Source organism: Copadichromis virginalis, linkage group LG20 (assembly GCF_057382275.1).
Source record: "Copadichromis virginalis isolate Kocher_CV1m ecotype Utaka linkage group LG20, C_Virginalis_male_GT1.1, whole genome shotgun sequence".
NCBI classification, from domain to species: Eukaryota; Metazoa; Chordata; class Actinopteri; order Cichliformes; family Cichlidae; genus Copadichromis; species Copadichromis virginalis.
In genome coordinates this window covers 10,234,990-10,307,078 of record NC_140637.1, presented here as the reverse complement: position 1 = coordinate 10,307,078, position 72,089 = coordinate 10,234,990, and the positions used below count along the sequence as shown (strand labels likewise).

The 72,089-nt window shown below is 40.6% G+C and overlaps 1 protein-coding gene across 2 annotated transcripts; it reads left to right on the top strand.

The window, feature by feature from the left end:
• Positions 1–16,862: 16,862 nt before the first annotated feature.
• On the top strand, positions 16,863–70,190 carry ajap1 (adherens junctions associated protein 1). Of its 2 annotated transcripts, XM_085443828.1 has the most exons (7): positions 16,863–17,495; positions 17,679–17,800; positions 46,911–47,650; positions 60,738–60,825; positions 60,966–61,208; positions 62,541–62,673; positions 63,591–70,190. In XM_085443828.1, the coding sequence occupies exons 2-6, from the start codon at positions 17,772–17,774 to the stop codon at positions 62,611–62,613; spliced, it is 1,173 nt and encodes a 390-aa protein (XP_085299954.1). In that variant the 5' UTR covers positions 16,863–17,495; positions 17,679–17,771; the 3' UTR covers positions 62,614–62,673; positions 63,591–70,190. The 2 variants fall into 2 exon arrangements, with proteins under 2 accessions (XP_085299954.1, XP_085299953.1); XM_085443827.1 differs by having other exon boundaries at positions 16,863–17,800.
• The last annotated feature ends 1,899 nt before the right edge of the window (positions 70,191–72,089 follow it).

The window sequence follows — 72,089 nt, the reverse complement described above, 5'->3', positions numbered from 1 at the left end:
CAACCCCTGCTTTCAATTGAAATATTCTAATTAAAGTATTGCATGTTTTATGTCTCAGACTGAATACTAAAAAAAAGTGGAATGGACAGTTTCCACCAATCCAATCATAGCAGAGTGCCAAATCGGATTCCTTGGCCACTCCGCATGTGGCTCAGAGTTAATGCCTAAGAGCTGAGGAGAAGCAGGACTATATTGCTGCCCTTTAACAACCGGTCTATTTATAGATTTACAGACTAATGTTAAAGAATAACAAGCAGCATTTAAAAAATGTTCTTTTTATTTGGCATTGTTTCTTATTTGTCAGCACAAAAATATGATCTCTGGTAAGTTAGACTGTTAATCCCAGCTGCCACTAAAATGTTCATCCAAATGATGTTGCCATAGTAACATCAGCTTTAGTCTCAGTCGAGCCTGCACATATTTGACCCACGAGATGCTGTGATTGTTAGATGTATGGTTGACATGCTAAAGAGTAGCTTGTGGATGTGTGTACAGCTTATCAGAGTAAGGAGACAACACATTAATGTGGGTTCAGCTCTGCATGTCCTCCATCCCTGAGAACTGAAGGTGGGCAACTCAGCCACTCAGTGTACTGCCATCTACAAAATAATAATAATAATGATAATAAAATAAAACATTAAATGTAAACCTTCAAAGGTCATCTCTTTGTCTTGATGTATTTTGGCAACATTTAAAGAACAATTTTCACTCCCGAGTGCACCTTTTATTCAGAACACTGGACATAATTAAAGTTGTAACATAGGAAAAGTATATCTACACCAATATCATAGCTTACACAGCATTTTGCGATTAAAAGAAGCCAGTACAACCTTTGTGATGTAAAAAGTTGCTTGAAGAAATCCAGAGACTCCCCTGATAGTAACTCTTTTCCTCACAGTCTTTTGGGCTATTCTGGGAGACGTCTGCCGGCTGATTCTGATTGGCACTACTTTGCCTACTAGTAGCATGAAGAGGAAAGTAAAAAGTGCCTATGTTGCAGCACTTGCAATATATTTTATCTGTGCTTGTGATTTCAGTTTGAAATTCCCACTAGCAAAGACGTTGACAGGAGAACCTGAGATGAAATTTTTTTCACTCTTTAATTCATAACTTTCTGTCATACAATGGAAGAATAATTTAGAGTGTTGTGCCAGGATTTGTGGGGTATTATACATTTATAGTTGTTTCATACAGATGTTTTTAACTTGATTTTCTTTCTTGAATAATTTTCAGCTGCAACAAAAAGGTGAAAACTTGATTTATATATCAAACTGTTAGATTATTAGATCACATTTTTAAAAGGAGTTACATATAATATGAACATTTCAAATGTAAATGATTAGAAATGTAATTGGATCTGTCTGTGATTCCCTATTTAAAACATGAGCACTTTGATATTGATGAAAGGGATTGATGCTTAGTTAAATGTGGCTTTGAAGATGCAATGAATAAAGAAATACATAAATGAAAAGTTGGTGACTAGTCTCTTCTTTTAACATTAGGAATGTTGGGACAGATACCTTATAATTTTGCTTGATAAAAATGTGTTATCTTCTCAGTCTTCTGTGTAACTCAGTGATATAACCTCTGTCCACGAACATAGTCCCACGTGAAATGTGAAAAGGTTTTATTCTTGATTTAAAAAAAACCCCAAACCTCTGTATTATACAGCTATACAGCCACACTAACATTAGCATGGTGGTTCAGTTGCTAGCACTGTTGCCTCACACCCAAGAGGTCTGGGGCCTTTCTGTGTGGCGTTTGCATGTTTTCCCCATTCTTGGGTTCCCTCCAAGTACTCTGGCTTCCTTCCAGAGTCCCACATGAATGGGTTAGGTTCACTGATTATTCTAAATTGGTTGTAGGCATGAATGCGATAGTGAGTAGTTGGTTTACGGGCGCTCTGTTTAAGCCCTGTGACTGACCGGATGTCCAGGATGTAACCCACTTCTCACCCTATGGCAGCTGGAATGGGCTCTAGCCCCCTTGCAACCTTGAGCCTGATAAGTGGAAGAAAATGGACAGATGGACAGGTTGCTTGGTGCTTGGCCTCAGCGTTAGAGCACCACTGAAGACTCATATTCCCAATCAAAATCGCAATCATCAACTTGTGCCTGGATCTGATCCTTTGGCCCAAGGCAGCATGTCCTCACTGTTGAGCCGACAGCCCCATGGGAGGAGGTCCTCCATGAGGAATATCAAGGGAACTATTATATGCACACTTGGCAGCTGTGGCGAAGGTGTGGGGCTGGAAGGTGAAGGTGTGGCCAGTGGACGTTAGCTGGAGAGGCTAACTAGAAGACTGCTGAAGGAAGTCCACATCAGAGGACAGACCCATCAGAAGGCAATTAAGGAACTTGACACTGTCACCGACATAAGCACGTGGCGGACCTGCCTTGCCCGAGGATGTCATGTAATCAAAGGCTCGAACACCCAGTGTGGCTGGTGTATGCAACTGAAGATGTATTGCAGTGGTAACTACATGAAAGGGTCAGGAGGATCTTTCCAGCATCACTCAGAGCAAGTGCTGTGATGAATTTTCAGGGACTGTGACACCAGGTCAGATCAAGCAAAGTTATATAAAAACAGGACCAAAAATCTCTATATGTTTACACTGAAATAACATAATGCAGTAATGTTAAAGCAACTTGGAAACTCTTTCTTTTTTCCTTAGTGCTTCCAACAATAACTCTAATAAATGCAAACATTGAAGAGCAGCTAATTAAATAAAAAAATGTCTTGTCTACCTTTCCCATCTGTAGCTCAAAAAAGAGAACGGAAACAAAAAAGTCAAGACGGTAAGCAACAAAAACTAGTAAAGTTTACTGGCTGACAGTCACTCACAATAACTCATGCTGATGAGAGGGGATTTGCTCCATGTGGTCAAGCTCTGAAACAGATTACTCAGCAGGTTTTGGGACTCTGGATAGGGGTTTCGATTTGTGAGGGAGAGTTAAAGTTATTTGACTTCCTGATTTAAGGGGCAGTGGTGGAGCATCAGAGATACGAGCTGTAATTAACATATCGCTGAAATGTTTGCTTTGTACTGATAATCAAACCAAAATGACTAATGATGACTGAATGATGAATATTTCCCTGTTTAAGGAAGGAAGAAAAGTGTGCACACTTACAATATAGTTAAGCTTTTAATTTGACTAACTTGTGGAACAGAGTCTTTTAGCCAGAGCCGAATAGCATTTTACTCACTATTTCATGTTTCCTCATAGCAGAAGGAGTTTCATCACATTTCCCTGCATGTGCATCCTTTAATAGTATATTTAAATCCTGTATACAGACACAGTTTCATACAACTCATTTTTGAAAAGCTCATTGTGAGAAATAAGTGAAATAAGTGAAATAAGTGTAACGTTTACCGAAGACGGTTGTCTTGCTTTAATCTTTGTAAACTGATGTTTGTGAGCTCTGCTTCATACTTGGATTTGTTTTTTTCTTTTAGTAAGTTTACAGTTTACAATCTGCAGCACCAGATTCAGTTTGTGAAAAAACAAGTGAGGGGCAACCAATCAGAAGAAAGCCTACAGAGACTGTAGCTTTAAATTGAGACACTTGTTTCAGACAGGGTATTAACTGAGCACCCGGCGTAAGATAAATGAGGATTAGTTTGAACTATGAGTCATGTAAAATTATTCCAGTGGAGTCCAAGAATAAAAATACGGAGACAGCACAATAGGTCTACTTCACTTTGTGAGCCTCTGTGCGCTTTCCGCTTCTGCTTCCAGTCACAGGAAACTTCTATTAAAGACAGAGCGAGTTAACTAATACATTATAAATAAACTGTACATAATTATTATCGTTCATTGGAAAACCAAATCCATCTGTGTGCTTACAAGCTCTTTTCGTATTCTCTTAAACATCTGTGCTTGTGGCCGTTTGTATAAACCTCTTAAGATTTCACTTTAGATTAAAGCCTTGGGCAGTTCAATTCAGTTTTATTTGTATAGCACCAAATCACAACAGATCTGGCTCAAGTCGTCTCAAGGCGCTTTGCACAGTAAGGACAAGCCTTCACAATATTATAGAGAGAAACCAAACAATTCCCTTTGAGCAAGGACTTGGCAGCAGTAGGGAGTAAAAAAAACAACAACTCCCTTTTAACAGGAAGAAACCTCAGGCAGAATCAGACTCGGGGAGGGCGGCCATCTGCCTCAACCGGTTGGGGTGAGGGAAGAGTGAAGAGCGCAAAGAAGAGCACTGAGAAGCAACAAACAACAAATACTCACCAGGTTGCTGAGGCCAGTAACAGATCAGAGACATGAGTCGGAAATACCCGCAGAAAGGTATGGGGGGGGGCACAGGAGAGAGAAGACACAAGAGACATAAATGGCCTCTTCCTCAGGGAGAGACTGTATGTTCTCTCCGTGTACCCCCAGCAACGTCAAAACAGCTTTAAACTTCTGCAGCATCAATTTCACCCTTGCACACTTAACTGTACCCACAACTGCTGTTCAGAGTGACTCAGTCCAGCTTAGCAGATACACAGCAATACCCAAATCCCTCTTCCTTTTAATTCGCACTCTCTTGGCGGGGTGTTAATGGCTTACACAACAGATGTTTAGTATGCTGCGTTTAGGTCCATGTGAGCCCAAGCCACCCGCAGCCTTATATATGACAACCTGTGACTCTTATCTCGGAGGCAAAATAAGCCCGTTAACACTTTACTGCACATATGCTGCTCGCATGAAGTAACAAAGGCAAAGGCACGTGCGAGTGCGCACACAAACGGGAAAGGGAGGAAGACGGCATGCAGAAACAGCGAGTGTGGGATATGGAGTGTGAATGAGAAGGGATGAGATGGAGGAAGTGACAGAGAGAAAAAGAGTGATGACAGCTTCCATCTGCTGCGGAGCCACGGACCGCTTCCTCAGACAGAGATACCCACTTGGATCAGTACATACGTATACACAGTAATGGAGTAATGAGGGTATTTGACAGAAGTGTGCTTTATAGCAACAATTAGTGGGGGAGGAAAGTCGCATCTTCGCGTATAGAGCAGTCACTGTTCTGAAACAGCTGCAGTTCTGATTGGGAGATGAGTGACTTTCTTCATGACTAGATGCTGATCAAGGCAACCCCAGACAGGCACGCCAGAGGCAAAGTCGGCCTCGGGTTTAGACACTGAGAATTGGAGTGAAAAGCAAATTTAAATTCAGTAAATACAATGGCTATACATGCTTTTTTCTTCTTTTCCAGGAAATTCTAGAGCGGCTGCAAAGGCTAAAAAACAGGTGTGATGCGTTCACCAGTTTGACACGTTGACCCCGAGGTGTACAAGAAAGGCCGGCACATCCCCTCTTTCTCTCACGCAAGAGCTGGTCTTGTCATGGGTAATATTTTCACCTATCTCGCTGTGCGGTCACATGAGCACAATGATTCTAATGAAATTGGATTTTGCCTACCGCTGATATCTTGTAGTACAGGTGTGCAAAAAGCCCCCAGGTTGACAGTTTAATGCTGCATTCGTGTCATATGGGAACGATGGTAGATATAAGCCCCTCACTAGAGAATACCTGTCGCTTTAGCTTCAGCACTCAGCTAGCAAATGTTACAAGGAAAGAACATTTAACCTCAGATTGTGGAGCTATTCCAAAGCTCAGGTGATGTGATTGATCCTGATGTTCAGAGCACTTCCTGATATCTGACATCTCATTGTAGCTATCTCTGTTTATACTGTGTATTGTACACTATGGACCTTTTTGACTTGTGGGGCAGGGAGTGTGAAAAGCACTGACAACATCAATCACAGGTGAAAAACACATGATAATCAATTTGATTACATTGAATGATGGATGAGATCCCACATTTCTAATGACAAACTGATCTAACAGAATACAGAAATGTGTCTTTTTTTCTGTCTCTTTTGAGCCTTTTAAAACAGTTAAAGTGTTACAGACTTAACTGTAACTCTACTCACGTGTTACAGAGTAGGGGACACTTAAAGTCTTACTTCTTTGGCATACAGTGAAATAATTCCTGCTCATTGCCTGCTGTTGCCATTGTTACACACCGGCCCGAAGCCGGGGTGCAACACAACAAAAAGATAAACCCGATACATAATAACGACAAAAAAAAAACACACCACGGCAGAATGACGAGAGTTGGTTAATTTATTCACTGAACAGGTAGCGAGCTTCAGGGTGGGCGATGCCAAAACAACAAACAAAACACACTAGAAAGAAAAACAGAGCTAACTTACCTCCCACGATTCCAAAACAAAATACAATTCTCTAACCTGTCTCCCTACCCGAAACAGGAGAAAAGAGGGGAATAAAAGAAAATGGCTTCCCACCCCTACAGCTACCAAGCCCAGGTACAACCCTTTTTCAACATTAATATTGCAGCCCCGTGCAGTCACACACCACGACGGTCCCCAGTCACACAGCTCACGGGGAACCAGGAAAAGTCTGCTCACTGGCCCAGTCCAACCCCTTTTGTAGCTGGCCTCTTTCCTTCCTCCACCAATGGGCGGCCTCCACCTGGAAACAAGCATCGCTGAATACAAATACAAACAATAACAACCCCGTACCACAAATAATGACCCTGGGTCATAACACCCCCCCACCTAAAATCAAGCATCTCATTAGAGAGATGCTAGACCTAGGTCTCCACCCGGGATAGGGCATCGGCCACAATATTATCAGCCCCTCTAAGATGATGGATGTCAATATTAAAGTCCTGCAGCAGCAAAGACCAACGCATGAGACGCTGATTGTTATTCCTCATGCGAGAGAGGAAAACCAAGGGGTTGTGGTCCGTATACACAGCGGTTGGAGCGGGGCTGGAACTGACATACACCTCAAAATGTTGGAGGGCTAAGAGTAACGCTAAAGTTTCCTTCTCGATGGTACTATAATTCACCTGATGTTTATTGAATTTTCTTGAGAAGTAACACACGGGGTGATCAATACCCTGGTCATCCTCCTGCAGGAGTACAGCACCCGCACCATGCGCACTGGCATCCACCTCTAACTTAAACACCCGAGTGAAGTCAGGGGCACCTAACACTGGGGCACTGCATAACAGGGCTTTGGCTGAGTCAAAGGCATCCTGACAATCAGAGTTCCACAAAAACAGGCACGACGGACTTGTCAGGGCCGTCAGAGGAATAACCACGGTGGCGAAATTTTTGCAGAACCCTCGATAGTAGCCACACATTCCCAAAAAACGGCGAAGCTGACGCCGCGTAGTTGGTACAGGGAAATCCAAGACGGCCTGGACTTTGGCCATGAGAGGGTGTACCTGCCCCTGTCCCACCTGCTTCCCTAGGTAGGTAACCACAGCTTTGCCAAACTCGCATTTGGCCAAATTGACTGTCAAACAGGCACCCTTCAATCGGACAAGAACCTCCCGTAGCGTCTCCATGTGCTCTAGCCAGGTCAGCGAGTAAACCACAATATCATCTAAGTAGACCTCGCATCCCTGAACACCCAGTAGCACCATGTTCATCAGCCTTTGAAACGTGGCGGGAGCATTTCTCAACCCAAACGGCATCACCGTGTATTGCAGGAAATGGTCTGGTGTCACGAAAGCTGAAATCTCCGCCGCCCGTTGCGACAGGGGCACCTGCCAATAACCTTTCAAAAGATCTAGCTTGGTGACAAATCTGGCTGAGCCCACCCTATCAACACAGTCATCCATACGGGGGAGTGGAAAGGAGTCTGGCTTGGTGATGGCATTTACTTTACGATAATCATTACAAAAACGTGGGGTTTGATCAGATTTAGGCACCAAGAGGGTAGGAGAGCTCCATGGACTGAAGCTGGGCACCGCAAAACCATTCTCCAACAGGTATTCCACCTCCTTTCTCATGATTGCCCGCTTTCCGGGATTGACCCGATAGGCATGCTGCTTAATGGGCCGGTGTTCGCCAACATCTATATCATGCTCAAGCATAGTGGTTTGAGTCGGCTTGTCACTAAAGAGCACAATATGACCACAGATCAGATTGTAAATATCCTGCCTGTGGGGCTCACCCAAATAAAGCAAATGAGCCTCAAGGTCCTCCAAGATCTTTGAATTCTCCAAGCGGGCCCCTGAGCTGGGTCCCTGGGGTTCACGCAACCCATCCACCTCCGGTTGGTAGGAGGGTGAACCCACCGTCACCACAGGGGAAACAGAGTTAGTCTGGCTCTGGTTCCGGTCCACATATTTCTTGAGCATATTAACATGACAAACCCGGGACTTCTTCCGCCTATCCGGGGTTTTAATCAGGTAATCTGTGTCACTAACTTGGCGCTCGATCTCATACGGACCACTAAAACGAGCTTGAAAACATGAACCCACAATGGGTAAGAGAACTAAAACACGCTCACCAGGCAAAAAGGTGCGCTTGAGGGTCTTCCTATCATACCTCTCTTTCATCTTCTCCTGAGCACCGGAAAGCGACCTGCGCGCCAACTCACATGCAGCGTGCAGCCTCTCCCTAAACGAACTTACATAATCAAGCACGTTGTGCACGGGCCGCGGCTGGTCGGGCTGCGCGAGCCACCCCTCCTGGAGCAGACGTAGGGGTCCACGCACCGTATGCCCAAAAACCAACGCCGCCGGGCTAAAACCCAGGGACTCTTGTGTGGTCTCTCGAATGGCAAATAGCAATAACGGCAGGCCCACATCCCATTCGGACTCAGTTTCAAAACAGTACTTCCGTAACATGGCCTTCAAGGTCTGATGGAATCGCTCCAAAGCCCCCTGCGTTTCTGGGTGATAAGCACTAGACACCCGGTGCTTAACCGACAACTCAGTCATCACCTGAGCAAAAACCCCCGACAGAAAATTAGAGCCCTGATCGGTCTGAATGTACTTCGGTAACCCAAATATAGAAAAGAACTGTACTAAGGCTTTCACCACGGCCTTAGCCCTAAGCGATCGCAGGGGGATAGCTTCTGGAAACCGTGTGGCCGCACACATTATGGTGAGTACGTACTGGTAACCCGCCTTAGTTTTCGGTAAAGGCCCTACACAGTCCACAATAACATGCTCGAAGGGCTCCCCTATTGCAGGAATTGGATGTAACGGGGCGGGTGGAATGACCTGATTGGGCTTACCCGACACCTGGCACACATGACAGGACCGACAATAGCACGCCACATCAGACTTAAGCCCTGGCCAAAAAAAGTAACGAAGCACTCGGTCATAAGTTTTTTTAATCCCCAAGTGGCCTGACAGATGATGCTCATGGGCCAGACTCAAAACCTGGGGTCGGTACTCCGTCGGCACCACCACCTGAGTGACCACCTCACCCCCCAACCCACCCACCGGAGCCCAATTGCGTAACAGAACCCCGCGATCAACTTCATAAGATGCAGAACCAGGCACCGCCCCTGGCTGCAAGGCAGCAGCTCGACAGGCAGACAACGTATCATCAGCCTGTTGGGCCGCAATGAGCTGCTCCCTGTTTACCGCCAGGCGCAAATCCTCCGACACCACACTAAAAACCTTCGCCGTCCCACCATCCACCCCCGGAACAGAACTATCATGCGGCTCAGAGCCGTCCGGAAACATTTCGGATATGTCCACCTCACCACCCAAGCGACGAGCTTGAGCACGAGTAACCACACATGCTGGAAACACCGTGGAGTCACCCAGCTCCGACGGGAATTGGCATAACCGATCCGAAGTAGGACACTCAATAACTTCCGGAGTAGCCGGAAACACCTTTCCCCCGGCCAAGTCATTTCCCAAAATAAGATCAATGCCTTCAATCGGCAGCTGATCTCGAACCCCCACCCGCACAGCGCCCGATACAAAAGACGAGGTCAAAGTAACCGTATGGAGAGGCATGCGTAGAATACTCATCTGTATACCCCACACCAGTAAGTCAGAACCACAGTACGACTGCTGAGAGAAAGGCACGACTCCACGCCGCGCCACCGAATGCTTCGCCCCTGTATCCCTCAAGATGGTGATCGGAACCCGGTCCCCCGCATCACCAGACAACGATAAAAACCCCGACGAAATAAACGGCCGAAACACCTCATCTATCCCCTGCGGAACGACGCCAATCGGCATTAAGCTAGGGCGGGTTACCGCGGAGCAACACTGCACGGCCCCCCCCGAAATGTTGGCCCGCGCCCCCTCCCTCGCCCTCAGCACGGGACAAGAAGCAACGAGATGACCGAGCTCATGACAAAAAAAACATCGGCGGTCCCCAGCGGCCACCGCAGGGCTATGCCGCGAGAGCGGGGGAGAACGCCCCCCCCCCACCTCCGGCAAAACCCTAGAACCCCGACGTAACGGAGGGGAAAAACCCCTCTTATGCGTCAAAGCAAACTCATCTGCCAGAACCGCCGCTTTCGCGAGGGAAACGACCTTCTGCTCGTTCAAATAAACAACCACCCGCTCTGGCAGACACCCTTTGAAATCCTCCAATAACACTAACTCCCTCAGCTGTGCAAACTCCTTAACCTCACTAGCCTGGCACCACCGATCAAAGAGCAAACCCTTCTCGCGCGCAAACTCCACATAAGTCTGATCCCCCCCCCTCACACACTGCCGAAACTTCTGACGGTACGCTTCAGGCACCAACTCAAAAGCACGCAATACAGCAGCCTTAACCACACCATAATCTAAGCTCTCAGATGCCGACAGGCTAGCCCACACCTCCTGAGCCCTACCCACCAGCCGACACTGCAACAGTAAAACCCAGACCTCCTCCGGCCACTGTAACGCGGCAGCCACACGCTCAAAAGCAGGAAAAAACGACTCCACCTCAGATTCACAAAAGGGCGGCACCAATTTAATGTGCCTCCCAATATCAAAATCCTGACGGAGAGCCGGGGCGGGACCAGGCGCCGGCGGCGCAGGGAGCACAGAGGGCGCAGGCGTGGGCGGCGTAGAGTCAGGGGCACGCGGCGTAGAGTCAGGGGCACGCGGCGGAGGTCCACGCTCCAACTCCAACGCCCTCACCCTCAGATGCATCGCTTCTACCTCCAACCGGTGACTACTCAACTCCACCTCCTTAATGCGGAGCAACAACTGGAGCTCCTCCGCCGACGACCCCACCACCGGAGCCAGAGGAGCCACAGAGGGGGTGGCCACAGGAGGAACAGACACCGGAGCCAACGGCTCCACAACCGCCCCGCCCGTCCCACCAACAAGCGGCACGCCCGACAGCAAACCCCGCTCGCTCAAAGCCACCGTGACAAGCTGCCGCAAATCTTCCTTCTTTACCCCCGCCGGTGCTCGCACATCAAAACGGCCCGCAATAAGCAACAAATCCTCCCTCCGACACCGACCCAACTGCTGCAAGGAAGGCGCCTCGGCAAACTTGTCCACATCGAACTCCATCCGCGGCCACCCACACCAACAACCCCCAAACACACAAAAAACAACCCCACACACCCACACGAGCCCCACGACACACAAACGAACCCGAAATCCCTCAAACGAACGAGCCCCCATTTATGTTACACACCGGCCCGAAGCCGGGGTGCAACACAACAAAAAGATAAACCCGATACATAATAACGACAAAAAAAAAACACACCACGGCAGAATGACGAGAGTTGGTTAATTTATTCACTGAACAGGTAGCGAGCTTCAGGGTGGGCGATGCCAAAACAACAAACAAAACACACTAGAAAGAAAAACAGAGCTAACTTACCTCCCACGATTCCAAAACAAAATACAATTCTCTAACCTGTCTCCCTACCCGAAACAGGAAAAAAGAGGGGAATAAAAGAAAACGGCTTCCCACCCCTACAGCTACCAAGCCCAGGTACAACCCTTTTTCAACATTAATATTGCAGCCCCGTGCAGTCACACACCACGACGGTCCCCAGTCACACAGCTCACGGGGAACCAGGAAAAGTCTGCTCACCGGCCCAGTCCAACCCCTTTTGTAGCTGGCCTCTTTCCTTCCTCCACCAATGGGCGGCCTCCACCTGGAAACAAGCATCGCTGAATACAAATACAAACAATAACAACCCCGTACCACAAATAATGACCCTGGGTCATAACACCATGCTTTCCATAAACAGAAACTGGTTCTCTGGTGAAGGACCATGTCCTAGTGGCATCAACAGGAACTACACATTCTGGATCATGACACCTGTACCAAGGAATATAGGAAGTATGAGCCAACACCAAACTGAAAAAGGATGGGAGGTGGAATACAAATTATGAATAATGGTATAAAAACGTATTTCAGTCAGGCAAGTTCTAGTTTGCTTAATACCACTTTCTTACAAAAGTAAGAAAGTGGTATCTTACAAAAGTAAGAAAGTGGTTCCATTATTCATTCATTCCATTATTTGTTCCATTATTCGTTCCAGTTCTTTGGTCAATTTACACCATCAAAATAAATCAAATGAAAAAGGTTTGAAACTTCAATTTTCCATTTTTTGATTACTTCACAAATGGGCTTGTCCGTGCCTCTGGTTAAAATGTTAATGTTTCATATTGGGCTGTTGCTTCAGAATTGGACTTTTGAACAAAAAAAGGGACTCTTTTTAATTTTCCGGGCACTCCTTTGTGGTTGGACTGGATCATTAGAGCATTCGCAGAGTCTAGAGCCAGTTCAGCAATAGACCCTGTAATACAATTGCAGTATGTATCATATAGGCCAATATTACCTTGGCTAATTTATTATCACACTGTGTTAGACATGCATAAAATGTCTTCAGCCACAGGTCAATGTATTGTTGTATTATACCTTACATGTGCTGTAGTAGACTGTGTCATTGATTGGCTACATATTTATTAATCATTTTTATTTATTTCCCAGAGATTTTTTAATCCAAAAATATTGCTTCAAAAATTTATAAAGCAAATAAGAAAAAAACAACTTCTTATCTAAACTGAACAACAAGTTTTGCGGCTTCAACGAAAGACTGTATATAAAAAATGTATCTAGTTACTGTGATGCCATCTATTTCAGCTTTTTGAAACCAGATGCTGAAGAGTATATGTGATTAAATCAGCAATCCCGCTCCATCACAATTCACAGGTTATTGCTATAAAAAAACAACAAATGCGACGTTGAACACGAACACAGTTGGGGTGAAGACCCATTAGGCAATCATCGTGTATAAGTTTCAATAAAATCTCTTTTCAGAGTAAAATCTATTCTGAAGGGAGTAGCAAGTCTTGTAAAATTGCCCATAAAACAATAAATATGATTTTGACCTTGACAATTCAGATGGCTACTCATTAGATAATCATTGTGTAAGTTTGATTAAATTCTGATCAGTAGTATAGGAGGAAGATTAGAGGAGAGAGGATGATTTTGACAACCTCCTTTTGCAGCCAGACGCATTTATGCTTATTGATGTCCTTGTTGTGTCCATCTTTTATATACAGTCTATGGCTTAAAAAAAGAAATAACAAGAATAACTAGAAAGTGCATTTTCTGAAGAAACTGCAGTGTGAATGCTTGAATCTGAAAGTATGCACTGAAATGAATTAATTACTGAATTTAAGTTAAAAATCTTGAATGAGATAAAAAAAAACCCGAATTTAACCTGAAAACAAAAGTGCTGAACTGCTAAAAGCTGAAGGTTACACAGAAGAAGAAGTTGGAAAAAAGCTGAAAATGTTTTAATTGTAAATTAGAAAAACCTAAGAAATGAGAAAAGAACATTTAGAGTCAGAAAACATCTGAAAGAATATTAAAAGGTCATATTCTTTGAATCACTGAATGACTAAAATGTGATCCCTCCACTTGGACCCACACAGTTTAAAAAGTTTACATCTCTGAGCTTTGAAAGACAAGATGTTGGAAAAAGAACAACGATGGCGACGTTTTGAGGGTAAAATGATGGCTGTAACACTCTGGACACAGCAGCAGTTGAAAGAGAAGTGTTTAATATGAATCTTGGCACAGTGGCAGGCAGAGCTCGTTAAGCAGGCAGGTGTGAGCCTGGTTGCTATAGTGACTGCACCCAATGGCTCCATACACACGTACACAGACATGCGCCTCACTTTTGCTGCTTAAAATGAACAGAAAAGTCAGGCCGAAACAAATCGCTCCCAAATGAAAAGTATAGGTCGTATTGACGAAATTCTTTCACCGTGAGCGGCAGCAATGTCCAGTCTACCTAATTCTCAGTTTTCATGCCTGTGGAGTTTATTATATGGACGTGGTGACAGTGTAAAGACACCATGCTCTTCTGATTTTCAAACCAACCTTCTGAGCCATTTTAACATTAGAGTCTATGGAAGAGTTGGAGGGAGGAGGCTGTGCATTGGTGACATTTATGAAAGAACCATAACACCTAGTACAATAGTAAACACATTGGATGAAAGAGGACAGCCATGGCTACGTTTTGAGGGTAAAATCATACCTGTAGAGCAAACGCTGCGGACACAGCAGCAGTTTTAAAAAAGATTTTAAGATTATTTTTTTTGCTCCTCTCACTCTAGCAGTTGAGCTGCCTCACTCTAGCCCCAACATTCCGTCCCATACACACCCATTATAAACTCTGAAACGGGTGAAAAAACATCATGAAACTTAAACTGGAACTGAAGAAAAAGTATAATAGATATTGAAAAGATAAATGCAAGTTGAATAGTTGAATGTCTTGTCTTCGTTTTAAAGTTTGAATGGTGGCTCTATGTCAATGTATGTGGAAGTAGTAAGAGTTTAAAAATGAGTAAGTTGAATGAGAATTTGAAGGGTCTCCCCATTGAAATACATTATAAATTTTTGTTGAATAAAGTTGAATAAAATTAAAAATATAAATGTTAAAAATATGAAAAATGGAAGCAGTGTTGTCCAAAAGAATAGGAATCTAACGGTGTTGGAATGGTTTTTCTAAGTTGAACGGTTTTGAAGGAGTAGGATTACAAAAAACGTACGGAATACAGAATAAAATATAATAACTAGAAAGTGCATTTTCTGAAGAAACTGCAGTGTGAATGCTTGAATCTGAATGTATGCACTGAAATGAATTAATTGCTGAATTTTGAGTTAAAACTTTTTTAATGAGATAAAAAAAAACCCAAATTTAACCTGAAAACAAAAGTGCTGAACTGCTAAAAGCTGAAGGTTACACAGAAGAAGAAGTTGGAAAAAAGCTGAAAATGTTTTAATTGTAAATTAGAAAAACCTAAGAAATGAGAAAAGAACATTTAGAGTCAGAAAACATCTGAAAGAATATTAAAAGGTCATATTCTTTGAATCACTGAATGACTCAAATGTGATCCCTCCACTTTGATCCACACAGTTTAAAAAGTTTAAATGCCTGAGCTTTGAAAGACACGGTGTTGGAAAGAGAACAATAATGGCGACAATTTGAGGGTAAAATGATGGCTGTAACACTGTGGACACAGCAGCAGTTGAAAGAGAAGTGCTTAAGATGAATCTTGGTACAGTGGCAGGCAGAGCTCGTTAAGCAGGCAGGTGTGAGCCTGGTTGCTATAGTGACCGCACCCAATGGCTCCATACACACGTACACAGACATGCGCCTCACTTTTGCTGCTTAAAATGAACAGAAAAGTCAGGCCGAAACAAATCGTTCCCAAATGAAAAGTAAAAGTCGTATTGACGAAATTCTTTCACCGTGAGCGACAGCAATGTCTAGTCTACCTAATTCTCAGTTTTCATGCCTGTGGAGCTTATTATATGGACGTGGTGACAGTGGAAAGACACCATGCTCTTCTGATTTTCAAACGAACCTTCTGAGCCATTTTAACATTAGAGTCTATGGAAGAGTTGGAGGGAGGAGGCTGTGCATTGGTGACATTTATGAAAGAACCATAACACCTAGGACAATAGTAAACACATTGGATGAAAGAGGACAGCGATGGCTACGTTTTGAGGGTAAAATCATACCTGTAGAGCAAACGCTGCGGACACAGCAGCAGTTTTAAAAAAGATTTTAAGATTAATTTTTTTGCTCCTCTCACTCTAGCAGTTGAGCTGCCTCACTCTAGCCCCAACATTCCGTCCCATACACACCCATTATAAACTCTGAAACGGGTGAAAAAACATCATGAAACTTAAACTGGAACTGAAGAAAAAGTATAATAGATATTGAAAAGATAAATACAAGTTGAATAGTTGAATGTCTTGTCTTCGTTTTAAAGTTTGAATGGTGGCTCTATGTCAATGTATGTGGAAGTAGTAAGAGTTTAAAAATGAGTAAGTTGAATGAGGATTTGAAGGGTCTCTCCATTGAAATACATTATAAATTTTTGTTAAATAAAGTTGAATAAAATTAAAAATATAAATGTTAAAAATGAGAAAAGTAGAAGCATTCATGTCCAAAAGAATAGGAATCTAACGGTGTTTGAATGGTTTTTCTAAGTTGAGCGGTTTTGAAGGAGTGAGATGCCAAAAAACGTACGGAATATATAATAATAATAATAATAATAATAATAAAGATTCGAATAACAATACTGTGAATGCTTTTCAAGCATTCACACTAATAATAATAATAATAAAGATTACAACAACAATACTGTGAATGCTTTTCAAGCATTCACACTAACAAGCAGTTTGTGAGCAAGCTGATATTGAGCAGTGTTGTCGATCTGCCTGGCAGAACATAGCAACACCCAGGCTAAATGAACTGGGTCGTTTCTATTTTATGTGTCTCATATCATATAAAATATAAATTATTTTATGATATGCTATCTTACAGGCTACAAGGTTATTTGGCAATTCCCTTAGCTGGCTACAAAAGTGCAGATACGTAATGGTCTCACTGTTATATGGTCTTCCAACCATAGTGTGCAGCTCTGCACACTTCTGTACTCTACTGGATTTGTCATACCCAGTCTTGCAGTCATGAATGTGCACCCATATGACGTGAGACACTCCAGCACATGACATATTTGGCTTTAAAGTGACGTCACGGCAGCGTGGGGCTCAGCAGGCAGATCGTTCGTCAGTCTGAGAGAAGAGGAGCAGCAGGAGGAGACGTGCCGGTCTCCTCTCCGCTGTAATGACAAGCCCTCACAGCCACTCTCTCCAACTCCTCTGAAACAACCCTCAGCCTCCAGGATTTTCCTCCGCCGCTTCCCCTCTTCCTTTTTCTTTTCAGTTGCACCTTATTTCATTTTACTTTCATTTATTTTACTTTATCTAACCTCTCAACCACCCCCCTCCACAGAGATGTCAACAGATAATGAAGATCCCCTGCCTCTGGTGACTTGAATCCTCCCTGCTTCAGAGAACTGAACATTCTCATTTTCCGCCCCCCATTTTTTTTTCCAATTTTCTTTTTTGGACGTTCATCTGCCGTTCAGCAATGTAGGAGAAGTGACGGCGTCATTTCAGCAATGAGGATGCCAACTGCATGCCCCGATTTCGGCTCTCGGCATCTTGCATCTTTGCCTTTTCTGCTGGGGCGACTGAAAAATGAACGATTTGCGTGAAGGCAAAGTTTGAGGGTACCTCTTTCGGTTTCCCGCTCACCTGTCCGCCTGCACGCGCCTACCCCCTCTCTCTCCTCTCGGCTGGTGAGCAGGGAGAGCAAATCATCGCCAACAGAAGAACTGACGGACAACTTCAAAGAGACCCGACAATTGTTCTGGTATTTTTAGTGGAATTTTTTTTGTTTGTTTTTTTCGGCAGTGTTTTTTTCCTCCTTCCCCCCCCCCCTGTCCTTTTTTTTGGGAGGAATTTGATGTGCGCAACGTAGAAGGATATGGCTTAAATGATGTTTGCGTTGACAGCTGGAGTAAGGTCCGTAACTTGAGTGCTTTCTTCTCATCAGCAATTGCCGACTTTGGTGGAAAAACCCATCCAAATGGGAGGATACCTGGAGGACTGAGTCGGTTTTCGACAGTCGAGAGAGAGAGAGAAAAAAATGTGGATAAAACGGAGTGTCGCGCGCAGGTAAGGCACAAATTATTTTGTTCAGTAATTACTTTGTACTTAAATTCTTGAATGATTAAGGGGGGAAATGTAGACTGTGATTGTGCATTGTAATTTCTCTTCAACAGCGTGAATCAATTTTTTCTTTTAAATCTACGCCACTGCAAGTTATTAGAGTCTGCTGGAATTGATGAACGAATAACATAGATCAATTGGACTGTGAAAAGCGCGAGGCTGTGGCTGCCGCTGTGTTAGAGTTATACACATATTAGCTGCTTTAGTGTTGGTAATAAAGAATATCCGGGTACAGGCTTTCTATAGATATGTTGTGTGATTTTTAAAAAAAATTTTAAGGAAGAAAATAATTGGAAAATTTCACATCCTGTACGCTGGGGGTCGCCAACAGTACGGCGCAAGCGACGCACATACATTCGCAGATAACAGACGCGTGCTCAAAGCGACACGTGTGTAGACACGCGCGCGCGTGCACAGTCTCAAGGTTAGGTCTGTCAATTCCTCCCCACTTGTGAGAATAAACGCGTCCAGGTGAGCTCCACGTACAATTCGTTGGCATAAAGTGAAGGTAAAATGATGAAATAAATAAAACTGAGAAGCTTTGCCCCCAAAATATTAAAGCACTTGGTGTTCTGATGAGTGCGTATCCAAGCACAAGGAGAGGATGGCATACAAAATATCTGTGCGCAGGGGTCAGCTTGATCACACTGAACAACACATCCCTTATCTTTTTAGGCTACATTAAAGTCTTTTTGCCTGAGAAATAGTTTTTTTTAAATGATAGATATGATAGAACTACATCCCTAAAGTGAAGATATAGAAAGTAGGCTTCAGACTTCAACTGATGAGTGAGGAAGTCCAAACAAAAGCCCTAAGTGAGATCATTCATTTGCCCCAAAGTGGGTTTATAGGTAATGACACACTGCAAAATGAGACCAAGTCTGTTTTCTTGCCACCTGCTGGATCCCATTCCCACCGGCAGCTCATATTCCTGCCCAGTTGCAGCCGTACATTTGTTATGCATGACACACGCTGTACATCTTTAGGGCTGACCTCGCAGGGTAATGGCAATGCACGTCTTAGACAGTGCAGTTGTGCGAGATGATGAAATGAAATGCCATGCCTTTAGATGGATCGGCAAGGGGCACAGAGAAACCAATTTCCATCATCGGGAATTTCCTTGTCACTTGCTCACACAAACTGGAATGTCCAAATGGGACATTGGACGATCTGCAGCCGCTGTTATGGACTGAAGTCGCTTGTTATTAGCAGTAATGTACCCTGTTTTGTAGTCAGGTATTTTTACTGGCTTGGGCCTTTTCAGGGCGCAGAAGTTATTGTGCACACAGGAATCTGTGCACATGCATTAAAGGCAATAAAGTTGTTTATGTGACAGAGATCTGTCCATTTTCCTTTAAGTTAAACCCCAATTATCAAAACTCGTTAAAGAATATTAAAATGCTCTCGGTAGTTCAGTAGCTGTAGCCGAAGCATCTTCATGAGGTGCCCACGGTTACTCTGTGCACGAGAAACCCCGCCACAGTCTAAAGTTTTGCAATGCTGTCGCTGATTATCAGACATTGATGGCAGCAGTTGGTGGCGGGGCTTTTACTGGAGTGATTTCCTTCCCTGCAGTATGGGTGGTGAAAATATTTACTTTCCATTGTATGAAAAAAAAAAAGGATGGATGAACTGAATGTGTACAGAGAAAGCCACTGTACCTGTTGGAAGAGACAAAGAACAAACCACCTACAGAAAGTAAATATGTGGGCGTAAATGCAACCGCACTGGCTTCAGTAGACCAGGAGAAAAAAAAGGGCTGATGGAGAGTTACAGATACAATTTTAAAAAAACAAGGCTTCTAGAGATGACTACAGTAGTTACTCATCGTTCTGGGCAAACCGTCTCATTAAGACAGCCTGTGGGCTAAGGCTGGGCTTTAGTGATTATCACTATTATTTATAGACTTACTAAAAAGACTGTAAAGATGTGATGATAACATGGGAACGAATTGTAATTGGGTTCTTATTAAAGTAGCCATCCCAAATTGTAAACCAGCTGTTTGTTGGTGTGCATTCAGTTTTTCTCGTAAATGGATAACAATGAACGCTCATGACCTGCGACATGCTTCACTGTCTGTGATGTGTGAAATCTTCCAGTCAAAGCTAAATGCTGGTAATTTGCAGCGTTATAACGAGCTTGAACCAGAGAGCATCTGACTCGAGGGTTAACCAGCGGGGATTCGGCTCTCACACACTCGGGATCTCTGGGCTGAGCCTTTCATGGATGTCACACAGTTTCAGGTCCCCCATGGCGAGCTCTTGTACAGCTGAGGCACCGGAGATGCTATCAAGCCTCGGCACACTGCGGCAGTAAAAAGCGTTGCTGACTGAGACACCAGTTGCCTTTTACGAAGGCTTTATTTGTCTTGTTTCACTTGCCTGGCAGAGGATTGTAAAGCATAGATGGCTGTGTCTTTGTATGTTTAGCCTTTTCTGCTCAATAGGGATACATTGAGTGATCAAGAGTGATACATCGAGTGAATTTGACAGTAGTGATTCAGATATGCACTAAAAAAGAAAAGAGAGTGGTTTTAATGAGCTGTGAGCTGCCTAATATTGCTACACCTGGTGATAATTTCTTTGGTATTTTGCGAGTTACTCCTGTGTGAAAAAGAAAACTGTTATAATAGTCTAATTCTGATTAATATCACTGGCTTAATGAGAAGGGTTCCTCATGTATTACAGTTTGCAGTGAGGTGTTTTTTTCTTCCCCAATGAGAAAAAGTTGCACAGCATCATCAGTCTGCAGCTGGTTATATGACAAGCCGTGGTTCTCTTAGCGAGCCCTACTAAGAACTCCAGGGCTAAACATGGCATTACTGTGTTAGGGGCCATCAGATATTCAGATATTCCTATGATTTAGGTGCCATCTTAATAGCCTCTATGAGGGTTATTAACTGGGCCTCTCTGGAGCGTGATTAACCTAATTTGCAGTGAAATAGGCTGTGTTGCTTCTTGGAGATCCTATCCTCTGGAGGCGTGTGTGTCTGTGTGTATGTGAGAGTGTGTCTGCATGTGTGTCATTAGCACCCTGTGCTCAGCAGGAATCTGTTAGATCCAGAAGGACCGGTACAGGTTGTCCCTTTCTAATGACATAAAAGACAAAAAAGGCATGGACGCTGTCCATCTAAACCTTCTGGAAATACCTCTGAGAAAGAAAGAGAACAAGAGAAAGGCTAGCTGTTGTTGAAGACGTGGGTGAAACATGAACGACCTGTCACTGACTGGCATAGCAATTAGCAGAGAGGAGTCAAAGGCAGAATGGGACCGTAACTGCTACTGTGCTTTAATTTCTTACTGCAACACATGAGTGCATATCGGAAGCTTGAAATGAGAAGCCTGGAGTTTAGCTCATTAAGTTTTTTCTTTCTTTTTTTTTTTGAAAACCGAACACTTAAAATACTTGAATTTATGCGCTGGTGATCAAAAAAAAAAAAAAAAATCAATAGCAATCAGAATAAGTGTTTTGCTTTGTGGAACCGGCTGTAGACCGCCAAATGACAGTAAACCTCAGAATAAAACCTCCATATTCAGATCTCATGAATTTATAGTCCGTGTTCTAACTTTATTGGCAGCAACCTTCAGCCTGATTGTGTTTAATCACCGGCTTGTCCGCTTTGTGCTACATGAAAAAAGTGTGCGTGTTTCTATCGCACTGGAGCACAACCATCCACAAAGTAAAGGAACTAACAGCACAGAACTCATACTTGATTCATGTAGTGAGCTTTTGCTGGATCAATACTGCCTCTACAAAGGATCAGACTTATCCGTCATGGCCCTTCCCACTAACTGGCCTTCTCCAGGCACTGGGGTGCCTCTCAGAGGGCCATTTTCTACTCCTCCTCCTCCACCAAAACCCCAAACTGCCACCTGCTTTATTTTGTGTTTAGCTACTTAGTGGTATTTGCTGTCAAGTTTGTCACAAGAGACAAACAAGACTTAAAGACAGTAAAGGGCTGATATGACCGAAGCATTGTCCTGTTATTTCCTTTTTCCACCATGTTTCTTTACAGCCCTGCTTATCTTTCTGAGCATGTGGGTCATGTACACTCTACTGCAGTGGGAGTAATTAATGGGATGATGCAACACTCTTGGCTGTTGCGCCTTAGACCCCCCATATACACACATATACACACTCTGCCCCACCCATTTTCTCTTTTGTTTGTTTTCCTCGATGAATTATGTTCTGACCTCAGCAATGCAGCAATGTTTCTTACACTACGGCCATAGTAGCAGCTGCTGCAGCTCAGCCTTTCAGGCATGGATGGAGTCTTATTTGTGTGCATATCTGTTTGTGTGTGTGTGTGTGTGTGCGTGTGTGTGTGCGCGTTGCACACTACCAAAACATTTGGAGGATTTCATACAATATTTGCCTCCCAGAGGCCTGCTGCACCGAGGCAATCCATAAATCTCTGGAACTCTTTGGAAAGCCAACTGTGGTATTTATCTCCCTAATACTGGATATCTACTGAGGACAGCTTAACTCCTACACCTTGGAGCCTGCATTTTTACGAGCAATGCAAGCACATGCCGCTGAGATCCCTAAAAATAAAATAGCTAAATAAATAAATATAAACACAGCAAGCATCTAGAGATAATCATAAACAGTACATTTTGATTTATGATGAGAAGAGCTAGGATTTATTTTAGAAGTAGAGTGGGGAAATAAGGGATGCACTGAGGCATTCGGGCATCATCCAAAGTAAAAGGTCATAAGAGAAGTTCATGTTTCTACACAGATGATCAGTATCTTCCTACCAGTGTTTCTGACCTTTCAATTTGATGTTCAAGATATTCTGGAACAAAGCTCTCATGTATTACAGATAACATGGAAAGGTACTGTATGTTCACTATCAGTAACTAAGGAGGGTCGCTCTGTATTTCTGGTAATTTGGAAAAAGGACAAAACATTTAGTTTCCTCAGAGTCAAGATGAAAGCCGGGCCACTGTGGAAGGGAAATTGTTTGTATAACCTGCATCAAAGCAGACAACTTGAGTGATATGCCTTTTTTCTTTTATTGCTGATCAGTGGGATATGTCAGCGGGGATTGTAAACATCTGGCAAGTCTCAAAGCTAATCACATTCATTTGATACTAGAGGCATGTTACTTGGTTAGAGTGGCATTGAGGAGGATTTAGCCACCACAGTCAACAAATTAGAAACACAACGTAGTGGGAATAAGCGATTTGGTTCCTGTGTATCTTGGCAATTGTGCTTGCCAATACAGAGCCATTTCCATGTAGGTATGTTAGTGTGTGTGAGTGCGAGTGTGTGTATACATGCTGGGTTATATTTGCCCCATCACTTAGTCTGAGAGCTGAGAGCTTGAGCACACAGCCCTTTTCACTTTCCAACAAAGGCGTGATTGCATATTCAACAGGCTGCAAATACAGACTCAGGGTATCACGGCTCTTCCTTTAAGTGGACAGAGGATGAACCCCCTCAGGTCTTCTGGATGAAATGCAAATGCTTCTGCAATTGAAATGCAAACAACGACCAACAACCATGGTCTGATTGTCAGTTTAAGTATGTGGTGTAAAGCTGAACGGGAGGGTTAGAAAAAGTGCAGTACATAAATACACAGGTCAACTAATTAAGGTAGGCTAAGCTATCATATGAATCCAACTGTAAATCAATTCTCCCCTTCTGTTATAGATACATTTTACTTCCATATTCCACTTCCCAGTGTCTCTCTGTCTCTGCCTTCTCTCCTCCTGTGTGCACATACGCAGTCTTGCTGTTCTGTCTGTTCCACCACACAATTAGTGATTAGCGCTACAGCAGGTAGCTAGTGCTGTAAAAATCAAGTGCAACATAAAATTGTACCCACCCTCTCCAGTCACATCTAATCACATTTATATGAAAAACGTGATGCTCTTCTTCCATGTTTCTGCACTTATGTCTTCAAAATAAATGACTAAATAATACAACTGTTATTGTGGGTGTTGATTTTTATTCCACATATTAATTTGTAACATTTATATGTGGAATATTTTAACTATAATACATTAGAAATACTAATTTTATACATTTAGAGCCATAATTTGTTTGTAAATTAGACCATTTCTGTAATTCTGTACCAAGGGATTTTCTATCAAACAATCAAGATGTGATTGAAGTTAAAAAGAGGCTATAAATTAATTGGAAAAACTAATCTGATTTTTACATATAACGACTGTATTTATTACTTGGATTCTTTGACTGACTTGGCCATTGAAGAGTCCTAATTTTCTTTATCTCGACAAACTTCATTTGCACTGTTATGTACCATCTAATCAATTTTGAAGCATTCGAAAATCTGAACAGAATATATACTTCACATTTCTTCCTGCTACTTCTGTCAACAGTCACATCATCAATAAACAGTGGCGCCCCGGTACCCCTGGCAGCCGTACAGCCACATCCTGTCACATTGCCTCCATCATGTTTCACAGATAACGTGGTATGTTTAGGATCATGAATTGTTTCTTTCCTTTTCCAAAGTTTTCTCTTCCCATCATTATGGCAAACAGTTTTCTTGGTTTCTTCCATTTTTCTTTGTTTTTAGAAGTTGCACAGGCTCTTGTTTTCTGACCTGGCCTTCCTGTTCTTGAGTGTAACCAGAGGTTTGCACCTTGTTGTAAATAAACACTGTAATATTTTACGAATGAATCAGACTGTTAATGTTGCCACTCCTAAAAGTTTTGCTGTCCCTGTGACAGGTGTGCTCTGTTTTTCAATGTCATGACGTCTTCTGTCCCTTGGACTAACATCTTGTGGAGCATATATTTAAAACGACAGCGAAAAGCTATAAAATACACATCCAACACTGTGAATCGACTTCACACATTCTGATTGTTTTGTCATGAAATAACAAGAGAACACAGGCTAGACCTGGCCATGAAACTTCCTGGCCAGTTAATGTTGAAGCTGTAAAACTTTCTGAAATAAAGCTGAAAGTATGAACTTCAATTATATTTGATTATTTGTGTGTGGTGTGGGGCGATAACTACAAAAACAGGTTTTGTTCAAAATTTATGACTCTTCCTGTAAATGCAAAAATCTAATAAAACAAACCTACCTAAATAAAGATACAATACAATACAATACAGGCATGAAACAAATAAGAATAAGAAAATCTCTGACAGCAAATAAACCACAGTTATTAAGAGTGAAATGGTACTTAAACATAAATACTGTTAAATGTGTGTAACATTGGGGGATGAAAAATAAAAACGGAAAACATGATGTTCATCATGAGGATCGCTTGTAGTTAAATGTATAAAGATGCAAAAACTCCCGTCCCACTAATATTCCCTCAGAAATAAAAAGGCCATTGGAGTCTTTTCCCTGAAAAGTTCTCTGCACATTGGGAGATAGTGGAGGGAAAAAAAGTGCCAAGCAAAGGGAAAAATGAAAAGTGAGCAGAAATGGATTAAAATAACAATAGAGCATTTTGCTAATAGTCCATTTTGAGCTGTTGCCACAATGTAATACTGTCTGTGAGAATTATGGTGGATAAGAAAGGTGCTGATGTCTCTAGAGACATACTAATGCTTTGCATGCCTTACTTTGTGAGAATGTTAGTGTTTGATAATGGATAATGCTGACTGTCATTCTTTCTCTAAGACACGTTGCCTATTAGCACATATTACATCCTGCAGACAGTTTTAGTAAATGAGGCTTTGCTTTCTATTAGAAAATAATTAACTTTTGTATTTGATAAAAATCTAAAGCACTATTTCAACAGTGTCTCAAAGTTCAGTGCCATAAAATGTTTCCATTGTGTCTGGGTCTGTGGGCCAGGTGCCAGTTAAAATGAGTTTTAAATGGAATAATGGAACGAACTGTGTAGCCTCATAATTCACAAATATCCTGTATGCAGCACCATTCATCAAAGCTGCAGAGAACTCCTTTCAGCATTTTGTATACCTTCTGACATTTTCAATTTGCATTATCATTAGCAGTCTATTGTGTTTATTGAACTGGAAAAGCAGGCCTGCCATATTTTTCACATGAATAACATTCATTTCTCTGAGAAGTTCAGCCTTTTAAATGGTCGTATATTTTCTTAAATGACAACTGGGTGTTTCTTTCAGGCTGTACGCATGATTACACACTGTTCTGCAGATTTTTGTTTCTTTTTCAAGAGATGATCCCAGTCAATTTAGGCATTATCTCCCTGGAGACACATTAGGCTCTTTCAGATATGCACTTCTTTGCAGCGATGACACTGCGCCTGAACTTGTCGACTTCATCCTTGCACTCTGGTCATGTGTCCATAAAAGCGGTGGTGGCAGTATTACTAAATTGGATTTAGTAACTATAAAGATGACACAGTATAGTATTGGCATATTTTTCAGTATTATACACTAAATATTAATATTTTCTTAAATAAATTAAAAATACTATGAACACAAGGTCTCATCTCTCTGATGCCAACATGTTGCCATCGGTCTGAATGAGTTTTTGTCAGGGAACACAACTCAAGGAAACTCGACTCAATTGGTTGTCAGTTGGTTGTTTACTGGTTATATTCATATAGAACAGGATAACCATCCTGTTCTGCTGAGCACAGGTGTACTAATTAAATGTGAATTTCTGTCTATAAAGAAAGATATGCAATTTTGATGATTTATTACAGTTAATTGCTGGATAATAAAAAATGGATTGAATGTAATTGCCAACCTTTAATTGGCATTCAGTTGCAGACTGATTGCAGTCTGACTCTGTCTTAGGGCAACATCTATGGCAGGTTTAAATGACAGTCTTGGTGTGCTTGACAGTAATTTTGCAACGAAAATGACATAACAAAAAATTCTGAAGGGATTTGATAACCTTTTCTTATTGGATAAAACAGACATTGATATGGTTTAATTTTAAGGACATAATTTGCAGTTAAAAACAAGGTCCCACCTCTTGTAGTAACTATACTGCATGCATTACTTTAAACACAATAAGTTTGAATACTTGCACTTGCACTAAAGAGCAGGCATGCACGGGGCATGTAACGTGTGCTGCATGTGCTCATAGTTTCTCAGTTTGATAAAGTTGTTTTGGAATAGCATTAAATACTATTAAGATTATAAACTATCTGTCTGGGAAACATATTCTTCTGCCATTTTTTTAGTAAGAAAAAAAAATCATTTAATGCAGCACACATGTACTGTAGCTCTCTCCATCTTATCTGTCATGAGCAACATTAACATAAAAGAAAGCCCACTTTCACAGACTTTCACAGACTGATGAAGCCTGCAATATTATAGTATCAGCTGTATTAAAGTAACCCCGACTCTAGCTCTGATCTGCCTGTCAGGTTTAAGTGATCAGTGTACTGAGGTGAGATCAGGGTAGGCTCATAGAATACTGTGGCTACGAGTAACCGCTAGTTGCAGTGATATGACATAAATATTTTAGCTGTTAATGGCTTCACATTTTTACTAATGATGCCCTCATAATAGTAGATTTCATGCAAACCAGTGTAGAAGAATATTACTGTTATTGGAACCTTTGCATTTGCTTTATGTTACAAAATTTCTGCTCAAATTTGCTGGCAGCTTTTGAATTGATAGAGACTGCTTATTTTGCTTATAGAATGTGGTAGATTTAACTGACAGATAAGCAAGCTACAATAATGGTTAAATGAGATGTAAGTCAAATTCATCCAAACCTTTATCTTAGTCCATCAAACAGTTATAAAGGAAACTGAGTCTGGACTAACATGGTGGGCTGAACAACACACCAGTATGTGCTTATTAAAATAACAGATGCAGATTTAAAAGCAGTGACCAGGCTTATTGCCAGAAAGCAGTCTTTGTGTGATCAGTAGCAAAAGCACATTAACTGAGTAGTCTGTACGATAGGTCAGCTCTTCATGTAAATGGATAGGAGGATGAAAGCAAATAGCTGGGGGGAACAAAGGTGGTGTTATTTCTACCATAAATAAAGAACAGCAGATTTCATTCTTTTGTTTTTTCTTTTTTTTAAAAGGCAGAGCTAGTTTGATTCCACCCAGAATCGTGTGTTTTCTCCATTGTGTGGAGAAAAAAAGTGTGAGAGGAAAAAGAAAGCCTGAGAGACAGGTGTATTAAGGGCAGCAGAGTGGTCAGAGTGTATTTGAGTAAGTGTGTTTCTGGACCTTGTTGCGGTGAAGCTCCCACATATTCCCTCAGTCCCCCTGAGAGTTGTGCACCGTGTGAGCACTGTGCAAAAAAACAGCCTCACTTTTGTTCTATAACCTAAATGTCCCAAAGGTCTGCAGCCCTATCATCTGCTTCCCACTCCACACGCACACAGATGATGAAGCAGCAGTTTGAAATTAAACCTGTCTGAATACATTTAGTCTGCATCAGATTTATTCATGCACATAAAACGTCTGCTTTTATATATTCTAGATCTTGAGTCTATTTGCTCACAGTACACAGTAGAGGTTGGGCAATATTTTCTCAAAATGATATTACAATATTTCAAGGAATTTTGTGATAACGATATTTATGATGATACAGAAAAAAAATACTGAAGTGTATTTTCCACCATTCTTTTCAAATGAGCTCGTTTATGACACACTAACTGATTCAAAGTGAGAATCTTGTGCCCTCAGTTGTCAGCAGGAGCAGATTTATATTGCATTACTAGTGACATAGGAGTATATATAGCAACACAGGAAAGCCACAAAAGTAGCCAAGGAAATGTTATGTAAAAGTAAAACATAACTGCTTATCACTTTAGTTTAACAATAGCTAAAGAAACTTTACCTTTTAACTCTTCGGGAGTCTGGGATGTTGAGCTTTTTAACCAGCTGCTTAAAGTCCTGTTTTACCACCATGTAACCGCATCAGTAATTTTCCTTTACCTTTCACACAACTGGCAGATGTTCCGGCGTCGTCCAATCGAGTCATTTGTTAAAGCTCGGGTCACACGTGTACTTGATGGTTTGTTTGTAATGGTGAGCCAAGTTTGTTTTTTCCACTTCGGTGTTCCTGCATTGTAGTGTCTCCACCTTACAATATAAAGTGTCTTAATTGACTGTTATTGTGATTTTGTATAAACAAAATTATATTGAACTGAATTGAATTGAATGTTTTGCAAAGTGCTGTGTTTGGTTGAAGTGACTTCTTTACTAAACATCAATGGAGGCTGACACATGGCCTTTGCTGTCAGACAAATTTGGCCTTGTTCTGTGTGCTAGGAAATATTATTGTATCATTGATAGCGTGATACCACTACAACACAGTTTATCACAGAAAGAGTTGCATACATACAGTAAAGTATGTAAAAAATAGAAGCAAGTTTTGAAAAATAGAAGTTTTCATGCATGAAATACATTTTTAATCTTTGTTTGCAGTTGATTTCTCTGTACATCATTTTAATCATAATTTTAAACCCAAACATATTCTGTGAGTAGTTTTGTCCATTGTAAAATTGTAGGGCTGCTTGATTATGGCAAAAATGATAATCACGATTATTTTCACTGAAATTGAGATCTCGATTATTTGACGATATTTATTTAACAATAACAATGTATTGAATAATGACTTTAAAGATTGTCAAAAAATAATATAAAATAGTGTGCAATACTGATAACAGTGCAAATGTTTGCAATATAAAAAATAAATGAAAAATGTAAACATCTATGTTTAGTGAACTTTGCAGTGTTGCTCTGTGGTGCAGCTACGACACTGTAGCAAAGTTTACACACTATGTCTACTTGATCCACGTCTGACTCCGCGAACCCATAATGTTTCCGCACCACTGAAGTTTTTTTTTACCTCTCTTTTCAACCAACGGCAGTCACTCTCCTCTCCAAATAACTTCTGCTTAGCTTTCCGAGCATCCCTCGGGTCCTCTTAATCAGCGGTCCCCAACCCCCGGGCCTCGGACCGGTACGTAAGTTGTTTGGTACCGGGCCGCGAGAGTTGAGGCTCAGGGGTGAAATGTATAGTTTTCAGGGTTTTTAAATCGGTTTTTAGTGTTATTTTGTTAGCGTTTTTATTGTTTACTCTGTTTTCCTGGGTCTTTTCACGTGTGCTATGAATAAATTTTCTTTTTTTCGGTACTGGTACTAGTTTTATTTTGTTGTATTTATCCGCGACACCTTAAAGGCCGGTCCATGAAAATATTGTCGGGCATAAACCGGTCCGTGGCGCAAAAAAGGTTGGGGACCGCTGCTCTTAATTGTTGTGACACGTGTTTGAAATGCAGAGAGGTGTGCTCGATTTGCCACACGGAGCAGCGCGAGAGTAAAGCACGAGGGAGGGGCTAATAATCGGCTCAGTCATTTTTAATGATCGTTGAAAGCCCAGATCGTAATTGTGATTAAAATTCGATTAATTGAGCAGCCCTATAAAATTGTTGATTTGTTTACCAAACACAGATGAACTCATTTCTACACCGCCACATTTTCTAACCAGCAGTCTCTGAATATAAACTAGTACTGATACTAATATATGCACAATATTATCATCATCAGTGCCGTCATACCATGACTGACTGAGATTGACCAAGGCTTGGCTATTGGCATGCCTCAAACTAGCTATAAAAGCACCATCTCTGATCTTACTGAACTTGGTGGAAATCTGACTGGACAGAGGTACTGAGATCAGGTGTTCTAACCTGAACTTGTGGCATTCTTGCAGCAGCAGTCCACCTTTCAGCTATTTCAACAGAAGACTGCTTGTTGCCACACTGCCAGAGTACACAGCAGGGCTTTCTGGATCCCAAACATATCTAGACACTTCCTTGGCCAGCTTTTATTTATGTCTGCTATTGAACATGCCTAGGACATGCTGGGTTGACATGTTCATCAGAAGTAGCTACAAACAATGACCACTACACAGCTGCAACGACAGACACTTCTGGGTGCCAACTTGCATAACGTCCAAGACCTCATATTAAACATCTTTTAGTCCAAGCTTTATCAAGCTAGTATCTATAATATCTATTTAAAATACAAATTTCTGTTTCTGTTTTTGACTTGCTTATACACATACATGGAAACAACTGTTTTTAATCATGATCTACTGTATTTGTAGTCACTTGTCAATAATCACTAGTTGACATGGTTATTTACCAAAAAATAGCCAAAACAGAACATTTGTTATTATTTATGATACCAGGTCTGTTAAGATATTTTACTTTAAAATCCAGGTATGGACAATCATGGTAGCACAAATATATTGTAAATGTGTGAAGAGTCAAGTTGGTAGCAACTAAAAGTGAGAATCACTTGACACCCCATGGTATAAAATTATCACAATACTTGGCAAGATACCACATTATAGCAATTTTAACATTTTCCAATATTCTATATATAGTATTGCAATAACATTCATTTTGATTTATTAGCTTTTCTAAACTGCACATTTTGTCCTCATAGTTAAACTTGGTCAGTGTCTGTTTTATCCACTAATAAACTGATGTTATTTCACTCCAGTTTGACAGGCTACTAACACTATCACTTAAACCTGTCAGAAATGTTGCCTTAAGTTGGAGTCAGTTTGCAACTGAATGGGGTATAATTGGAACTTACATGCAATCTTTTTCCAATAATACACCAGTTAACCGTGATAAACCATCAAAAGTCACATATCTGTTGCAATCTACAGAGATTCACATTTAACTACCACATTTGTGCTCAACAACCTTCCTGTTCTATAGGAATATAACCAGAATACAGCGATGTGACAGCCAGCTGAATTGATTCCTGTAAGTTTTGCTCATTGACAAAGACTCATTCATACTGATGTCCATGTGTTGCCAATCTGTGGATTTATAAATTAGACAACAATTATTTGTAAATTGTCAACAAGCTCTCTGAGGCTGATAGCAGTCGGTCCAACTTCATCAAGCTAAGCGTGTCCACTGTCGGATGGATTTTCCGTTGAGTTGACTTAATGCAAGTTTTCTCAGCGAACGTTATCTCAGGATCGTGATGCATGAGACGAGGCCTCTTGTTTGTTGTATTTTATTGCATTGAATAAAATATCGATATTTGGTGTCCTTATATCAATAAAATCTCACCACGCAAAATACGGCACTATTATGCCTTCATTTTTTACTCACGACTAGTAGTAAAAAAGTGCAGTTCCACCAATGATTCAAAAAAGCCTCAAACATTAGAAGCTTAATTTTATCAGTGGGGAATATGAAGGTTTGAGAGCCTCTTTATTACACACATGGATCAAAACAAAATTTAAAAAGGTTCATAATTTTACATGAAACTGGCTTTGTAATCATTCAACCTTTCCTTTTATCTTCCACCTGCTGCTGATGTGAGCCTGTCTGCTCTGCGTCTTCTGCTGGGGGAGAGCAGGATTTGATTCAAGTTCTACATAAAAAGCCAACTGTATGTCTGGTTATAAGTCAAAGCAACATGTTAAATCTTTCATGCACTTTTATTAATCTGTCTAAAATGAGCCAAAAAAAATTATCACAGGATGTGTTTTAACCCTGTCAAATTGTCTTTCTGGAGCATTTGGAATTTTCAGGAAACTTACAGCTAACAGGAAACATTTTATAAATTTGATTGTAGGGTTTAGAAAAAATAAAAGCTTAGCTGACTAAACTGTTTCCACTCCAAACTTCCTTTGCTTTCTTGAAGTGGGATTGTATAAGGTACTTATCCATAGTCAGAATATTACCTACTGTTGGCATGCCCTCAAACAGATATGGAGATAAAGCAAGGTATTGATGTAGGCGTGTATTTTAGCCACCCACTTACAGAAATCAATATTAGATTAGGCTTAGGCTATATTTAAAACAGGCTGTAAAACATTTTTCTGCCTTGCCGTCAGATGACCATTTCACAATCGGTGTAATCGCCTTCTAAAGTCACTGGACTTTGTCAACACAGTAATTTTACCTCGGAGAACGCTGCATTTGCAGGTCAACTGCTGCCTCAAGTGATTAGCTTATTTTTCTTATTTTCTGATCACACAGTGGTGGTCCAGCAATCCAGTGCTCTGCACGGTAAAATTGCAGTTTGTGTCAACGGAGCCTGTTGACTTTGAATCAGCAAACTTTGATTGTAAGATTAACTCTGTAAGCCTCCCAACTTTGAAATATTATTTATTCTTGGACGAGTGCCGTGAGAGCAGCCAGACATTCATGTTTCATACCCCAACGTCAGAATATGTCATTGTCAGCTGTAATTTCTTATCTTGTATCTCCCTTAAAAATCTCACCTTGACAGGGGAAGTGTATAACATTGATCATATTGATAAATATTAAAGTAAATACCCCAGAGTGCGATGCTGCCAAACCTTTGGTCCTGGCATTCATGTGGATAAAATTTCACAGTTTCAAGTTTAAAAAAACTTTGCTTGATTTTTTTTATCATCTTATCTTAGCAAGCTTTCCATGATGACTCCCCCCTCATTGTTGTCGGATTATCCTCCTAATGATTGGACTTTATGTTTGATTCTTCAGTAAAACTGTGAGAAATTCTGAAATACAACACTAAAAATATTTGTAAGTTTGTTTTGATCATGTGTGGTGTCTTCTCCAGTAGCGCCTTTGTTTTACAGAGAGAGCCAGTTGTTTTGAGCCTCCCAACTTGAGGCGGTTTCAGCTGCACAGGACATCTCTGCTGACCTCCTCTTGAACACAGTGATTATTCTGGGTCAGACTCTTTTAAAGCTACATGCTGGAATTAATGGAACTGGGAAGGGCAAATAGGGAATGTTATTGTGCCCTTGTTTCTCAGTGCGCTGCAGCTGAAAAAAAAGACATGTTTTACCTCGCTAATCCTAGAAGGGTCAGTCATTTCCATTCATTGTAAATTTGTGTTTTCTGTAGGAAAGCACGTCAATTCCCAGTGTGAGAGTGATGGAATTATTTAATGTGTGTCGGCATTGTTTTTCATGTTCTAGAGGTCAGAATTGAGTCTTTGGGGAGATTAAGCAGCACTTTAGCTCCCCAGGGCTTCATCCACTTGTGGTTTTTATTGTGAGGCTAAAATGACATTAATCCTCTTATTACTACTACTGAAACTGGAGGTCTGTTAGCATAATGTGACAGTGCATGATACATTTTATGTTATACATTTCTATCAGTCCTACCTGGCCAGTGATCTCTGTGGCAAAGGATTGTTTGATGTTTGGTGACTATAGACAAGTTAAGTTCACTACCAAGATAGTGATATTGTGTTGTGAGGTCAGCAGTGACCAAAACAATAATAACAACCAATTATAATTACCACATAAAGATTTTAGGTTAACTGAGCCACAATGCAATGCCAATATGCCAATAACATGTTCATGTAAATCTAGAATTTATCAATATTCAGTTTGCAAGTAAATAAGGCCCTGTTGTAATCTGATACAGCAGTCAAATGCAGCTAGCTTTGCCAGTGCATCCAGTCTGCAAACCTATGTGCATTGCCCTTAGAGTAAGTCGTCCTTGTTCTGTGGCCTGGATGTTATCAGAGAGTTTTTACCCCCAGAGGGGTAAGACTACCACACAGCTCCTTCCCTGTTCTCTCCTTTCTTTCTCCATCTCTGTCACTCTCTTAGGGTAATTCAAATGCATACTCCATATACTCCCATCTCTATTTTAAGAATCTTCTCTCTCGTGTGGACATGCTGTGCTTGGGGCTGGTCGAATTGGGGAAGGTTGAATGACTGGAAACAGACTGTATGAGCGCTCACAAGCATCCCACTGTCTTTGGTGTGTTCTCAATCCATAATCCTTTAAAGTTGTTCAATCTAGCAACATAGCCACTGGAGCGACTTAATAGTTGCCCCAAAGTGTATGACTTTTAAGGTATGAACCATCCACAAATCCCCTGCAGGCTTTTGCAAAAAGCCATGACCGTGTAATGTTTTTCAGACAACTTGGTTATAAATAATGTTAAAGGACTCAATACCAGAATTAATGCTTCTAAGGGAAAAAGTTAATTGCACAGACATAAGATATTAATTCACTGACTGATAATAACCTGGTGTTACTCTGCAAACATTACAGTAGCTATTATAACAGTGTTGGGAGAATGAGTATATGACCATGAATAATAAATGTGTCAACAAATACCTCCTTTTTGTTGATACATTTAATGTAAACAGGAAACCCCTAGGGACCTTCATCGAAACCCGAAAAAGCGATCAGTGTAAACACAGTCTACAAACTTGACATGCTGACTAATCTGCATTGTGCTGTTATGCTCAGTTCTATTGTTTGCTTTAGCCTAGAAGCTGAAGTATCTGAAAGTGGTTAGAATACAGCAGTTTAACACAAAGCATAAATCATGGATAAAGAGGTGCCTTTTTATGGAAATGTTTTAGTTAAAAAAAAAAAAAAAAACCTTTTCACCAAAGAAAATATTTAACAGTTGGAAATGGCCTATGACAGATGTCACCTACAATCCAGTTTTGAGATCCCTTTCCAGGGCCTTAACAACACCCACTCACATACGTCAGTTGAGCTCAGTAGGTCTCATGATATATTGAGGCAAGGTCTCATAATAGTTTCACCTGAAAACTCTGGTGATAATGACCCACACCCTTTTTCACACCTTGGCTCATGTGTTGAGGCACACGATCAATCGTTGGTCAATGACCCTCTTAATGGAAAGCTCTCAGTAGGACTGAAATACCTTTTCTTTACAAGCTCCTTAGTTAAACGAAGTTGTTATATTACTTTGCGTATTCCACAGATTCATTTGAGGTAATATTGAATTTTTTTTAAAATAAGGCTTAACAAGAAAACATTTATGGCAAAATGATGTCTTTACATAAGAGATATAAACTCCAACTGAGAAGCAAATGTTTGTGGATATCCATAACTGAATACAAATTGCGATCAAAAACTTGATTAAACGTTGCCAGTTTCCCCATGGTGCAGCATGTTGTTGTGGTGGGTAGCACCATCACCTCACAGCAGTCCTGGGTTCAAATTTGCTTGCCAGCTTGGGCCTTTCTGTGTGCAGTTTCCATGTTCTCTACTTGGCTTCACTCTAGGTACTCTGGCTTCCTCCCAAAACATGCATGTTACATTAATTGGTGATTCTTAGCTGGCATGATGTGAAGGTGTGTGATTGGCTTTATGATAGCGCTGCAGTAGATCGGTGACCTGTTCAGGATGTACCCTATGACAACTGGGATAGTCTCCAGCCACACCACTCAGGTTCATGGAAGAAAACGGATGGATATCATCTTGATAAATACTATCAAATACGAAATTCTGTTACAAATTGAAAACTTGAAGGTGTGGCGTATCCTATAGTTTGCTGTTTATGTACAGCTCAACTTCAGTATTCATCAGATACTTTACTATTATATATGTCCCCAAGGGTCAAACTGCCAGTGTGTAGTTCTTCTGTACCATGCTGAGGCATCTAAGGGACAATGTTCAAGAAGAGCACACAGATTGAGATTTAACTACCTGCAACTGTATCTACTTTCAGTTGTCTCGATAATGGCAGGTGGGAGTAATCAAAATGAGGCCCAGGAGACCAGAAAGCGCAATAAAAGTACAAAAATCAGTCTTTGACCAAGATACAGTGGTCGGGAAAGTCAGCAGAGGAGGCTGCTGACTTAACAAGATTCAAAATATATCTTATTGTATGTTATTACCAAATTTCTGTGCAGTGTTTACATGTTTCACTGTAGCTGTATGTAGGACTCTGCTAATTTGAGATTACTGAAGATGACCACAACCTTAAGTGCAATAAAATCTCCCTAAAATCCTTGAGCTGATGCTACTGAATACCTTATTCAGCGATATCAAATCAAATCAAATCAAATCACTTTTATTGTCACATCACATGTGCAGGTACATTGGTACAGCACATGTGAGTGAAATTCTTGTGTGCGAGCTTCACAAGCAACAGAGTTGTGCAAAATACAAGAATGGCTACATCTGAAACTAATAAATATATGCACAATATATAATAGTATATGCATTTCTGGATGTGTATACTAAATATTTTTCTACGTGTGTGTGTGTGTGTGTGTGTGTGTACACATATTTTACAAACAATAAATAAAATATATAAAAATATACAAAGTTGAGACATGTATTATTAGGATGTATGTATGTATGTATGTATGTATGTATGTATGTATGTATGTATGTACATGTATTATTATATTAGGAATACTTTATTGATTTTCTGTTACAGCTTCTGCTCTCTACAAACATTATTATTATGTTTTTTTAAAGAACCCAATAAAAAAAGGCACACACAACCTCCACCACTACCCCGACTCCCTCTGCCCAGCCAAAGGGTTCTGTCTCGGGGAACAATATGAAAAAAGAAAAGTCAAGTTAGTTAAAAACAAGTATGATGCTGAGATGTTGTCCTCCAGTTTATGCTCATAGTCTCATTTTAACCGCTTGCTGCGCCTGCTTGGTCCAACCAGGGAAAACCACCCACTGCATTGTGAAACTTTCTGAACTGTAGCTGGTGAACCCCCCCAGTGTATATATATATGTGTGTGTGTGTGTGTGTGTGTGTGTGTGTGTGTATTTACAGGTGCTGTTTTTAGAAGTGTGTGGGAGACACATGAATACCATAGTTCAACGTGTAAATACTCTATAAATTGCTTGTGCTACCCTGTATAACACCAGTTACTTTTTGTAGTCTTGAGATTGTTCACAAAAGGCTGAATTGGAGCACTTTTCCTGGGGCATGCAAAGCCCCACTGAGAGGTTATAAAAAAGGAAAGGAAACCACTGGTTCAGTCTAAATCTTGTCTGGCATATAGCGTCTGCCATTCCACCCAGATTTTCAGCAGAGGTGGAGTCACCTTCAATAAGGCACCTTTCAATGGCCAGCCAAGAAAATTAGGTGTACTCAGTGGCAGGGCTGTCAAGACCATGCTGATCAAATTTCTATGGATGGCAGCCTGGGGATCCAGGTTGAAGGGATTGAAGAAGGCATGCCTTTTTCACCTCCCTCAGGTGGGAAGCCCATCTGCTGAGGCCTCAGATCTGCAAACTCCCAACAAGTTCTAATTAAGACCTACTTCGCACAAGTGATCACAGTGTGATGATGAACCAAGAAATGGGCCAGAGATAGTGCGCAGAGACAATTAGGGGCAATATCTGATTAGCTTCAGAGATAATAGTTTTGTTTTACTGGGTCTAACAGGGTGAAAAGGATGAGTTCAAAGAGTCAGATAATCCTTTACTAGGTCCTTGTACTCTCATGACGATAATTTAAGTACACTATAAGGAAGAAATTTTCCTCTAAATTTAGACTTTTTAAAATAGTCTGTGTGTAGTATCACTTTAATGTATTCTTAACTGTTTTATCACTCTCTGTTAAGCTTGACTTCTTCTGATTACTAAAACATCGAGGCTCTGTGAAGCATTATAAAAAGGCTTCAGAAGAGCCTTTAAAGTTGGCCTCATTCACAGATGCTGTTTCCTGCCCTTTGTTTCTTTGCTTATCCGTGTCCCACTGGCAAATGGTTTGCAGAATTGCTGCGCATAATAGCCTACACAGCACTCAACTACTTTGATCTTTTCTAGGGAAAGAGCGGAATCATCAGGCACCGGGCACTGCTCTCCTTTTTCAAGATGCTTGACATGTTGCAAGCCGTAAGGATGTGATGAGTTTCCTCTTCACTCGGATAAAATGGTGGTTGTAACCGGCCCAAAAACCGTCACGATGCTGACTGTCATTAGATTATTTATTTAGATTGTGGTCGTTTGACATATTTAATACAGCAAATCTGGCATTGCATTGAAATCCTTAAAAGAATTTGACAAAATAATACTGCAAATATGAAGAAGATAATGATGATGCACAGACTGACTTACAGTTTAATGTTATTAAAAAACCTCTAAAAATGCAAGCTCCTCCCATCATTTATGTATTTATTGACCTCATTATGTGCACACGTCTATTAAAATTTTAATAATGTACCAGTTCAATTATTAAGCTTTCAGATTTGCTTTCCACCCAGTTTATACTGTTTTTATCAGCTGAGTTGGTTATTAGTGCCTTTGTAGGTTCTCATTCATCCAGGTCATGGTAGTCTAGGGTCTCGCCTCTTAGTGGGAAAAGTTTGTCTTGTGCCAATTCAAGTGAGTCGACGGAAAAAACAAAATATGCAACTAACCTGATGTTTGAAAATATTTTATTTTATTAATGTTTTATTTTGTTTGACCATTAAAGGAATTTGAAAGTGTGACTTTAGACTGAGATGTTTATAAACTAAAAGAATTAATCTAGCTGACACTCAGAGAATTCAGACTGTGAGTAAAATAAAATTATAGTGTTTTTAATATATACAGTGGCTTGCAAAAGTATTCGGCCCCCTTGAACTTTTCCACATTTTGTCACATTACAGCCACAAACATGAAACAATTTTATTGGAATTCCACGTGAAAGACCGATACAAAGTGGTGCACACGTGAGAAGTGGAACGAAAATCATACATGATTCCAAACATTTTTTTACAAATAAATAACTGCAAAGTGGGGTGTGCGTAATTATTCAGCTCCCTTTGGTCTGAGTGCAGTCAGTTGCCCATAGACATGCCTGATGAGTGCTAATGACTAAATAGAGTGCACCTGTGTGTAATCTAATTTCAGTACAAATACAGCTGCTCTGTGACGGCCTCAGAGGTTGTCTAAGAGAATATTGGGAGCAACAACACCATGAAGTCCAAAGAACACACCAGACAGGTCGGGGATAAAGTTATTGAGAAATTTAAAGCAGGTTTAGGCTACAAAAAGATTTCCCAAGCCTTGAACATCCCACGGAGCACTGTTCAAGCAATCATTCAGAAATGGAAGGAGTTTGGCACAACTGTAAACCTACCCAGACAAGGCCGTCCACCTAAACTCACAGGCCGAACAAGGAGAGCGCTGATCAGAAATGCAGCCAAGAGGCCCATGGTGACTCTGGACGAGCTGCAGAGATCTACAGCTCAAGTGGGGAAATCTGTCCATAGGACAACTATTAGTCGTGCACTGCACAAAGTTGGCCTTTATGGAAGAGTGGCAAGAAGAAAGCCATTGTTAACAGAAAACCATAAGAAGTCCCGTTTGCAGTTTGCCACAAGCCATGTGGGGGACACAGCAAACATGTGGAAGAAGGTGCTCTGGTCAGATGAGACCAAAGTGGAACTTTTTGGCCAAAATGCAAAACGCTATGTGTGGCAGAAAACTAACACTGCACATCACTCTGAACACACCATCCCCACTGTCAGATATGGTGGTGGCAGCATCATGCTCTGGGGCGCTTCTCTTCAGCAGGGACAGGGAAGCTGGTCAGAGTTGATGGGAACATGGATGGAGCCAAATACAGGGCAATCTTGGAAGAAAACCTCTTGGAGTCTGCAAAAGACTTGAGACTGGGGCGGAGGTTCACCTTCCAGCAGGACAATGACCCTAAACATAAAGCCAGGGCAACAATGGAATGGTTTAAAACAAAACACATCCATGTGTTGAAATGGCCCAGTTAAAGTCCAGATCTAAATCCAATCGAGAATCTGTGGCAAGATCTGAAAACTGCTGTTCACAAATGCTGTCCATCTAATCTGACTGAGCTGGAGCTGTTTTGCAAAGAAGAATGGGCAAGGACTTCAGTCTCTAGATGGGCAAAGCTGGTAGAGACAGACCCTAAAAGACTGGCAGCTGCAATTGCAGCAAAAGGTGGTTCTACAAAGTATTGACTCAGGGGGCTGAATAATTACGCACACCCCACTTTGCAGTTATTTATTTGTGAAAAATGTTTGGAATCATGTATGATTTTCGTTCCACTTCTCACATGTACACCACTTTGTGTTGGTCTTTCACGTGGAATTCCAATAAAATTGATTCATGTTTGTGGCTGTAATGTGACAAAATGTGGAAAAGTTCAAGGGGGCGAATACTTTTGCAAGCCACTGTATATACATATATACGGTACATATACTACACCATTTCCTGATCTTTGAAGCATTTTCAGTGTTGGTAATGCAGACTACTGGTGCAGAGAGTGTAACAGAGTTTTAAACAACATGATAAATCTAACATTTGCATAAATTCAGTTTAACACAGACCTGCTTAAGCATCTCTATATGATGCTTCAGCTAAGCCCACATAACATATGCTTGTATAAGGGGAAAGGAAATGTAATTACTTTAGAGTGCCATAGTCTCTGTGCTGCTGAAAGCAAGAATCCGCAAACGCTGCTCTGCCTGAGTTCACAGACCATGAAAGAGTAAAAAACAATAGGCGGGAAAACCAGTGGTCAAGCACACACCACAGTAGTCCACTTTTCATGTCAACAATCTGACATATAGGATGCAGACGCTGTGTCTGCGAGGCATAATGGCCCGTATGAATGGTCTTTTTTTATTAACCGCTCACACCCTTTGCTTAAGCATTTGATTCAGGATTATGCCGTGAATCTTTTTCACAGACTTCAAAGGCTACTCTTCATTCATTTTGGTCTTTTGATGGTATTATGTTGGTTAAGCGAGGTTTCCAGTTTCAAGGACAGGTAAATGGTATTAAGTGCCGTACGCAATGGATTACTCTCTGTAATGTTTTCCTGTTTTGCGCAACAGCACTGCATTGGCTTTTGAAGAAGAAAGTGACAGAAAATCGGAAAAGAATAACGAAAAATTCATTTTAGTTCCAGTGTTAGTGAGACAGTCACGCTGTGTGCTGAAATTCTGCTGGCAAAGTCTTCACTTTGACATTTGTTGTTAGATTTCGGATGACCTTTTTGGCATTTGCACATTGGAAGCTTATGTATGGTTTACTAATAATATATTTGTGGCTGACTGTGATTTTGTGCTTATAGATCATCTGTTTAATTTGGTGTGCCTGTCAAAGATAACCCCCCCACACACACACACACACACACACACTCACTCACACACACCACCCCCCCGACTGTGGCATTTGTAAAAAGCTGCAGAATAAGTTGGAAGTAGATTTACTGAATATAGTACAGCTTAAACTGGCAACGAGCAGAGTGAGAAGTCAAGCTTGGTGAACCTTCCTCCAGCGCTCTTTCATATTTGGTAATCTAAATATATTGCTCCAAAATATCACATCTTACATACACTGTTACATCACAGAGTTTCTGTTGAAATCCTACATCACTTGAGTTTGGTTAAGGATGATAGAGGCTTGAAACACACACACACACACACACACACACACACACACACACACACACACACACACACACACACACACACACACACACGTTCCTTCCATTTCTTGCATTTTAGTGTAATTAGAGTCCACACATATAGCAAGAACCACAGTTGCTGGATTGATAAGGTACAAGAAGCAGTGAAGGATAGCAGCAAATATGTTGTTTACAAAACATATTGTGCTTTATGTGTAATATAATGGTAGAAACTCCTGGAATGTGTCTACGTGCTATGCACAGCAATTTTGTTTTGCCTGATATATCTGCGAACAGAATCCCAAGGTACCTCTTTCATCTGCTGTCTGTCAAGTCTTGGTTAAAATCATCATTCCAGCAAGTCTTTCGCTGACCTTCAAACCTGAGTCCTCCAGGCCAGCAGACATGCTAATTAACGGATTGGTCCGTAACTTCACAAAGCAATTTCATTCCCTGTATGTCTGGGTTCAAAAATGGGGCTGGCATACTGAGATTCAGGACTAAAAAGTATCCCGTAGGGTCACTGAATGATGCCTGAATAATGCATTTAAATTGGCTTTCGGTTAACTTCACCAAGTCTCCAGTAAACATGTGCATGAGATACTCCTTCTTGTGCAAAGACTGCATGTAAGAAGGTGCTCGAGAAACTCATTAGAGAGTCATTAGATGTCACAAGCTCTACTAAAGAGATTTCCTGCCATATCGGCAAGGCTTACCTATATTCTGAAGTTAGCATTGACAGTATGATAGAGCATGTGCTCATAAAATAGGACACCAGACACACAATCCAACCAGAAAGCAATCTGGTATGTTCATGCTGTGAAAACTGCAATTATTCCGCCATCTGTGCGGTATACTTGTAGATTATATTTTCATTATGCAGGATGTCAAAGAGTATTAGCAATTCTGAAATTATGCAAGTGCTGTTCTTAGAAAACATCGGTTGAAGGAAATTTATCTGTAGCATGTGTTGTTCTTGCTGTAACTTTTTTTTCCTTTTCTGTCTAATTCAACACCAACATTGCTTCACGGTGTAGAAGGTATGTGAATGAAAGGCAAGTGAAAATACATCAGCATGTTAGTGAATCAAGTTTATGAACACTGCTTAATTTTAGATAAATTTTAGAGCAGTAATAACAGTATTTTTTAAAGATCTCTCATTATAGCTACTTTATATAAAACACTGGGTGTGACTTTTTTAAAAAGTTATGGTTTTGCTTCTTAATATTGATCAGACAGTTTAGTCAAAATAGGCTAATAAAACATAAACCTTGAAGTCCACAATGAAGTTAATCAGCCTATAGTTGACTTCTTATAGGTCCTCCTCCTTATGGTTCAAAGCATTTTGGTCCATTTATACATAATGCTCTCCTCTTTTTTCAAAGTAATTAAGAATGATTAAGCGAACCTACTGGACAACTCGGGGTTTAGTATCTTATCCAAGAATACTTAAACATGCAGGCTGGAGGAGCTAAGGATCGAACTGCCAGCCTAATGATTAGCAGATGACCCGCTCTAGCGCCTGAGCCACAGCTGTGATACTAAAGATGGTGCAGGCACAGAAAGAAGTTCCTTTTATTTTAGGAATAATGTTTGCATCTGTGCTCTCAATGTTCAGTTGACAATGAATAACATACAAAAGTTACCTACCACTCCCTAATGAATGAAGTTCAATACCCAGCATGAGCTCAGTATTTGTTGTCTGTGGTTGTTATTCACTTATGTACCGCTGGCAAAAAAGAACAACACTTCCATCTTACTCAATCATATCAGAGACTTGCGTGACTGAGATCATAAAAGTCCTCTCTGCTGCCTTTTGTAGGCATCTCTCCTCAGGGTTATTTTTGCTTACATTGTTCTGATCATGTTTGAGGTACAGCAAACAAACATGGTCAAAAAATGTTTACACCGCATTTTTCCATGCTGTAAAATAATAATATTCCTAACAGCCATTTTCCTTATCATGTATTGCCATAATTTGGATTGGAGTGTTAAAATTTACTCACCTGAAGTGTGCAGGTTGAGCAGGTGCCAAGGTCTCAGTCTGAGGTCAAGGCCAAAACACTCACAAGACAAATTATTATCCATATTTTTAACTGTCAAAAATCAAATGACCTTGTCACAGCTCTTTCCTGACCACATCAGTCACCATTTACAGCTCAATTAAGATGTCATTCTAAATTATTTATCAGTTAGTGGTCGGCTGGTCTCTCACACCTTAAAAATGGAACGCTGGTGATAATAAAAGCCTGTTGTCATTCTTCATGGGCAGCCTGTCTACATAATAATTGTAAAGGTCTCTAGTTAGCATGCTGGATTACCTTTGAATTATAATTGAACAAGTTCAAAAAGTGTGAAGCTCACCTCAAGTGACAAGCAGTGTTATAATATTACTGCCAGGCAGCAACGGTTTTATCTTTTAATATGTTTTTATGCCACTGAAGCGCTTTGAACCTTGTTTATAGCTCAAATCCAAAAACCACATTTTCTCTTCTTGTTTTTTACATTCGAGGCAACAATCTATGCAGAGGGTCAGGCGGAGATTAAATGTATGGGGACTGACATATGTACCGTCGTCTGTGAAATATACATTTAATTTGTTTTTAAAAATTGGTATTCTTAGTGAGTAGAAATGATTTAGCAAGGCTCTTGGCACGCTGTACTTATTTTGTCCTATTTGTGTACATGTGCTTGTAAGAAGCATTGTTTATGATCAAAGCAATTGTAGATACAACCTTAAAAAGTTTAGTTTGTCTCATCAAATGTCACCGTAGTATAGTTAGTAGGGTCATCATGATACTAGAACTTTACACTCGACAAATACTCAATACCATTTTCCATCAGTGGGTAGAAAATTAAGAATTAGGCAGAAATAGATTAAAACAATATTGTTATGTGCAAATGTATTTATCTACATCCCAGTTCATTCTTTTTTTCTGCTGGTGACTTAGCACCCTATTTTCATTGCTTATCAAATGCAGTTGGTGAGGTAGGCTGCCACTGTTTCTGTCACGCTGTTAGTAGACTTTTCTCTGCTTTGATCTGGGACTTAAAGGGAACCTTAACACTTAAAGTATAAATAACTGTGTTATACTATTCAACAAGCACTGCCTAGCTCCCACATTAATGTCACTTTGTTATTATTGGATTTAGCTAGACACTGTTTTGATAATGGTTTTGGATTCAGGAGATAGACACTATCTCTACTGTTAAGATTAGGGTTAAAACTTTCCTTTTTGCTAAAGCATATAGTTGGGGCTGGATCAGGTGACCCTAAATCCTCCTTTAGTTATGCTGCAATAAGTGTAGGCTGCAGGGGGATTCCTGTGATGCACTGAGTATTTCATTTTCAGTCACCTTTCTCACTCAACATGTGTTAATAGACCTCTCTGCATTGAATCATACTTGTTATTGATCTCTCGCATCTTCCACAGCATGTCTTTTATCCTATAAACACATCTTCTCTCACCCCAACCTGTCGCAGCAGATGGCCGCCCCTCCCTGAGCCTGCTTCTGCTGGAGGTTTCTCCCAGTTAAAAGGGAGTTTTTCCTTCCCACTGTCACCAAAGTGCTTGCTCATAGGGGGTCATATGATTGTTGGGGTTTTCTCTGTATGTATTATTACCTTACTGTTGTTGTGATTTGACGCTAGATAAATAAAATTGAATTACATTGAACTGAATTGAATAATAACCCATGGCTAATGTGGCTGTCGCATAATAGTTAAATGGCTTAAGGTAAAGTTGTGTGTCAACTGGAGGAGGCAAAGATGGTACTGTCTGTATTGAGACTGTTGCAAATGAGTATCTAATCCGGTAGTAGTTTTTGTATCGATTAGTAGCTGAGTGTTGATTATTTGGACAACTGTAATAGAAACATGATAGAGACTTTATGATTATATGATCAAAAGATGTCTAATGCTGCTTCTGACTGTTGACAGACCCGTTCAAACTTTCCCACCCATCATTACTTCTCCACAAAAGTCCTCCGTATGGGTTTAAATTGGCCAAGGACAGCAGAGATGAAAGCTGCCCATAATGAGGTTCCTCCCTTAGGATTCAATGTGTAGCTTTGTCCCAGGGGCTCCTGAAGGTTGTCTCTAGAATCAGTCTGCTATGGGGCTCAAGCCCGAACAGCCAGCTTGTCTGTCACCTTGCCATGCAGTTAATGTTGTCTAGAGGTGAAGTTTACTTAGGGACAAAATCTATTTTTGGACATCATAAAATATGAAAAAAATGTACGCACATGTGATATAAGTGAAGCTTTCTGCAACGTAGTCATCATGCCTCATCTGAAAATATTGCACCGTGATCCACACTTTTAATTTGCGCCCTTGTTCATAACTTCTTCATTTAAGGCAGGACCCAGCGGGAGTTCACAGTTCCCAAAGCAGCAGAGAGGAGCGAAGGAATCTACGACTGAAAATAACAGCATGTACACACCGAAGCAGACCTGTTATATGTGAAGCTCACTTGTGCATTCCCATTATTGTTACACTAAACCTTCTTAGATGTTTCTCTGCACGACCAGATTTCCCTTTTGGGAATCAGATGACTTTGTGTTTTGGAGGAGATAATGCTGAAAATGATGATGATGATCAGTTAAACGAGGACTGACCTTGTGTGTTGTCGTTATCATCACTGGGTTGATGTGAATCTGCAGCTTCGCCCTCCCTGCTTGTTACAGTTGAGAGTGAAAAGAGCAACTCCAGAATCTTTCCCATGTTCTGCAACGTTTACCCTGCGTCTGACCTTTATGTTGTTATTGAAGAATCACTTTGCGAGGCTAATTATTATCATAGTGTAATTGGGTGTGTTTTCCAGAACTTGGAGTTAAGCTTTGCTAAGTGTGTAAATAGGGGATAATTACTGCTGTGCATCTTGACAAAAGAGCTAAAACTTGGTAGGATGGGAGACGGAGAAAATTTGATTTGTATTTTTTTAACATTTAGTGCTAAATCTAAAACGCTGCCTCTCATTTACTCTCTCTTTGCAGTCCGTCTGCTTTGAAGCCAGGCAGCTGTGTGGGGCATCGGGTGTGGATCCTGCTAGCCATGACTCACCTTACCTTGGACTTTTCTGTGTGCAGCCCTCTCAGTCAAGGTCTGGGGATCAAACTCACGCCTAAACCGGTGCCTCGCTCACGGCCTCGCTTGCAGCCCCTCTGGGATAAGCCTAACATGCTTCACTGGAGAACAGTGAGCCCGTTAGCCCACCGGCTCCTCAGCCCTGTTCCTCCGCCCCAAGACAGCAGGGCAGGAATAGTGCCAAAAGTTAAAGGTCAAAAGCATTGGAAGCCAGCACACAAAGGACAAGCAGCGTGCAAGAATTGCCGGCTGAGATACTCTCAAAAAGAGACGGGCGATCCTTTGGCTGTATTAGCAAAAGCTCCAGTTGCTTTATCAAGCGGGAGGTTGTTAATTAGAACCAGGAGGCAGCTCAAATGGGACAGCTATGACAAGTCTCAGGAGGGCCGGACTACAACAGTGGCTGGATTTATTGACTGGGGACCCACGGGGACTGATAGCATAGATGATGGCAAAATGGAGCCAAACTTAACGTCCACCAGGGCTGCAACTACTACAGTGGCCACAACCACTAGCACTACAACCAGGCTCTCCCAAAGGACGTTCACTGTGGTGACCACAACAGAGTCCAAGAGCACCACCAAGTCCTCTATGAGCAACACGGAGTCTGTCAAACCACCAAAGCTAGACCCACCAGGGGACACACCAGGTAAGAGATATAAGATATATATAGATATAGATATGTTTTTTTTCTCTCAGTAACTGTTAAACAGACAAACATAGAGTGATGTGAAGGTAATTCTTCAAGTCAGCAGTGTCCAAACATGCTACTTAGATTTTCCTTTGCAGGTTGTCTTTTTAATAAAACATTTCTCAGGGGAACCTTAAGCGGATAAAGGTAACACATTTGTTAAATCAGCTCTGAAAACATTATAAATAAATTATGAATTGGCTTTTCTCTGCAGAGCTTTATTTTGTGATATGACAAGTTTTCCACAGTTGTGTTTACAGGTATATATACACACGTAAAACAGGTTCTATAGGAATGAAACGTATGTTAATGACATTTCCTAACAAATTCATAATCTGTTTAAGCCCCAATGGATCTATGGATAATTGGCCACTCTCTGACAAACTGAAAATCAAATGAATCTGAAATATACAGCTTTGCTTTTACACTGAAAAGGGGTTAAATGTGTGACCATCACACATTTACCACCCTTACTGGTCTAGCCAGTAACGGTCCTGGCTAGACCCCCCATGCTTAAAACAAAGCCCTGGAATGGCGCGGCTATGTCTGCAGCCTGTCCGCAGCTCGGACGCAAGAATTTCACTACATGTTGTACCCTGTTTAATTGTCTATGTGATAAATAAAGGTTGTTGTTTGTTTGATTATAAGCCTCTATAATCACCTTTTCACTGTACATCTGATGATCTGCTTTCATGACTATAATATTGCAGCTTAGAGATATAGGCGCTGATACTGACAGACTATGCCCTCGACTATATTGTAGCCCTCAGGTCTGAAATACCGGTGGTGGGCATTTTATGGGCAAGGATTTTTATGGGCAGTTCTTCTGTAATGTGGAAACACAATCTTCTCCTGCCGGGCTTATTAGATTTAGTATGTCATTATGTCTATGAGGAACATGTTTTTTTTTTATTAAAATGACCTATGTAAGTTATGTTTTAACAACTTAGGAACAATAACTGTGGTAAATTAAGTTTTCCCATTTAGTGCAGTAGCAAAAATGTCATAAAAGTATGCAAAGATAAGGAAGGACTTACTCAGTTTCAATGATAAATGTTAGAGGAATCAAGAAAAGTTCATCCTGCAGTGGGAGTATTCAGATAATGAACACTTTGAACTATTTGCTGTTACTCAGTGCTGTTCAAGCCCTATACTGGAACAACGATGCCTCCCAAAACAGCCTTGAGTGTTAGTGGCATACATATAAGTTGCACTGTGATTGAACTGTATATAGCTCATGCAAAATGAAATGGCTGGACATAATTATCTTGTCAGTGTTGTTGTGATCTCTTCATTTTCTCTTGATTGGGAGGTAAGTGTGAAACCACCTGTGATTCAGATGATGGCTTGTATCCTGGAGGAAATCAGTCACCACAGCTAACTGAGAGCTGATAAGAAAGGAGAGTTGAGACTTTTTCTCCCTCCAACTGGTTGAATATTATTGTATCAATAAGCACATTGTGTCTGATCAGAGCAGATGAAGAGAATCATGTTTCAGAGCAAAGAGTGGGTGTGTAATCGCAGCAGAAATTTTCCCTCTGCCTTCACAACACGTTAACCCTCTGCCTCATATTAGCCCCAAGGCAAGATGTAATTACCACACGAGCAGTGCAGCATTGGATTGCTGCTGAATTGAAAGCATTGCAGATGGAGAGGCGCTTCACTGTATGCCTGTCTCTTACTCTCATATCTCTGAATTGTCTTAGTGGATGCATACAAAATTTCTTAGTCATGATTGATGAAACTTGCAGTGGGATAACCTCTCACTTGCAAACTTAAACTGATTCTGTTAAAGTGGGAAAAGTGTTAATAAAATTTATTTTAATTTATCTAGGTTTCTCCTTCTCTCTTACCACTATCCCTCACAGGAAATCCTTTCATAGAAGGTTAAGATCTATCCGGTTGTTCAGTGATGACGCGACGAATCCTACTTCCGGGTCTAAAGTAGTCTGCGTTTAATATGGCTTTTGTGTTGTTAACATGTTTAATGTTATGTATTTTCTTCTATTTGATCTCAAAAAGCTCCTAAAACAGTCAGCGACCACTGTTGACCTCCCTCGGCTTTTATTACCGCTAATCATTTATTTAAGCTCAGTTTTTAAAACCTTACGATGTAACTACAGCCCAGCCCATGCAGCAGTATATGAATGACTAACCTCGTATTGTGGATGGATTATCTCAGTTGTTCTCCTGGCTGAAGTTTGGTCCTTTTACAGCATCCTGCCATGCGATTACATTTGTTCCTGACCACCGAGAACACTCACGTTAACTTTTATCGAGTGGAAAAAAAAGTTAGCTTGTTTATATTATGCTAACATAGCTGTGTCGCTAGCGGTCACGTAGCACATCATTATATACCAGCTAGCCCAACTTCAGTAACTCTACAAACGTCACTGCTGTTTAGTTTTCTGTCTTCATTTATGCTGGAAGTGATAGCAGAGCTGTACGTTTTAATTTGTTTCCAAAACCCCGCAGTCAGGACATGCTATATTGTATTTAGATAGAAGCTAGCGAGCTAACTCCCTGCTAACTTCTAACTCCGTTAAATGTCATAAATTCCGTTTTCATGGATGCCTGGATGTTAAACTCAATTGTTACACCTGGTAGAGGAGAAGGCTGATCATTTTATTAAAGATGAAATACTTTAGACAGTTTTTCAACTCTCAGTAATGCCATAGTGATCGTTTGATATATGGACCTGCAGCGGAGTTTAGACCCAGACACGGCTAGTGACGTCAGACTGAACAACCGGATGACTGCACTTCCGGATGTCTACTGTGTCTAACCTGCCCGCTGCATGCAATGTTAACTTCAACAGGCAGATGAGTTGACATCATCTGACAGCAATGCTAACAACGGCATCTAATCTGTCAGTGCCTAAGACATAAGGCTGCTTTGTCACAAAATAACTGCTGAAAGTAGGGCTGTTCGATATATTGGATGACGATATAAAAACGTCTATCGTTTCATTTTACGCTATCGTTTGTTTCGTGGTGTCGCAAAATAAACTGTTTACAGCAATATTTTTTCATCGTTTTGATGGTCACTGTAGTGGCTATATTAATTTCTTAAAGTTCTCTCTTTCTCTTATATTTTATATAACCACACTACGGACGGACAAGAGCCTGTTTTTATGCGTTGTGGTTAGCAACAACGACGGTAACAGCATCGCGTGTCCGCTTGTTTATGTTCCACGTAAACCTTTCACAATAAAGCTCAAGATCCTGTTGAGACTTTTCAAAATAAACTGAATCACGTGAAAGAGCAGATTATCTACGGATGAGAATTATAAAAGAGCCGCCAGGTGCTAAAAAATAAACCTTAGACTCAAACGTTAGAACAGGCTTTTCCCCGCAGCACGCCGTGTAATAAATACAAAGAAAACGGCGGCCTTTACAACTTATGTCTAAAAATGTATGGTTCATGCATAGGTTAAAACACTAGACTCCAGCTAAATGACGCGCAGCTGGAAACACTTTCCGCAAGACGAGCTGCCCGAGATTCACAGAATTTACAGAAAATCTTACATTTTTGTGATTTATATCGTTATCGGACGATAGAATTCTTATATCGGGATATGAGATTTTGGTCATATTGCACAGCCCTAGATGAAAGTTATTTTTCGTACAAGACCAACCTAAATGTCAGTGCTTAAACAGAGCTGTGTCGAAGTCCATTTAAGGTTAGTAGTGAGTAGGAGAGAAGCTGGTGCACATGCATGCAATGTAGATGCATTGCTCTGAAAAATGCATAACCAGTGCAAAAGACTGTGCATGCATCATGCATGCATGCAGAGAGTTCAAGCGCATTTGGCACCCAGCTGGTATCTGCTGAATGTACTTTTCGCTCCGTGGTTGTGCCTTGCCATCCTCGAAGCTTTCACTCACTCTGCTAAGTTAACTGTGGCAGTTATTTCAGGTGAATGATACAATATTTTCATGTACATGGAAGTGCCGCCACATTTCAGTTCACATTCAAAACATGGTCAAGTCATCTGCAGCCAGTATGAGAAGAACCTAAGAGACTATTAGTTTCAATGTTATGAGGATTTAAACAACTTATGCTGTTTACTAACCAAGTTATTCTAAACTAAACATTTTTAATTACTGTTGTAATTCTCCTGTGCTTGATTGTTTCCTATATTCACAGTATCAATAAGCATGTATAACCCCAATTCTGAAAAATGTTGGGATGCCGTGTAAAATGGAAAAAAAATTAAGGTTTAAATTGAGAAAATCTGCCCTTTATTTATTGAAGAAAAAATATTAGCTCATTTTGAGTTTGATGGCAGCTCTTCTCAAAAAAAATTGGGAGAGGGCCACATTTTCCACTGTGCAGCACCAAGGGCACTCAAAAGTAACTGCATTCTTAAAGTATCGATGGAGAATGACAGTTAGCTCATAGCATGCATTCTGGATTCCGGGGTTCTGCCATCCATCCATCCCTCCATCTTCATCGATATATATACAATTTAGGGTCACGGACATTCTATAAAAAAATCTAAATTATTAAAAATGCCAGAAGTGTTATTTCAAGTTGGATGATTAATTACAAAAATGGTTTCTGCAATGCTCTGAATGATTGCTAAGAAGCTGCAAAATAGCTGAAAAAGATGTCTAGAAATTATGCATTTAACAGAGCCAGTTATTGACTAATTAAATATTCATTTGTTTGGTACATTCATCCTTGCAGTTACTTTCAGTACCTTCTTCTTCTCTTCATCTATAGTGTTGATGCAGTCTATAGACTTTCTAAGGCAAAAAGGTCCTCGCAGCATGGGCTGGTAGCACGTTTCCTAAAATAATTAGATACATATTCAGATCACAAATGAACTTCCTTATACTAAATCACTTAGTTGCTTTAGCTCAGCAGCTCAGAAAATGTCTATATCTTTGCTGCTTAGGCATTCACTGACTATGAGACCACAGTACAAGTAGAGACATGCAGCCATGCAATAAATGCACATTATGACTCATGAATATTGTATGCTTGCACAAACGCAAGTCGTGAATGTACTTGGTGTCATCCCATATGGCGTGTGTGTAACATGACTGTAATCATTTCAGAGTGTAATCGCTGTCAAACATGAATGCAAAGAGCAGAGAGTGGCAGAGAGTAGAGGAAGCTACTTTCGACTGCTCTCTTATTCACAAGGATTTGCCAGTGATAGAGGAAGTATCCAAAAAGCCTTTTTTTTAAATCAAAAAAGAAAGAAAATAGAAGTAATGTAGATTTTTTCCGACAGTAGTCTGAATGTTACATTCTGTTGCTTGACTGTGCTCCGATAAAATCATTAATACTTCAGGTGATGGTGAATTTCTGAACGCATGTTGCACCTGTATGACCACAAGGATAGAAAAAAATGTAGAAAAGCAAGCTCCACAGCACTTTGAAAACCAGGTTTATTCTGTCATTAGCGGAAATGTCTTCAGATATTAAAAAAAATTCCAACTTAACCCCAGGCTAAATCAAACCTAAGACTGCCATTACCATGGCAACAGGCAGTTACACCTGTGTTGACGATTGGGACTCGAGTCACAAAAGGAGGAAAACAGAGCTCATATTTTGTGCTTTTCTAACATTGATTTTGGTCACACAAAGCGAAAGGAAACTGTCCTGATCCTGACTGCAGAATTCACAGAACTATACTGAAACCTGAAAATAATCCCACCTATGCCACAGGATTGCACTGCGCTGAGCTTTTATGCAGCAGAAAGTTTTCTGTACTGTTTGCACCGTTGACTGTTGCTGTCAATTTTTCCCATATTTTTTTGTCATAATCTTTTCTGGATTTTCTGGAAGTCCTTATTATTCTTGAGAGACTGCAGCTCATTTGGATCCAACTACCATCAAAAGCTTGTTTCTTTCTATATTTATGTCAGTGTCCAGAAATGAACATTTGAGCTGTATTTCCTCACGCCTGCCGTGGGATCCAGTCAGTTACTCTGACATTTCTCCAACCAGTTTGGGTTGGTAGAAAAACCAGCTACGTAGTGACACAGGGAAAGTACACAACAGCTTGCCGCAGCTTGACTGAGTTGCACTTGTTGAATACAGGCTATGTGTCTTAACTCCCACTCGCTGTTGGCGTGGATGCACAGGACAACAAAAGGGATGGTTCTTTCTGGCACTGGTGAAAATCCAAATTGTTTAGACCGAGATAAAGAAGTGAATGTTGCCCTTAATCTGTGTGAAGGAAGTAGCTTTCGCATGCCTTCTGTCTCATTAACAGAGATTGAACTATTCTCATGCATGTCATCTGTCAGGGCATCCGTTTAACACCTGTGAAGTTTTATTGGCTTGCAGCCGTAGGTTTTTATGATTATGTAATTAAATGCTTTCTCACAGTATTATAACCTTTGTGGTTAATCACCAACATGCAATCTGTAGTTTCTTGTATTGAGACAATATGCCAGCATTGTGCATGTTACACATTTTACTTTGTTTGGATTGGAGTTTTTCGGGATACTGTAAGCAAACAGGCTCCTGTTGATCCTGCTCTCTCTGGCCATCATAGAGGAGCTGAGGGTAGGGAGCGGAGGCGGGTGGAGGGGGGGGGTGTTATAGCTGTGGAGCCTCCAGATGCTCACTGATTGTTCCTGTTGTTTGTGCTGCTAGCAACTTCAACCCCCCTCTATTCCACGCAGATGGAGCTGTCAGCTCCATTATGGATATGAGATGATTAAAACTCCAGTCAGCAAAGCCACTACTGATAACTTGGGCCTTGTTAGATGATCTGAGGGTTGCAAGGTTAAATGTTGCAGTGTTATGTTGGGCCATCGAACGCCACCACGTGTTCCCGAACGGTCCCGTTGAGCCGTGCGGACCTGTCGGTTGCTTGTAGAGGATGTTTAAAATGCACAGAACAGCATTCAGCGTATGAATTCGAGGTATTTAAACTAAACGGATCCATGTGGTAACAAATCACGTCACGCTATCAAGTTTGTGATGGACGTGTGGGTAAAGTGGATGGAGTTTACATCCACTACGGAGCAAAGTGAGAGCATGTAAAATGTACGTTAAGCATCCCAGCAATCTATTTTTAAAGAAGGCAGCGCGGCGAGCATTGTAATGCAGATTTTTGACCTGTGCACACCCATATAGGCGTACAATGCAGCCTCTTCAACAATGAGAGATACACATAGAGACAGAGAGAAATCACTTCTCCCAACAGTTACCATGGCAATCCAATAAGGTTGCCTTTACTCTCTGTATTGACTCTCAATAAAGTGAGTAAAAATGAATCTCCTTTTCTCAAGCATTAAATCTGGACTTAAATGCTGATGCCCGGCGACAGGCGTGCAGAGTCAAACCCCCCTGTTCCTGATTTACAGAAATCTCAGCCAAGAGGAGCTGAGCGGGCTTCACTGAGCAGATGCTGTTTCACTTTCTGTTTTCTCCAGCTCTTTCTCCGTGGCTTGACACGTCCGCCTCAAGGAAGAAGACTACAGATGTTGACCGAGACACTGTTTTGGCTATGTTAGATTGTTCTGTCAATCAAAAGTGCTTAGGGAGAATTTTTAATATGACTTCTCCAAACTCTTATTTGTTTTATTTTTGGAGGTTTTGTTGGAAAAATAAGAGAGTGAGAGAGAGAGATATTGTATTGCCTGCCAGTTTTAGGTCCAATCGCCTGGTCAGCAGTTCAGCTAAGCTTTTTGTTTGGTTTACAAAAATGCCTCCTGTCACCAGCATGATAGTACACAGATTTTTCAGAAGGTTGTTTGAAACTGCCTCAGTAGCAATGCCATTTTACACCCTCCTGAAAATTGCAGTAATTTTCATTTGTTTGTTGTAGGATGAGCTCTTGTGTGCTCCCTGCTGTTTCTAATACAGAGAAGGACAGAAGAGGAGCGCATGTTTGTGGGAAAAAAGGCCTTACTGGAGCAATAGACTCTAGCTACTTTTTCTTTTTGGCAATGGATTGTTGCATTTGCCATTGAGCTTGACTTATGCAGCAATGCTTTTGACATTGAGAGAAAAGATCTGTAGACTAATTGTTTCCGATCTTTAGCTTTCTTCCTCTCCCCCTCTCGCTCTCTTTCTTCCTCTCCCTGCTCCTCATTCAGCTCTCTTGTCCGCTTCTTCAGTGAGCATTTTAGATTGCTCGGTGACTCTGTGGAAATCAGCCCTAGACTGACACTTTGACACCAGCATTAATTGGCAGTTTCTAGCTATCAGTAGGCAAACCTTTGATGGAAGCCCTCTCCTAACCTGTTTTGCTCAGTCTTGGAGGGTTTATATAGGCATGTATTGGGTATGCCAGAACAAACACACATTGCTCTCTGTGGAAATGAGGTTGCTCAACCTCTATAAGCTAAAAGTCTGGTTTACAAATGAGGACCCTTTCCTACATTTTTCAGGTGCTTTTAAGCAAATACTGCGTGGGCTTTGGTGCCATTACCTCTAAATCACTTTGCAAATAATGCCTAAACCCACTACATGTAGACGATGCAGTATACACACACACACTCACATTAACACAATAACTCATACATATGCACAGTGATTAAATATTGATTTTCTTTGTAGCACCATCACCATTGAGTTGTTGCATCATTCTAATTTACGAATGAAACAGCAGACAGACAGATCTTGCATCTCAACTACTGTTTAGAAAGGCTAAAGTAGATTCCTTGTGCATGGAGACGATTTGAATGGTGTTTGCACAAGAAGAAATTTTGATATGCCACTGAACAAATAAAAAGACTACTGCTAATATTATCAAAATAAATGATGTCCCTGTAGCTTGCAGTCAGCATTTGCCTGGGTTGAGCCAATCCCAGGCCAGCTGTTTCATGTCAACATGCTGTTTTCTTGCTACACTTTCAGGTCTGACTCAACTGCCACTATTCAAAAGCTAAAAATAAATCTAATCTCATTTAATAACCCGTTAGCTATAAGGGAAAATAACAATTTGTGTGCATAACATTTTAAGCCAAAGTGATATTTCAAGACACTGACGGCTGAGGAGTTTTACCCATATAAATCATACTGGATTTTTAGAGAGAACTGCTGTGACTGTATTTTCCTTCATAAAAACAGCCATAACCATCACTCCACAACTCAAGAAATTGGTGACTTATAAATATAAATTAGTAAATCTTCTGATTAGAGATGTGATTCTTCAGATTAATGCAGCAACAGTGTAAAAAGTGGATGTTTTTCCACTTGGAGGCAGCAGAGTAAACACAACACCAAATTTTTTATACAATTGTAATGGCACACATGTCAATAAAATGTTTTTGCTTGACACTTTGAGCAGACTGAAAGTCCCATATTCACTGGTATTAGTTTTGTGTCCACTAAGAAATGTGCTGAGAGAAATGCCTGGCTGTTTAGCTGCTGACTGTGCCTGATGTTTGGTGCAAAACAGGTAGGAAAAGCTAACTACGGCATCCAGAATTAGAGAAGATAAACTATGTACATAAAGAGAAAGGTTGATGGTTTAAAACTAGAAGAGAACCTGGACTTCACAATCCCCTATCAGTTATCTTGCACTTTTAAAGAAGGCAATCTAGAGCTGCACCGACATAGGCGAAGTTTTCTTTCTCCAATGCTCCACCACTCTGTAAAGGTGGGGCTGTTATTTTTGGTGTACATATATCTGTAAAAATGTTACTGTATTTTTGTTCTTTTGACCTTTTTGCTTTGATGACGCATTAACGTCACATTAATTGACTCCCCAGAGTTTTTGTGTCTAAGCTGTCGCTCTTTTATTAAAAATAGGTGGCAAGGGGAAATTTAATTTAATTGTACTTCTTTTTGTTGACATGTTCATCAAACTGTCATAGCAATGAAGGTGAAAAATCTCATTTATTCCTTGCTGGGAGCATTGATGGGAGCTCCACAGAGGTTACAGGCCAGCAGTCCCTTCCCTTTTGTATCACTTCATGTCCCTATTTCCTCTTCCTTCCTCCCTCTGCCTGTGTGACTCTCTGCTGCTCTTTGTTTGGCAGTGATTTGACCAAACAAAATCTAACTGGGTATCTCTAAAGCAAGGTGACTGCCAAAGGTGATTTTTCAAGCTGACTGCCAGGACACAATGAGTTTTAGATAGAGAGGCCAAATTTCCCTCCCTCCAACTGGCAGTCGTGGATTAAAATAGAACTAGCCTCTGCACTCAGATTTGTCACCCGTGTCATTATCTGCTCCATTATTCCCACAGCCTTAAATGTACTGCCCTGAAAATCAAGATGCAATAGACTTAATGTTGTGTTTGTGTTGCTGGACCTCACATTCTTGGGTACAGTTGTTTCATTAAAGGACGTGTGATGAAAGTGTGCTTGTTTTGGCTCCGAATAGCAGCTGGAAGTAACTTTGATTTAACCCTCTCAGGCTCAAATTAAGTTTTTGTTGCTAATGCACAAAACAATACCTGCAGTGGTACTTCTGAGTAAAAAAAACTCATAAAATATGTATGTGGGATAATCAGGTTGTTAGCTTTTACTTGTTACAAATCTGCAACGCCTGCCTTGAGAGGGTTAAATAGCATTAAAAAATAGCAATAAGATGTAAAGCCGCATCAGTAAGCCCTGCACAGCATGTGAATGTTTGCCTAGCGTAGCCAATCACATTCCCCTCATACAAAATTATAGAATTCTGAACATGTTTACAGACATCAATCATCATATTTGTCAGTTAATGGCAGTTTGTAATTTACTAATTGAAGTTCCACTTGTTTCCTGAGCTGAGGAGTGTCCATAGGAGGCTGGAAAGGAACACAGCCTAATTCTGTCCCATAATGGGATTTAATCAGTAATGGCTTTACAAATCAAATTAGTGCAGCTTTTGATTTTAAAATCTACTGACTGGAAAGTCCCCCTCTTTCAGTCTGATATCGATATAAAATGAAGCAATCCTCAGTGGACAACTCAACTATCGATCAAGGTCAGGTTGGAGCTGTATTGTGCCTGAATTTGGACAGATGTTAATTTACAGCTGAACACTTTCAACTTAACAGCTTCAGCATAAGCCTGGCACAGGCAGAGAGGGGGGTTAGAGGATACAGAGGGGATATGAGGCAAATGCAAATGACTTGCCAGATAAGTTAATGTGCCTTTGCCATGGCAAGGGACCCTGATTGCACTGGGAAGGTAAGGCTTCCCTGAGCCAGCCGGAGATATCATTAATCCAAGGTTGACCTGGTATGTCTTTTGCATGGTCCTGCCCATCTAAGTTTATTGTCTAAGAAGAGGCTGTTTAGACAGTTGGAAGGCAGAGGAGACGTTGTGTGCTTTCTAAAATGACCGAGCAGCACTTCCTTTTGAGCGTTTCCCGAAGACAAATTGGCTTGGATCAGCAGCCAGGCAGCTGGCTGATGGAGAGGTGAGATGTATAAGGCCCACGTGGGCATTTTCATCATGACGGCTTTTCTTTCCCTTTTTTCTCTTTTTTTGGCTTCCTGCTGCAGTGTGTCATTGTGTCCTAGTCTCTCTCATGCTGTATCACTCACCCACACAGATACACACTAACCTTACAGTACAATGCAATAGGCTTGCACTAATCCTTACTTTAGACATGTCCTGGGCAGTTTTGTTTGGATTACTCTCCTCTGGCACCAGTGAGAGATCAGCACACATGAGTCTGAAGTCTTTAAGTAATAAAAGCGCTTTTATACTTTAGTCATACAGAACATACAAATGTGGGCTTCATATATATGTGGAAGCTGATTAAGATGTCCTGCATAAACAAAAGGCTGAATACTTGTATGGCTTGGCACTGTCCAGAAAGCTTAGCAAACAATCGTAGTGATTGTGTGAATTTACAATGATATGGTTGCCACCAGGTTGACTTGTGATTATACAGAGATTTGCGGGTTTTATAATCCTCCTTAGATCAAATAATAATAAGCAGTGATTCATACAAAAGTGTTCTGTTCTAAATTGACCACTAAAGACTCAGTCCATATGAGTTATCATTTTGTCAGCTAGCAACCACTCTTTCCTTCTGATAGCCCTATAATTGGGGTTTAATTTTTTCCAATAATGATTTTCTAAGAGCAGGGAGACACGTCCAAATAGATCTTACTCAGCCCAGAGTATCATGAATATTAACAGTGAGTGGATAGGAATGTGACCTCAGAAGTCCTTGCAGTGACTGAGTCAGTGTTTACTGTTGTTCAAATTTTGACTTTATCAGTAAAGAAGTGAAGTACCACAGAAATGCAGGAGTATATATAACCTCAGTCACCGTATGCTACCTGCCCAGCACCAGACAGCTAACAAACACAGTTAGCAGCTAGTTGGAGAAATAGTGGTATATGTGACACCAAACTTTAATTTAAGGTTTCCAAAAACACCTTAAATGTGGAAAAATGTTTCAGTTTACACAACAAACCAAACATTCAAGTGAATGCAATCTTTCCTAGGCGGGCCATGACTAGTTTGCCATCTTAACGTGGTAGTACTTTTCTGCGAATTATATATGGTCATGTCTTGTTGCCCCAAATCAATTAATGATTCACATAATGTGCGTGTGTGTCTTTGTATGTATGTGTGTAAGTGGCCTTGGTTGTTAGCTGTGCAATGGCATGCCTCCCTTTAGAGCGTTCAGACTGCAGATCATCTTTCGATCTGTTTTTTTTTTTCATGCATAAAAATATACATCTATAACATATCAACTTGTTTGCTCTCATTTAATATTTAAATAAAAGCCTTGGGGCAGTATCTACAAAGACAGCATTATGGAAAAACATGTCAGTTCTTTTTTGTAGAGCTACTGATTGTGAGTTTGGTGACATAATATAAAGTTCCGATCTGCAGATTAGAAAACTCACTTACCCATTCGAGTGGACTGTACTGTAATAGAATAATTTCTAATTCTCAAACTCAGTCAGTGTCACCAGTACACTTTGCAGCTTGTTATCCTCTACATTTTAAGAGGACGGCCTCGAAACTTTGTCAAGTGCAGCAAGTTTGTGCAGTTCAAAAAACAAAACAGAAGTGAAGTGCTTGGCCGTGTGCTGTGAACAACAGGGGAATCCATTTCCTATACAAATGATTGTAATTCTCTGCTCTCCTGCACATTTCTGCCCTTTTTACAGGTTTGGCAGTTCACCAGATAATCACAATCACTGTGTCTCTCATTATGGTTATCGCGGCCTTGATTACAACACTCGTCCTTAAAAACTGGTAGGAAAGATTCCTTTACTTTTTGCTTCACGACACGTCAGACGCGCACCCCCGTTCCTTTTCAGAAACCCTAATAGATGAACGAAGGTACAAGGTATGATTTTATGTTTGTTTCTTGTCTTTGGTGCGTGTTTTTGTAGCTGTGCGCAGTCTGGAAATGGTCGCCACAATAGCCATCAGCGAAAGATCCACCAGCAAGAAGAAAGCTGCCAAAACCTGACAGACTTCACCCCAGCTCGGGTGCCCAGCAAGGTGGACATATTCACTGCCTACAACGACAGCCTGCAGTGCTCGCACGAGTGCGTTCGGACTGCCGTACCCATCTACACTGATGAGATGATCCAGCAGACGCCTGTCTACAAGACTGCTTATAACGGAAACAGGTACTGACTGTATGACAGGTGGATGCACGCTTCCCAGTCATTCAGCACTTGGAAATCCACAGTGTGAATGTTATTAGCATGTGGCTTATATTTTATGAAGCTCCGTGCTGAGCAGCAAGGCTTGATCGGTTTAAAATAGGTTAAAAAACGTTCCAGTAACTCGTACTCAGGATTAAGAAGCATTAAGCAGAAACAGATGAGAATAAGAGCATTGAAATGTCGACCACGAATCCTCACATTCGTCTCCAAGCTCGTGTTTTTACCCCGCAGCCACAGTCAGCTTCAGTCGGTATTTTGCTCGAGCAAATCTACACATAAATTGGCGGACTGCTTCCCATCACCTCATCCATCTGCCGTATGCCTCAGCATGTTCAGGCTGCACACACACAAAAAATAACATGTTCTACTGATTTCTATTGGTGTAATGAGTCAGCTGATAGATGTCTTTACTGTGTCGTTTTGTGTCTGGCTCTTCATGGGAGTATTAAACGTTGGCACAAAGGTGTATGCTTTGAACTTCAATACCTGCAAGTTATGTAATATCAGTAAATACACTTTACATGCCCAAGTTTACTGAACATGTAAAGTGTTATATATACAGAGAAACATTAGGCGAGAGATGTGTCTTTGGTGAGTCGTTGGTGCGTTTGCATTCCGCTTTGCGATTTAACCGGACAGGTAGGTTTCACATCGAAATCGCACACACTTTGCATTGCCACGCCGACAATAAGTTGGTGGAGTATTCACAGTGTTTGCTGTCTGAGTGGATAACATAGTCATCTAAGCCGCAGGGCCAGCAAAGATGGTCACACTTACTCAGTGAATCCAAACCCTGTAACAGATTCATTATGTTGGCAAGGATGGCGGGATAATTCATCTGCTGTAAATAGTCTGCTTTTAAATTACACAGGGATGGTTAGGTTTTTATAGCTTGTTTTTCACAGGTTAACCAACAGCACTGCTGAAAAATCTAGGATTTTTTTTATTTTTGCAGAGCAGCCGTCCGAGGCTGACATAGACCTTCACCCAGTGCAGGTCTCTGTCACCCCGCTTGTGTACGTGACAGTGGTACCGTGTTGATTTTGGCACTTAAGGCTACCAAGAGACATAATTAGGCCTTGTAGCGTGTGCAGCATAAAAAAGAAGAAGTCTTATGAGAAAAAGACACTGCTCACCAATGATAATTTTAGAATCAATTATAGGAGGTTTACTATCAACTAATATGTTGTGATGGTATCTAATATAAAAATGTAACCAGTCTGATTACATCATTTATATTCACAAGTTAACTTCTTGCAGTGTGACTCTGACTTCTTGCGTTTTGCCTAACAGGCCCTCACCAACTGAAAGACAACTGATTCCTGTGGCCTTTGTGTCAGAGAAGTGGTTTGAGATCTCATGTTGACGAGCTGAAGGCCTTGTTCATGTTCTGTGGGTGGAAGAGACTTCCTGAATTCACGCTTTGGTGGGTACCGCAGCACTTTATCCCCTTGTAAATAATCATCTGAGCCTTCGATCCCCATGGTGATGCTGCCCCACTTTGGGAATAAAAGGGAACTTGGCATATGTTTGTTATTTGTGACATGATTATGCTCCCTTTCCATCTTGTTCCCTTTTGATAAAAAAAAAAACCAGGAGGAATCCGGTTCAATGCAGTAGCCGGGGTCTTTAGCTGAGATAAGAGACTAATTATGTGAATATCAGTACTATGGTCACTGTTAATTATTTCTCCTCTCACATCTGAAACATTTTCATTGATATTTTTGGTGCCGCTTTCATTCTTACACCAAAGGTGCATTGTTTGGCGCATTTCAAGGAGTAAGGGGCACTTTTGCTTGACTTGTGACACATTTTTATGCGTGGCTAAAATATGCCAGAATGGGCCAGCATTTGAAATTCAAAGCGTGAACGTTAAACACATGGTCTAGCCCCACAGTGTTGCTGGAAGGTCAAGAAGCGGTGTAATGTTTGCTATTGACCCAGATTTTTAAGAGGAATAGATTGCCAGCAGGTAACACAGAGAGGCAGGGACAGGGACCCTGGGTTATCTGGACACACATTAGTCTCACTCAGCTTAGCTTTCCACAGCTTGCTCCCTGTGCTGGAGTCATAAAAGACATAAGATCCCTTTTTATCTTTGCAAATCTTGTGTATTTTTTAGGCTTAAGTGTATGCAACAATAGACCTTAACTGTACTGATTTTTAATACAACACTGCCCTTTCATATCATGTAAAAAAGGCACTGGAGTCACATGTTTTTTGAGACAAATCCATATTCTCCCTATAATAAGTCAGAAGCAGGCTAGCTTTGTGTGTGTGTTTAATTTTGCACTGGCAACATAATGAGAAGTAACTGGGGTTGTGTTCTCTGCATCTCCACAGGATCCAGTTGGAAACAAGAAACACAAAAAAACAGCTTCTTTTGTAAAATAGCGTGATCTTTGGACACTGGTGAAGATATTTATTTTTCTAGAGTTGACAAGCAGCAGCCATAACGCTGCGAAAACCATATTTCCAAGAACCTACGGTCATTTAGATATAGATTATATATAAATATATTTACAGGATGTATGGAACTAGACTGTGGACGTCGCGGATGTCTCAAGGAAAACATTAGCCCTATCACAGAGGAACTCAAGGAGCTTCTTCGGGAGGAAGATGAACTGTATTTCTGAACAATGTGCCAATAATGCCACTATGTGCCACAACCTGGATGGACAGAAGTTTCAACAACGACTGATGGACTAAAAAACAAGCCGACAAAAAAAGAGCGTTATATTAACCCTGTATCAACTGCAGTTACATTTTTTTCTTTTGGTTTTTGGTTTTTAAAGAAATATGAAAGTACAAAAAAATGCTAAATGTATTTGAATATGTTATGAAATAGTTTTAAGAAATGTGTTACAAAAGAGTCTAAAAGATATTTATATGAAGCACTATTCTATTAGCTGGGGAAGAGAGATGATGGAAAACGGTATATGCTTTATTGGACGGTTAATTTAAGAAAAAAAAGAAGAAAAAAAGTTGTTTCTACCGGTCCCATTTTAAAATCAGAATAGTCGTGTCTATTTTTTTACACACAAGAGTCTGCCACAGCCCTAACGGGGGAAGTCAGAAGCGCTTGGAACCACTTTTTAAATACTCCCACCTAAGCTGAGGTAATATCAAAGACAACCATCTGAACACATCTGGTCCAAGCCAGTACAGCGCCCACCTCGACTGCTTATTATGTAAGATTTGCATCTGATTTAGGAAAATGGAAAAATACACAAAAGGCTTCTGTGGCGCAGGCGTGTGTCCTCGTTAGATCCCACAGCGGCACATTCACGAGTGAGTACAGCCACAGACTGCATGGAGCTTGACAGGACATTCATACTGCCTCAGGTCTGTCTAGCTTTCTCGCACACCTCGTATCAGTCTCTTGTCTCAGCAGCTGTCTGGGATAAATCTAACGGTTTAGATTTTGATCCGAGCTCCAAATTAAAGGGTAGAAGAGATTTAATCTGAACCTCCTGTGTTCAAATAAATTGTGGTCATTTGCATAAACAGCAAAGTTGAAAAACGGATAGTAATTGAACATCCCCACCCAACTCCCAACTCTCGACCGGTTTGACAAATTAGTTGTTGAGCCTGAAACTTTTAAATTATAGGCGGAAGTCTATGTAATTCCATCGTCAACCGATTTGTTCAAGGTGGAATTAAACAGAAGAAATGGGAAGCTAAAAATGTGGTGTCCCTCAGGATCAAAATGCATGGTTTGTTTAACTGTGGAATGTAAGCAGGAAGGAATCCCCCATCAAACACAGTAGGTTTTTTAAGGGTTCGCTCTCTCCAGACCCAAATAAACTCTTGAGGACAATGTTTAAATCATTCAGTAGTTAAGCTATCACAGCCAGGATGTTTGGGGTTACTCTCGGATAATTTGTTTTAATTTGTGCCGTAGAAAGCTGAGCAAAAAGGGGAAAAAAAGGACAGAATTAAGAGGAAAAAATTCTATTTTGTACTTTCAAAGGCCTAAAAACACTCCCTCTGTGTTTTGTTGTAGTAAGGGGATTAAGACAAACCAATCTGCTGCTGCCAAATTGGTTTAAACTTCTGGTGAGGAAGGACAGTAAAGCTCTCCTGAGAGCTTCCTAGCACCAATACTTTTTATTATCATCTTCAAGCTCCTGAAACAGATTAGCTTTGTGCTACGAAGCTTTCGAGAAAGTTGTCTGTTAATCTACCTTTTTATTTTGCTGTGGGTTTGTACAAAGCACAACTACAATTCTGCAATTGTAAATGTTTATGGCTATAGACAGCAATATGTACAGATATAAATGATGGGTTTTACTAGGTATAGACGGTCGATCTCCAGTACTTCACTTGCTAGGTTTTCGGACTTGTACTCACTTCCTTAAAGGATTCAAGACAACAGGTTGTCCCAGTGATCAGTATCAGTACGTGGGAGCCATTCAGGAGGTGTCGAGATGGCTTGGGATAAACACTGTGGTGCAAAACTCCTGCTCTGGCCAATTCACAACATGAAACTCATCTCATGAATGACACATACCAGTGCAGCCTCACGATAGGCTGCGTTGCTTCTTTGACATAACATATATTTTTTTGAATGAACAGTGATATCTTACTAGTAAGAGGGTTATGAAACTTGCTGTAAATTATACACGTGTAAATGTATTTTCTATATATTTGCTTCTATTTGTGTACAGGTGTGTTCTATTTTTCAAGACCTCTCCCATTTTTTGGGAAGGTTTCAGCTAGGTCGGGGATAGTGTCTTTGTTTACATGTGTAACTATGGTATTTCTTTCAAAACACAAAAACTAACCTTGTGCCAAGCTTCTTACCTGCACTTTCAAGCAGTTACTTGTATTATATCTTTAGCTAACCAGTATAATACTTCAGTAGACGCTGCAATAGCTCAGAGACTGAAGAGTGATTTCCAGGTGGAAAGTAAAAACAGTACCGAGTGGTTTTAAACGGTGTTGTGATCATATCTTGGGTTCAGCTGTATCCATGGTTGGCTGGGAAACCAATGACTTGCTCTTCTTAACTATCATTTCTGCATCGATTTTAATAGACAGTGTATCATCACATGAATTAAAAAAAAACAAAAAACAAAAAAACTGTTAATCCAACAGTAGCTGCCAAGAAACTAACTAAACTTGATTTAGACTGGATTGCAATCATTTGTCACCATCCTCATTTTGTATTTGTATATACATACTGCTACAACTGCCCCAGAAAATGTTATTTACTGTAATGACTCTGAAAATAAACCAATATCAGCATTTATTAAGCATATAAGAAAATCAGGGAAAGACATCTAAAGGAAAACTTTTGAAAGGAGGACCGTTCGTGAAGTACACTGTCTGTATTTTCCTTTTTGATGTGACTGCTAAATAGTCAGGGTTAAAAATACAAAAAGCCAACTTTAGCGTTGATAGGCAACGTTTTCATTTTCAAACTTTTTCAGTAATCCTGTTTTTATTCCAGCTTTGCCCTTCAGCTATAATCCCGGCATGGCTATGGCAGTGTTGGTTTCAGTCAGTATGCTAGGTGTACCTAGCATGCTAACACACTGAACTAGGCCAGTGAATATGACAAACCTTACACCTGCTCAACATTAGCATGTTAGCACTGTCTGTTTATGTGCTGTTTTAGCTGAAATCACAGCTGCTGTGCTTCAGTGCGGCCTCACAGGGCTGCTAGTTTGGTTGCAAATTCTTCTGCTTCTTTAGCTTTGGCCAAAATTTCTGCTGTTTATAATGACAATGTACTAAACAAGTAATTTGCCAAAAACTGGGAGCGCAGTCATTTTGCCTAATCAAGCCAGGTTATCAAATCAATTCAAACTCCAACTGTACAAAGAAAACCTCAATAATCAGACGGCCCCATTGAGCAAGCGCTTGGCAACAGTGGGAAGGGAAAACTCCCTGATAACAGGAAGAAACCTCCAACAGAACCTCAGGGAGAGGCATCCATCTGCCTCTCCCTGAGCCCAATGAGGCTGAGGGGAGGGAGCCAACAACAACAGGACAATGAACCTTCAAAGTGGAAAGTTTGTGAGATCATTTTATAATTTGCCCATTTCTTTCTCTTTTAAATGGCTGCCTGATGTAAACAATTTCCCAGTTACTCTGTTGAATACAGTATATTAATATTATTGAATGCAGTGATGGCCAAATCTATGTAAAAATCCCCCCCCCTAATTTCTAGCTGTGCTAAAGTTGACTGTCGTTTTAAGATTACATGCTACATATAAGAGACCTACACAGAAATTTGAACAACTTCTATTTTAGTCTCACAACTTTAAAACATTTGGCTGATTGACATTTGATGTAAACAGTTTCATCTGTTAACAACACCATATCTGATGATTGTGGAATATCAATGCAACTAGCTAGAATTTGCTGAAAGTGTCAGCTGAGATTATACCGATATTGTGGGAAAGATTCTGGATTCCTTGGAATATACTAAATGCTCTAATTGAACAACAGGAAACTTTAACTTTCTGAAGTTCTTTGTGTTTTAATACTTTGGGGAAAAAGTTTCTGAGCTTTTTTTTTCTTTTCAGGCATTGGGCGTGTTTCGGGCAGATCTATAAAGACTTGAAAAGCTTGATTTTAATGTTAGTATTTCTCTTTGAAATCATGAGGAGCTGCTAAAAGGAATTCTCTTTGCATTCCTGAAGGACATTTAGACAAAGAAAAATGTAACCAGCAGCTGTGATCTATATTTTAAACAGTCGCGGATGTCTGGAGACATCAGCATACAGCACGCTTCCCCCTTTTACCGCTGTCTGAAATCAAACTGATACGTAAGGAAGCGTCTTACTGCTTTCTTGCGTTTTCAGTTTACATTTCAGTATAGCAGATGAGTTTAGTTTATTATAACTAAGAGGCAGGAAAGTAATTCCACTCGGCCCAGTCAGATTTGATTGAAGAAATATTGTGTTGTTGTGTTAGGTGTGGGTGTGGGGGTTACTCGACATGCCTTTTTTTTCACAGCAAATGAATATTTTGCGGTTCTCCTTTCTGTTTCTTCAGCAGCCCATAAAACCTGTGCTCTCCTCGACATAAACAAGCTATCAATCAGCGAGGCTTTTCCTGTCAAGATGAACGATGTGCCACATTTACAGAGACTGTGATTCCTCTTTGCATGTCAGAAACTCAGAGTGGAAGTTATTGACATGTGTTTTGTTTGAATGACATGCTAGCTGAAGGACAAAGTTGTTTTCTTTCCACATATTAATGGAAGCATTCATACCAGAGGAACGGTCAGAGGAATCCGTGTATTGGCTATATTGTGGACTTATTAGCACACTGTGTGATAACAAAAATATCTTGTGGACGCTTTATCAATGAAAACAAAAAGAGACGTTTAATTAGAAGGTGAGAGGACAAACTGAGAGGAAAGGATAAAGTTTATCTTTGCAGAATGATATATATCCATCCTCGGCCGGTGTTTTGGCCTTTTGTGAAATAGTGACAAAATATAGTCCACTCGTGCACGGACACATCTTTTCTCAGTCAGCAGGATTTTCAGGCTAATGCTAGTGGACGTGTTTCTTTTGAAACTCCTCTGACAGGCAACTTAGAAAATTGGATATTTCCTAAACATATTAACAAAAAGTGTTTTGATCCAAATCGTGAGTTTTTTTTCTGAACCAAAGAAACCAAAATCAGCAAGTCGACAGAAAAGAAAAAATATATAAAGAAGGTGTAGACAAGTCTTTGGTGAAGGTCTGTTGATGCCTAATGTGTTGCTTTTTCAAAATGAAGCACAAAAAACAACTGTGACACAGCTCTTTTCTGCCTGAGAACTTCAATAAAAGTGATTATATTGTTGTGACTATTTCACAAACTGCCCCGAGACTGTGGAGGTATATCACTGGATCCATTTATTTCTTTTTTTCACTCCCAGTAAACTGTAGCTCCTCACTCCTCGCTTTTCCGCATCTTTTCAAAAAACTAAAAAAAACTAAAAATCACGTACTGTGCGCTTACTGTATTTTAAGCGGAGGGCTGCGACTCTCCTCTCGGGTCATGTTTTTACTTTTTCTATTCACAAGAGCTAAAGCACTGTCACTGTCAGTGATTATCAGTGCAGTCAGACTTGAAAAAGACTTGGAGAAAAAAAAAAACGACTTTGTTTGCAACATCTCAATTCTCTTATAATCCCTCTGCTAGAATGAGACTAGCAGCGTGACCCAAATCTGCTGTCGTGTCAGCTAATTCATGCAGATAGCCTCTAGCCCTGGATCATGCCTTCGCGAGCTAAGTGCAGGCCTGAAACGAGTGACACAGCGAGGGAATTCGGAATAGCAGGCGAATGGGATAGCCTGCGATTGCATGTTCTGTGAGAGCTGATCAAAGTAGATGGAGCAAAAACAGCAACAAAACTAAATATGAAGTACAGTAAAAGTTCAAAGGTCAAGTCAAAGGTCAAGGGGTGAGGAGCTTGTATAGATTCTTTTCTCTCTGGGGCAGGGGGGAGGGAAGGGCTTTTTACACACAGTTCATTGAGGCTGACTTACAATCATGATTCATACCTACCATGAAGGAACCTGACTCAAGTTGTGTTGTCGCCATAAAAATGAAGAGTTTGTACTTTGTGACTCAAACTTTTATATTTGTGTTTAATATATCAATGAGTACCTCTGTTAACTTTTGTATAAGACCTATGACTATAGTATATACAAACACACTCACACACACAAAACACACCTCCACGAAAAGGGACTCTAGTCTGTCTCTGTGACGGCTAAATGTTGTATAACTTTTATTTTGTGTCTTATGAACCACATCTCTTCCTTTTGTAGTTATTGGTAAATGTTACGATTTCCAGGTGACTTTGATTTGGTTACTCTTGTACTACTAAGCTCTGTATTTGCAAGCACTGTAAATGCGATTCTCATTGGACTCGTCCTCTGTACATTTAGTACTCTGATGTTGCTATTAATAAAATGTAAAACAACACGAGCACGTGCTATAGGGAGTTTGTTGGAATGAATCTGGGGGAGGGCAGCGATCTGGGCAAATGGCACGAAATAAAAGATTTTAATATGAATCCAATCGATGCTTCTGTCAAATCCAATGATGTGCAAAATTCTGAGCAGCTAAATTCTCAGCATTTTAATGAATAAACATGAGTTATCATGTCAAATGTGATACATGAGCATTAATAATGCTAACAAATGAGACTAGCACTCACATCCACCAGCATTTACACTATGTGGTATCAAGGGCTCAGGGTTCTTCCAGTAACCACAGTGGTAACAATGACTCATGCGTCGCTTTAAAAGCATAAAGATGACACCGTTGGCAAAATATATTAAACATGGTGAATATAATATGCGGAACTCAAACAGCTCTAATATTCTAGACGGAACATGAAAAGTATCATCAGGGAAAAACAAAAACAAGAAACATCCAGCAAGGCAGCAAAATTCAAGGGTAGTATTTACTTTTAAAAAACTAGAACTGTATTTTGGGGGCTGAAACATAAAAGGGAGGTTAGGGGTCAAATGTGAAATTATATTTGGATGCAGACTATAATGTGAAATCTCCATATACCGGGATCATCATATCAACTCAAATTTAATATGAACAAAGTCCTCTGCAAAAAAAAAGAGTATATAGACTTTAAAGAACATTTTATGTATTTTTTATTGTTGATTTTCTTTTATTTGGTGTTACATTGTTTTCTCGATCAATAATAGAAACTCCCTCAGCAGTATTGTTAACACCTGCTCCAAAATCACGGGGGTCAGGCAGAGAGGTTTGTGTTCACTATGGGAAAACCAGGTGGCAACGAAGGCAAAAAACATTAATATCCATCCTGAACATGTTTTGTCATCTGAGTTCAGGAAGTTGCACACAGGTTACCTTTTACCCCAGAGTAACACAAACAGAAACTTAAAAGCCTTCATTCCCTCAGCCATTAGATTACTTAACACTGCCACGGCTCATTAAGACTAATTTTTCTGTGATTGTTTATTTTTCGATATTTGTGAGCTTGACCATGAAATATCTATCTTGATCATCCCAGATATGAAGCATCGATTTTTTAATTGATCTATTAGTTTATTTTTTGCTGTTTCCCTTGTAAACTCGTCATTCTCTCCATTTCACAGCCTTTTGGTGGTACGGTGTTACGGTGGTTAGCATTATTGCTTCAAAGCAAGAAGGGCCATTGATTCAAATCCACTGACCTGGTAGGAGTTTACATGTTCTCCATGTGCCTGTGTGGGTTCCTTCTTGATTCTCCAGCTTCCTCCCACTGCCCAGAGACATGCACATTAGGTCCACTGCTGATTCTAAATCGGCTGTGAATGTGAATGGTTCTCTTTCTAGCCTCCAGCCTGACTGTGACCAGCGACCTCGATGAGCAGAAGAGTCTAAATGGATGACCGCATTTGTGATCGGGTACATTATACATGCAGGATTATCTTCATAATATTAAATTAATAAATTGGACTCTATTTTGCGTTAATGACACAGGAAAAAAAATGCAGTATTTATTTATATTAAAGGAAAGTTAATGGAAAATTGAAACTTATGAATATCACACTATGTCACTGTTATAATACTAAGGTCAAGAAGCTCTCTTCATTGGCTCCAGTCAACAATTTCTTGTAAAATGACAAAAATAACTAATAATAACGTCCTTCGTGGCTTGCCTGGATAAAAGCCTCCAGAATGAGTAGTGACATATTTGCAGGGAAAGCTGTAAGCGCTCCAGTGGTTGTTTTTCTACCTGATTAAGGTGCGAAATGTCTTCTCGGCTCGCGTTTCCTCCTATCTAAACCACTCAATCATTAATAATAGCAATGATTAAAGCTTTGCGAGCGCGGGCCCTGTTTGTTCAGTATGCGCCAC

Coding starts and splice junctions, on each gene's coding strand:
- ajap1 (XM_085443828.1), top strand. CDS start 17,772: ATGTGGATAAAACGGAGTGTCGCGCGCAG. Junction 17,801..46,910: donor AAACGGAGTGTCGCGCGCAG/GTAAGGCACAAA, acceptor CTCTCTTTGCAG/TCCGTCTGCTTTGAAGCCAG. Junction 61,209..62,540: donor ACTGCTTATAACGGAAACAG/GTACTGACTGTA, acceptor TTTGCCTAACAG/GCCCTCACCAACTGAAAGAC.